This window comes from Sesamum indicum, linkage group LG7 (genome assembly GCF_026168435.1).
Source record: "Sesamum indicum cultivar Baizhima isolate 11 linkage group LG7, ASM2616843v1, whole genome shotgun sequence".
In the NCBI taxonomy this organism is placed as follows: Eukaryota; Viridiplantae; Streptophyta; class Magnoliopsida; order Lamiales; family Pedaliaceae; genus Sesamum; species Sesamum indicum.
In genome coordinates this window covers 10,853,279-10,920,464 of record NC_142663.1, presented here as the reverse complement: position 1 = coordinate 10,920,464, position 67,186 = coordinate 10,853,279, and the positions used below count along the sequence as shown (strand labels likewise).

General features: G+C 33.0%; 7 protein-coding genes across 12 annotated transcripts in view; 5 read left to right on the top strand and 2 right to left on the bottom strand.

The window, feature by feature from the left end:
- LOC105179701 (glycosyltransferase family protein 47) overlaps positions 1 to 1,911 on the bottom strand; it is a 6,143-nt gene extending 4,232 nt beyond the window's left edge. Inside the window, exons 1-2 of the mRNA XM_011103355.3 lie at positions 1,113 to 1,911; positions 663 to 785 (exon numbers count right to left, since the gene is read on the bottom strand). Coding sequence (XP_011101657.1) covers positions 663 to 785; positions 1,113 to 1,454 — 465 coding nt within the window. The 5' untranslated portion in view covers positions 1,455 to 1,911. The remainder of the gene's footprint in view (positions 1 to 662; positions 786 to 1,112) is intronic.
- Positions 1,912 to 19,018: 17,107 nt separating this feature from the next.
- LOC105166540 (cytochrome b-c1 complex subunit 8) lies at positions 19,019 to 21,163 on the top strand. Its single transcript, XM_011085926.3, has 2 exons — positions 19,019 to 19,319; positions 20,830 to 21,163. The coding sequence occupies exons 1-2, from the start codon at positions 19,150 to 19,152 to the stop codon at positions 20,876 to 20,878; spliced, it is 219 nt and encodes a 72-aa protein (XP_011084228.1). The 5' UTR covers positions 19,019 to 19,149; the 3' UTR covers positions 20,879 to 21,163.
- A 325-nt stretch (positions 21,164 to 21,488) lies between these two features.
- Positions 21,489 to 28,469, bottom strand: LOC105166539 (Transducin/WD40 repeat-like superfamily protein). 3 transcript variants are annotated; one of them, XM_011085923.3, is made up of 9 exons: positions 28,242 to 28,469; positions 27,948 to 28,040; positions 27,798 to 27,863; positions 27,608 to 27,697; positions 27,333 to 27,465; positions 25,718 to 25,836; positions 25,248 to 25,315; positions 24,256 to 24,304; positions 21,489 to 22,925 (listed from the first exon to the last, which is right to left on the bottom strand). In XM_011085923.3, exons 2-9 carry the CDS (start codon positions 28,002 to 28,004, stop codon positions 21,894 to 21,896), a joined length of 1,614 nt encoding a protein of 537 aa, XP_011084225.2. In that variant the 5' UTR covers positions 28,005 to 28,040; positions 28,242 to 28,469; the 3' UTR covers positions 21,489 to 21,893. The 3 variants fall into 3 exon arrangements, with proteins under 3 accessions (XP_011084225.2, XP_011084224.2, XP_011084226.2); XM_011085922.3 differs by having other exon boundaries at positions 27,948 to 28,035; XM_011085924.3 differs by having other exon boundaries at positions 27,948 to 28,035; positions 28,266 to 28,469.
- A 4,940-nt stretch (positions 28,470 to 33,409) lies between these two features.
- On the top strand, positions 33,410 to 35,098 carry LOC105166537 (beta-D-glucosyl crocetin beta-1,6-glucosyltransferase). The gene has a single exon (XM_020695269.2). It carries the CDS (start codon positions 33,591 to 33,593, stop codon positions 34,923 to 34,925), a length of 1,335 nt encoding a protein of 444 aa, XP_020550928.2. The 5' UTR covers positions 33,410 to 33,590; the 3' UTR covers positions 34,926 to 35,098.
- Positions 35,099 to 36,709: 1,611 nt separating this feature from the next.
- On the top strand, positions 36,710 to 46,294 carry LOC105166536 (UDP-Glycosyltransferase superfamily protein). 2 transcript variants are annotated; one of them, XM_011085919.3, is made up of 14 exons: positions 36,710 to 37,403; positions 38,897 to 38,983; positions 40,570 to 40,673; positions 40,806 to 40,856; positions 41,697 to 41,868; positions 41,968 to 42,288; positions 42,732 to 42,935; positions 43,027 to 43,533; positions 43,648 to 43,857; positions 44,134 to 44,322; positions 44,488 to 44,660; positions 45,013 to 45,165; positions 45,286 to 45,367; positions 45,489 to 46,294. In XM_011085919.3, exons 1-14 carry the CDS (start codon positions 36,924 to 36,926, stop codon positions 45,876 to 45,878), a joined length of 3,123 nt encoding a protein of 1,040 aa, XP_011084221.1. In that variant the 5' UTR covers positions 36,710 to 36,923; the 3' UTR covers positions 45,879 to 46,294. The 2 variants fall into 2 exon arrangements, with proteins under 2 accessions (XP_011084221.1, XP_020551073.1); XM_020695414.2 differs by having other exon boundaries at positions 37,265 to 37,403; positions 38,904 to 38,983.
- A 1,286-nt stretch (positions 46,295 to 47,580) lies between these two features.
- LOC105166535 (uncharacterized) lies at positions 47,581 to 62,698 on the top strand. 3 transcript variants are annotated; one of them, XM_088882634.1, is made up of 13 exons: positions 47,587 to 47,917; positions 48,007 to 48,163; positions 48,859 to 49,490; positions 50,136 to 50,296; positions 52,047 to 52,107; positions 53,922 to 53,987; positions 54,699 to 54,784; positions 56,101 to 56,161; positions 58,001 to 58,201; positions 58,547 to 58,612; positions 60,600 to 60,679; positions 60,765 to 60,888; positions 62,183 to 62,698. In XM_088882634.1, the coding sequence occupies exons 2-12, from the start codon at positions 48,019 to 48,021 to the stop codon at positions 60,877 to 60,879; spliced, it is 1,674 nt and encodes a 557-aa protein (XP_088738760.1). In that variant the 5' UTR covers positions 47,587 to 47,917; positions 48,007 to 48,018; the 3' UTR covers positions 60,880 to 60,888; positions 62,183 to 62,698. The 3 variants fall into 3 exon arrangements, 2 of the variants coding, with proteins under 2 accessions (XP_088738761.1, XP_088738760.1); XR_016066377.1 differs by lacking the exon at positions 62,183 to 62,698 and having other exon boundaries at positions 47,584 to 47,917; positions 58,527 to 58,612; positions 60,765 to 60,827; XM_088882635.1 differs by lacking the exons at positions 58,001 to 58,201; positions 58,547 to 58,612; positions 60,600 to 60,679; positions 60,765 to 60,888; positions 62,183 to 62,698 and adding an exon at positions 57,428 to 57,801 and having other exon boundaries at positions 47,581 to 47,917.
- A 1,777-nt stretch (positions 62,699 to 64,475) lies between these two features.
- LOC105180232 (uncharacterized) overlaps positions 64,476 to 67,186 on the top strand; it is a 3,842-nt gene continuing 1,131 nt past the window's right edge. The window contains exons 1-3 of the mRNA XM_020691616.2: positions 64,476 to 64,606; positions 65,182 to 65,326; positions 65,955 to 67,038. Of these exons, the coding sequence (XP_020547275.1) occupies positions 65,193 to 65,326; positions 65,955 to 67,038 (1,218 nt within the window). The 5' untranslated portion in view covers positions 64,476 to 64,606; positions 65,182 to 65,192. The remainder of the gene's footprint in view (positions 64,607 to 65,181; positions 65,327 to 65,954; positions 67,039 to 67,186) is intronic.

Genomic DNA, 67,186 nt, shown 5'->3' with positions numbered 1-67,186 from the left:
CATTCCTTGTTTGCCAATTATATTCCGTATCTTCTTTCTTCAAGCACAGTAGTTATATGCTGTCTTCATATTGTCTGAGTCAGAATAGCAAGCATACATAAAACTGAAGATATGTAATGATATAGTAAAGAGCCGAAAAAGAGTCTTTTACGAGAAACGAAACTCTTCGTCTTTTCCCTCCAAATCAAATTTACAACTCAACCACACTTGCTCTAATCTCAAAAAGTCCTTTGCTTTGTCCTGTAAGCTCCTTCGTGGAAGGATATAATATTGACAGATTCCATGACCCCGTCTGCAAATAATATAATACCAAGAGCAACACCAAGATGCAGCAAAGAAATCCGTTTTTCTGAATCACTATTTGACTTTGGTCTACTGGAAATGACGATAACCACTAATTCACTCCACTGGTTAACCAAATGGAAAGATTATAATTACAGGGTTAGAAACTGAAATGGCATGCACCAAAATGACTAACGATTACTGTTTCATCACCCCTTCATACTTCAACCAATCTTACGGAAGACACAAATAACAGCAAGATACCCGGACGTGCATACATAAAAACCACATATTACAAAATGAAACTCATAACCAATTCAAGGAATAACTGGAAAAAACTAAAACCAATTAGATTGAAGAAACAAAGAAATATAGCATACCTGTGCATAAAGAAAAGGATCGGCAACAAAATTGCTTGGGAACCCAGCATCAGAAACTGAGGCACAAGTGATAACTGGGTTGGCTACAGGCCATGCTGCACTCTTGTCCTTCCAGACGTTCATCTGCCAACCATATCGCAGATGTTAATTGATTGTGAAAATTTTCCAATTTCCAACCAAAACAATTAATCAAATATATTTGCACAGATCATCTGCAATCATAAAACCATAACTAAAGAACTTCACAATCAAAACCAAAAACCCAGAACCTAATCCATCTTTACAAATCCACAATCATCCCAGGAAGAGTAGAAATTTTTACAAACCCAACACCCAGGATAACTTGAAAATTTTGAAAAAAAGCTCATTTTTGTCATTCAACAGATGAATTTCATTAGCATGCATAATCAGAAACTTGCAGTAGAATAGAAAAACAGCAGAGGAACTTACAGCTTCAATGGGTTTGAGAGAAAAGGGGGAGTCGCCATAGAAAACGCCTAGAGCCCACGATCCCTCATTGTCCTCTTGACACCCGAGAGCCGTGATCCCCGTGCGCGCGTTAGGCGTGAGCATGAATCTCGCATATAAGTTACCAATCGACCCCAAAACGACAAACGAAAACAGGAAATACGCAAAAGCTGACGACAAAACACACGCCTCGTGATTATGACTCCCATTCTTACTCGTACTGTTACTGCTCTTCCCACCGCCATTGCTACTGTGCCAGAACCACCTCCACCATCCGACACCTCCGCCGCCACCGGCGGAGGTCACAATTGCGCTCGAACCCATCACTTCAAATAATTTAACAGAAAAAAGAATAACACCGCCGCCGCCGCCGCCACACCCGCCGGAAGATCCTCACAGCGGCGGCTTTGCATGAAATGAAAAAGCTGGTAATTCTTGCATAATTCTTTCTCTCCTTTTCCCCTCAGACCAAGAATAAAAAAAAAACAAATGGAGGGAGGCCTTAACTATTGAGAGGGATAAGTCGGAGGGGATTCCAATCGATCTTTACGGTTCCTCTTTTGTTCGTTTCTGGATTCCGTTGCTTTTATCTCTCTCTCTCTCTCTACAAGGTTTGTGGGTTTTTAATTCTAATGCAACCAACACACACACACACACTCTCGCAAGTTGACAAGAAAACCGCAGACGTGTTTCCAGGGAGGGAAAGGGGAAGTGCAAAGGTTGCTAGCCACCTTCTCTTGGAATTCCAATTTTTCTATTCTATGCTCATTTGTTTATCTTCATGATACACGCCTCTATATATATACACGCCCACATGTCTCTGTATGTTTTTGTGTGTGTACAGCGCAATGGATATACATACAACTTTGTGTATGTATGCATGCGATGATGCAATGGGTAAGAAATTCGACAGCGCGCAGAGAGTTCGTGCTTTGACTTGACCATACACCTTTTTTTTTTTTTTTTTGTAATTCTTGTTCTTTTACTTTTTCATGGCAACTTTACGATTTAATTAGACTTAAATTCCTAGAAAAATATGAAATTATTTTTTAAAAAAATTAAAAATTAAACTTACATCCCTCTAAAAAGAATTATTTACACATCACTCTATTTTATTAAATTTTGAACTAAAAATACCGCCGTTAGCAAATCAGTTATATAAATTTTTAATTTTAACTTTCATTAACATTTTCACGTATATTTTTTTACTTATAAAAGAAATCAGTGAATTTTTTGAAAAATGTGTAAGTGTAATTTTTAAAATTTATTTTAGATAAAGTATAATTTTATATTTTTATAGAGGGTTTAAGTGTAATTAATCCGTGACATGCAACCTCAAGTGCATTAGGTATTAACCACTTTAATTTTATTATTAAAAATCACAAATCAAAAAGTATTATTGTTGACATATAAAATAAATATGACATTATGCAATTTTTCTTATTAAAAATGTATTTATAAACCTACATAAATATGAATGCCAAGATTGCAAATTTATTTAGTGCATGATTGGCACGTAGGAATAAGATCAAATGAAAATAAAATTAATTTAGAAATGGAATAAGTATATAACAGAAATCACATTTGAATAGCATTCTTATAATTGATATACATAATAATTAAAATGTAATAGAATTCTCATTTCTTAGTTGATTCCATTACCATAATTGATAATAATAATCGATATTGGAATGAAATTATTTTTTATGATAAATTGCGGATTTAAAATAATATATTAAAATTTTATTGAATATGTTATATAGAAGTAGTATTTTCAAAATTGCTTATAGAAGGTTGTAAGCAATTTATATAACATTACATATGTTATTGAAAAAATATATACTTATGAAAAATTTGATTACATAATAAATAATTTATTGACTCAATTAGTATAAATACAACATTTTTTTTTTTACCAAAAGAATTGATTCGAACAATTAAATGAATAATAATATAATCATAAAGCATCTGCAATTATTTCTCAAATTTAAGGTAAAAGAAATATTTTGAATCAATAAAAACTGAAAATAGTGTATTTCTATTAATACTTTTGTTTTGAACTGTTTAAATTAAGTTGATTTTTTTGAGTAAAAAGTTATAAACAACTTCTGCGGCTTATTGGTAAAATTATAAATTATTACAGTTGTTCTTCCAAATACTCTAATATTCAAAGAAAAAACTTTGATCTTTTATTTTCAAGCACTCTCAATTTTAACTATTGTTTAACTTACGAATTTTAGTACAATTTATTTTTGTTACAAAAGTAAAAGTAATTGCAAACGCCTATTAAATATTATTGTAGTCCAAAATCAGTTATCCGCCTAATTTCAAGAGTATATAAGTAATTTAATTCAAAACACGTGAAAAATTTTCATAATATTCAATATATTCACAAAAAAAAGTTTGATGCATATTTAGACACTTTATTGATGTTGGGGTGCAATGAAACTTCTAAAAGAATAAAATGCTTGCTTTATTCTAAGGTATCATTGACTTTCTTTTTCATTATTTTAGCAATAAATGTATAATTGTAATCTTTTAAAGTTACAAATATATTTTTAATTATTTTAAATTTTTGAATAATTGTGGGACATGGACTGCATTTGTGCAGATTTTCCAGTGTAATTCTTAAAATGATTTACATGCTTGCTTTGTCGCAGGGGTGCGTTCGATTCTTATTTTTTCTACTAATTGGGATGGAAGTGGAATAGAAAATTAATGACGTATATGTTTTTATGGATAAATTAGCTTTGATTTTGGTGCCAATAGCACCTACTTTTAATAGAAAATATATGTTATGCTCGACATATTAAAGGTAAATACTCGAAAAAATTGGAATATTTCTATCTGCCGCTAAATATGCATTCTTCAATATATATTATTACAGTCACTATCTAAATTAAAAATATTCACCATGTCTTTGGCACGAGTTTTGTACTAGTTATAAATCATAACTATAAATAATCTAGAAAGCATGATTCGTTCAAATAGCGAGACTAATGCCCCAATTCTTTTTAAGTGGTAAATTACATAATGATTACATCAACATCTCGATAAATTGAGCAATACATCAATTCAATCAATATATCAATATGACTGCAAACAATAAATAAATTACAACAACTTTCATAAAATGAAACAAGTACCCATATACACTCAGAGCGACTTAAACGTATAACATCAAATTTGTTCATAAAACCTCATTCTGAATCACGAGGCATCATATTAAGAGCTCGGTCAACATATTTTGTTTATAATAATTTTTAATATATTTATTTCTTTAGATGTTTCTTTTTTAAATTATTAAATATAACTAGGTAGCATCCGGTGCGAAAGCACGGGAAGGTCATGTTTGTAGTAAAATATAAACAATTCAAACTTTAAAATATAAAGCGAATCATTGATATGTAATTAGAAATTTCAATAGTAATCAATAATAAAAAGTATTATTAGATATAAAAATATATTTAAATTACGATGCCAAAGTAATTTACTTAGAAAATTTATGAATCTTTCTTGATTTAAATAAAAATAATTTCAATATTTTGAATAAATATAACAATTATGCATTTAATAAATTTAAATGAAAAAATAAAATAATATTTCGTATGTGGCACCATAGAATATTAAAAGACCAATCCTAACTCAGGCATACAAAACGTTTACTTGAATGATCTCGATTCTATTTTATTATATTAATCATCATAGTACGTCGTTTTTACTTGCGTAATAAATAACACATCATACTTTAAAATGTATTTATAAAATAAAATATATAAACTAACACATCACATTTTAAATAAAAAAAAATTAACGTACGAGTATTATCGGCACAGAAAAAAATTAGTACAGTGGTGTCAGAAATTTTTATTTGTGTATGGAAAGCGTCTTTATTTTTATATTAGTATATATAGATTATTTATTATATTTGAATGTGATAAATAATATTAAAATATAGTTTTTCATTTATAATTTTTTTCACAACTTTAATTTTTCATATATTGTTTTTTAATATTCTCAAGGCACTAAATCCATTTTACCACATAGGAATTATTAAATAGAAAGCTTTTGACCAATCTAATAATTCATTCATATTATTTGTGGAACTTTCTCTACACTTTCAATAATTTATTCCAAATGATGGACGATTTCTTTCCTATTAAAATATTCCCACATCAAAAAAGAATACAATTAAAATATTGAATAAATCAAATCATATCCAAATATTCAAGGTTGATCATTACCTAATTTAATTTTCTATTTCAAAAACCGTATCGTATTTTCTTCTCCATTTAATACATACACGTCATTAAGTATACAGATATTATATCATTTATTATTATTTATTAAAAAAAACTATACATGTAAAATTCATATATATTTACCTTATAATAAAAGAAAATAGGGTGAATAGCAATTTATCCCCTTGTGATATTAAAAATGAGCACATTACCCCCCTATGAAAAAAATATAGCAGTTTACCTCCCTATACTTTTTAAAATAAAGCAATTTACCTCCTTATATAGGGAGGTAGATTGCTTCATTTTAAAAATCATAAGGGGGTAAATTATTGTATTTTAAAAAATATAGGGAGGTAAATCGCTATTTATTATTTTACAAGGGGGTAATTTGCTCATTTGCGATATCACAAGGGGGTTGCTTGTATTTTTTCCAAAGAAAATATTTCAGCTTATCAATTTCTAAATACCCAAATTTAACCTTTACTTAATTTTTTACCAGAATAATAATAATTTCGATATTCTTTTAACAATAATAAATTCATAACGACAATTTAATTTTTTTTCTCTTTATCTCATATTAAAATTATTTTTTATATGCTCGAAAAAATCGCACACGATAATTAATATGTATATATATATAAATAAAATAAAAATAGAAGATGATTCAAAATAAAGGACACAATTGGAAGGATAATTATGGGGTTGGGGACAAGTGAGGAGATGGAGTGTCAACGTAAGTGTTTTGACGAATTCGTGGGTGGTGGGGACCAATCATATTCTCAAAATTTGAAAGGGCCGCCGCGGGGAAGGGGAAGAGAGTTCAGGTCAGATTTGATCGCAGTGGAAGAGAACTTTCTGGATCCCCAGCTATCAATTATCCATTGGGTTTATTTGCATTCTACCCCCCAACTAATCCTCCAATTGCAAACACCCCCTCCAATTATTTGATTGTAACAATTGCCCTCTTCCATTGTTTGGCGTGTAGGAATGGTAAATAGGGTGGAAAAGTGCTACACGCAAAAGTTGAAGAGGTTTTCTGCGATTTGGATGATAATAATAATAATGATAATAATTCTCTATATTATAAATAATTATGATTTAAAAATTATAATAAATTAATATTATTTGTTAGAGATCAAAATCAATACAAAAATTTAATTTTTTTACTATAATTAAGTAATATTTGCTGTGATTTTAGTTATTTTTAGAATATTTGTTATGATATTTAGATTTTGTTAATATTTTGATTTCTGCTTATATATAAAAATAATGACTAATAACCGTTAATAATTAATATTCATTACAAAAAGTCTAGTTTGTATTTCGTTAATACATATTATTTCCCTATACGCAATCAATCAATATCACTATACTAAATTCTTTTATTGTAAATTGTATTGGCAACTCTTGAAATTGGACCTAATTATATAAATACCTTCTAGAGAATGTTAGTATAATATATATACACACATATATATATTTATTTATTTATTTATGATTAGTATTAGTGTAATGTGTTTTACGGAAAATTTGTGTAAAATTCCACCACTAAATAGGGGTTATTATAAAAAATTTAATTTTTCACTACACTATGACCATGATTTAAAGGTCATAGTAAATCAAAATACTATTAATTACGGTCAAATAAAATTAATTAGAAATTTTAAACTCTTACTATAGTGAATCAACGTTAGCGGCCATGACCAAACATTTCCCATGATTTTGCTATGGCTTATACTTTGGCATTACTTGCAGAAATAACAGCTAATGGCCGTTGCAGAGTTGTGGTTAGTTTATTGTCGCCCCAATTTTCTTTAACTATAATAACTAACAGAACAAAAAAAATTGACTGTTCGCTACAGTATAAACGACCACAACTTAAAAAACATGGTAAATCAATACTGTTAACTAGGGTTAAACAAAACCAAAGCAAAAACTCAAACTTTTACCATGATTAATCAATATTCGCCATGATTTTTAGCTATAGCCAAAACATTTATCACGGTTTAACCATAGCTAATGTTTTGGCCACACTTGTAGAAACAACGGCTAATGGTCGTCGCGAAATCGTAGTTGATTTGTATTTTCTATAATAATTAATCATAGCAAAAAATTATATCTTTTTCTAATGTAAGTTTAGCAAAAAAGCATATTCTTTTAATGGATGTACTTAGAATTTAATAACAGACACATATTATTTATATAATTAGACGTAATCTATATCAATCAATGTAATTTACTCAAAATTTAATCCCACCAATTAGGTTATGATTGGAATCCTATGATTTGTGTCGGAGATAAGGTATATATATACATAATTTTCCACACAAGATGAATAATTTAAGATGATTGGGTGAATTCCCATGTGGACTGTCCGATTCACCTACATAGACTTTTGGCCAAAAAGGTCAATATCATAGGAATAATTATGATCTATAACACCAACCCTCAATTTTCATATGGTGTGTTCAAATTTAACAGAAACTGATCAGTTATATCCATGTTGGTGTGACCTTTTGTAGAAATTTTCATAATTTTATTCATAAAAATGAAACTTTTTCCCTAGCTAGATGGAACTAAAATAGATAATTTTTTTTCTTATTACTAGAAAAAAAAATTACTATTAACTACAGTATTAGTGGTTATGACTAAAAACCATGGTAAATGACTACTATTAACTACGATCAAATAAAATCGATGCAAAAAACTACTTTTCCACCATGATAAAATTACTCGCCATGGCTTAAATATTTTAGCCACTCTCGCAAAAACCACGACCAACAACTATTACATGGACATGGTCAATAGCTAGTTACTGTGGTTATTTGTTATTAATCATGACAATTAACTGTAGTTAAACGTTATAATTCTTGTAGTGTGTGTTTGTGGAGGGATTTAGCTAATAATTGTACCTTTTAATTTATAATTAATGATTAATTATCGGCTCTCTACAAATAATTTTTGGGTTAAGTTTAAATTACCCGTGTGGGTAAACGGCCACAAAATCATCCTGAATTAAAATAAAAAAAGATCAACACGTAACTTAACATTTTGAAAAGGAAGCATCTAATCCCTCGCTTTCTTGTTGTGTTCTTCGTTCGTGCAATTTGGAGAATTCAAAGATGAATGTCAACCTAAGTATATATTAATGTCCACTACACGATAATTAATAGTCAATTTTCCCTAATTGTTAGTTAATAATTAACCAAGAAACAATAATTAGTTGGACAATAAGCTGACATTTGGTAGATTCAACGTAATTAATCTATTCCACTAATGTAACAATTGTCAGAAAGCTGTGTTCGGAGCATACTACTTAGGAAGGTTTGTTTTGGGGGAGACATTTAGGTATGGGAAAATTATAGGGCCAACTGGGGATGATACACCAGTTCAAGTCATATGATCAATTTGTTCTAGAACGTGGACTTCATACAAGACTTCAATTTGATATAGGAGATGCAAGCAATTTGTCTGTAAACGAGTAATCTGCCCTCCTCTGTTTTTTAAAATATAGCAATTTATATTTTTATATTTTTTAAAATAAAGCAATTTATCTCTAAACACGGGGTAAATTATTTTATTTTAAAAGAATACAGAGCTATAAAGTGGTATTTATTTTTATAGGGGAGTAATTTGCTCATTTGCAATATCACAAGGTAAATTGCATTATACCCATTTATATTGATGTCTACTGAGGTAGGTCTATTAAAAAATATTTTTCGTTTTTTGCAGAATTAAAAATACATACCATTAGGTTATAATTGTAGTTATAATTATATTATTTATTTAGTATGAAAGTTTAACAAATATCCGTTGTCGAGTTGCATACAATAATATTTTCTTAGGAGGTGTGCCTATAATTTTATAAATTATAGAGATGTTTGTATAATAAATTTAATCTCGGACACGTAATTTGCCTTTTTTTTTTTTTGTGGAGTTCATATATTTTTTAATTTGGGGGCTGGTCAAATTTAAGTTAGTTTTCCTATTTCTGTGAAGAAAATTATCTATTACGTAATTCATTAGATCAATTAAAACCAAAAGTTTCTAGATATTTCATTTATTTGAAAGTTATCATTTTTAGATCGAATAAGAAGAAAAATATTTAATAAATTTGGAACTTTCTAATTTTCTTGAAAATTGAAAAGTTTTGAGCAGGTTCCTGTCTCTTTTCTCATTCCACCACACAAAACAAAATTAATCTTCCACTAATTCACATTAAGTTGATGAATGATTTTTAGACCTATAAAAAGAGATCATTTTACTTGTTTTAAGACACACATATACCGTATATATATATATACTACTTGTTTTAAGACATACATGGTATTTTCCTTGACCAGTCCTACTATATTGATATAAAATTTTGAGAAAGTACAATTTTATTGATTGTAAGCATGTTACTCCTTTTAATCCAAAAATTCACTTATTTTCTGTTGAAAATATCAAGTAATTCAGTCTTTCGAATGCTTGTGGGTAGCTAGCAGCCCTCTAAGGCCTTAAAGAAAGGCAAACCCTCGTCTGCCAAACTTGGAATAAATATGTCGAGTGCTGCCATTCGACTAACCATTTTTGTACTTTTATGTTCAATGATGGTCGCATATCTATGATGACCTTTATTTTTTTGGAGTTCGCTTCTATTCCCCTTTGACTACTAATTGATCATCTCAATTAATGGATGGAATTTTTTTAACAAAAAGTGGCAAACAAATAATAAAGGCAAAAACCTAACAACCCCTTACCTGCCATAAGAAAAAGAGGTGTGGGGCACCAATTTGTATGAAAATAACCAAAATTGAGATAAATTCAGATCCCTAAGTTAGTCATTGAATCAATTTTAGAACTTCATATTCCGACCCCATCAATTTTGATCCCCAAATTCTTTTAAAATAATCTAAATTAAATCGAACATTAGTTAACTAAAAAAGTCCGTCCATTAATTTAAAAGTCAAGTAAACAATCAAAAGTGAAATTATCCCGTAAACATAGTATAAATTCTTGCAAAATAATACATAAATTGTTAATGTGTACAACTACAGGCTGCAGGTAGGTTGTGAGTCGAGAGGTTTTAATCATTGAACCCTGCAATTTGAATAAAAATAATGGGTTTTTTTAATATTTAAAAAACAAATTAATTATTATTTATAACTTAACTAAAACCAACAAGCATTAATTGCATGAGACAACTCTATCCGAACAAGTCATTTTGAAATAATTGGTATCCTTTCGAGTCTATCACCACTCTATTATTATTATAATTAATAATGATTGCATTTTTAATCTTTAGAAATCACAAAGATAGAGAAACATAACTATTTTATTTTATTTTTTATTCATCATCGTTATGTACATTAATTTACTATAGTTATAGCTAAAGCAACTTTATGGTAAGGAATAATTACATCTACAAACATAATTTATGCTCTATTTATACATATCATTATTATTTTTCAAATAATCCTATTCAAAACGTCAACATCATTTACACAGATCTTTCATATTTCTTGAAAAATTATAAATACACTCCCAAAAAAATCAAGAACATTAGACAAACTATAATTACTTTTTGACTGTTAGCTTTCACAATTATGCGAAAAATAAGAATAGTTTGTATAAATAAATCATAAATAAAGAGTATTAAATATAATTATTCTTATAGGAATTCATCGTCAACAACCATAATAATAATAATTGTGGGATTATTGTTTCCAGCTAGTTTTCTATTTTAAGAACAACAATAACAATAGTCTATGTAGTTTTGCAGTCAAGTGAAGAAAATTTAGATAAATAATTATTTTTCTTGAATGTAATACTAATATTGATGTAAAATAAGGGATGAGTGTACAATTTTGAATGTTTGGATCCACATAAATTGTAAGTATAGGACTTTAAGGGGCGATTGATATATAGAAATGGAGTGAAAATAAAATAAATATTCCCAATTCGAATATAAGTGTCTAATTGTATAATTTAGGTTGAGAAATACTTATTTTAATGCGAACTTTTATTCCCTTAGGTAAGAGATATTAGTCAATCATTCTCTCAATATGGTATTAGTTATTTTTAATCAGATCAATACGTTTTTATTTTAAAAGTATTCTATATATGTGTTATTGAATTAATTAGAAAATAAATTTCCTTTTCTTTCTTGGTAATAATATACGAGATATTCTATAAATTAAAAAATATTACTATTATATATAGAGTTGAGTTCAACAATTAAACTCAATAAAATAAGAATAAGTATTTTTTAAAAAGCATACCAAATAAATAAATTTGCTAGTTCATTCCATTACTAATTATTCTTGTTTAATTATTAATCATGTGAATAAAACTAATTAAGGAATGACAATTCAGTTACCTTCTCATTTTTCTTTTTTTTTTTTGCGTATAGTAATGATAGAAATATAATTTACATATAATTCTTTTTCATCATTATTCTAGACGTAAATTCATTCCATTCCCACTTTATTCTATTTCTAAGTGTTTGTCTGATAGTGGAATTTCAAGCAGTTATTATCTTTTACTCGGGTAGAGTTGTGGAACTATCTACCTATTATTTTGATCGTCTTTTCAAGAAGAACCTAACTGACACCACTTTCATCATGAAATTTTATCTTTCCTACCACTATCAGGATGTTTATTTATTCTTTTCTATTTTTAGTTGACTTGAGTTAATATTCATATTAGTTGTCATTTGGGACTCACAGTTTACCAAGTAAGAAATCAGGGTATCTTAGGTATAATTTTATAACTTCCCGAAATAATCCAAAATATTGTTCGTTTGAGCCTTTTTAGCCTAAGTTAGAATAACACTCTCTTTTAAATACCTGCAAACTCTGTTGAAAAAACCTAGATGCTTCCCCCTAGTTTCGAGTTATTACAATATTGGAGATGAGTTCTCTCAATTTTTATTACTTTCACTCCAATCAAAAACTTAATCTTATAGTAGCCTTAGGATAAGATGAACATGTTTTTATATGAATAAATATTCCAAAATGAGGCTTAACAACCCTCACCCCAAGAATTGTTCATTTGTAGTGTCGAAGAAATAATAATTTACAGTTGAAAAAATAAAAATAAATTTTCAGGCTGAGGCACGGATATCTCGTTCTCTTTAAGAAAATTCAAGCCGACTGCAGCAAATTTTTTACCGGTCCAGCAGTATCACTCTTGACTTGTCCCATCTAGAATACAACACCCTGACAACGCTGTACGGCTCTAACTCACTCTGGACAAGTAGTAGAGTCCAAAGCTCCACAAAGAAAAAACACCGTCTAACAACTAATATAACTCTTTCTTATAATCGTATATGGTATATGTGTATATGTATATATATGTGTCACAAAACAAGTAGAATAATCCCCCTTATAGGTGTAGAAATCATCCACTATCTTAATGTGAATAGAGAATAAGTATGTAATAGAAAGTGGTGATAAATGGGTAGTAATGTGTATGAATATGGTGTAGTAGTGGGATGATGGTATTGAAAAAATATAATTACAAACATTATGATCATAAACATCCACTAACCTCAACTTCAATAGGAGAAATATAAAAAGACATATATTTAATTTAAATATTATAATACAACATATATTAATATACATATATATATATATATATATACTAACATGTAACACATCACCTTTTTCTTAGTAAAGAGACCATATACGTAAACATATATTGTCTTAATATTTGTCAACAACAATGTAATAATTAATACCAATAATCAGCAGTTAGTTATTCCGTACCTAACGCATACATTTATTTTTTTTCAATAAACAGATCTATGAACGCATGTAATAAGCGACCAAAAAACGAGTGACCTAAGATTAACAAATACTCTGTATTCTCCTTCTTGTTTTTACAAGTGAAAAAATCATCATTACATGAGAGTACGTACAAGTGTTGATCTTAAACGTTATGATTAGTAAGATGATGGTCAAGACGAACTAAAGGGCTTGCAGATTAAATTTTCTATGGCAAATTCTTATTACGTCTTTCTATTTAATATATATATATGTGTGTATATATTTATGTTACGTATATATACATATAATATATTTTTAAATATATAGAAAACGTAAACTTTATACATGCAACATTTACATATCAGATTAGTAATAGATGCAATAAAAATTTAGAATAACAAAGTCGATGCGAAAGGCGTGGAGATATATCTTTCGGGTTGAATTTTCTATTTCAAATCATGTTGCATCTTCTATTACATGCATTTAATATATACACATATGATGTGCATAAAATTCTTTCTTTTAATAAATTAAATAACGTAATCTTTGTACACATAAAATACGTATATATATTTAGAATAAACAACGCATCATAATTTGAAATAAAAAATTCATAAATCCACCTTTGTGTGCCCTAAAACAGCATATAAAGAAACTTTCCTATTATGCCCCATCTACTTGCTCCTTTGTTCTTTGTGCAAATGGCCGAATAGCATCATAGATCAATAGAAAATACAAAAGGGATCTCCTCAAACATATATATATGCCAAGATAAGAATATGAAGAAGTTTGAGATTTGGACATATTTTAAGGTAGGACACTAAGCATATTCTACAGCTTGTAATACCACCAAGAGTTAAAGTTTACAAGATCCCATCATTTTTCTTTTTTTTTTTGAACAAAAATCTCATCATTTGCTAATTAGTATTGTATTGTGTTGTCCCATAATCCTTGTTGGACATCACTTACCAAAAACTTTGGAAATAAAAATGTAAGGAAACGTTCAAAGGAGTTAGTTAATGATGCAAGAATATATACTTATTTAGGTTTCTATTAATTATTATTTTTTTGTTGGTATTGATCGTAAGTCTTAATATGATAAGAGCTCTTATGCATCAAGAATTTATATTAAATTAAAAAAAAAAGGGAAAAAGAAAGAACTTATATTGAGTTCAATTAATGTTAATTCTATAATATTTTTTTTAATATTTTTTATTCATCGTGGATTAAGAGGAGACGTTTTGTCCATCTTTGTTATAACCATAAACGAAATTTTATGTTGTATTGGTATAAATGAATATGCGACATTTATTTTAGAATTTTAGTGGGAGAAAAATGAGAACGGAATGAAAAAGAATGTCAAAAATAAGTTTCTTAAATTTTGCTTTCGAGTAAATTAAGTATTGATTGCACAATGTATTTCAGCGTAATTTATATTGACATCCAACGAAACTATGTCTAAATACATAAATATTCTCTATTTTTTGTAAAATTATAGACACACTCTCTTAAAGGGTATCTGTGTAAACTTTTACCATTGAATATGGGGTATAATTGTAATTACAACTATAATTTCAAGTGATGCCGGTGTAGTTTACCCTATATTTTAATGAGTTCACAGAAAAATAATGGAATCATAAGTACATCGGTGAACAAGTCAAAGACAGTTGTTGCTGCAAGAAGCTTATAAATTTGTCCGCAGTTTTCAGAAGATTTTGCATGTTTGATGGCTTACGATACTAGAGTTGCATATTTTTAACTATTCGACCAGCCAAAAATTTATTATCACATACCATTTTCTCCCGAATAAATACATTATATTATACCATTTAATACATATAAATCAAGATAATAAATTGATTAAATTCATTATTAATTTTAAATCAAAGTATATATATATATATATATATATATAGTCCAACAAGTACAATAAATAACCATATAAGAAAACTAAACATCAAGATTTGCAAGACCTAAAATTCAATTCTTAAGTTGCGAGGTTTCAATTTTATCATTTAAACAAAGCTATCTTCACATATGGGAGCATAATTAAAGAGAATAATTGAAACTTCCATATTTACAAATTAAAACGAGACATAGAATAAAGGGTAAATTATAATAACATCCCCCGAAATTAGGTCAAAGTATACAAATATTCTCCCTATTTTTTGCAAAAAATTATAATTACACCCCTATTCAAATACGAACTTACACAAATACCCCTTAGAAAATATTATACTAACATGTCTCAGGAGGTGTAACAATAATTTGCGATAAAATAAAATTAGTAGTGGTTGGACAAAATTGAATAGTTAATTTTCTATTAAAGTGGTTTATTCTTTGGGTCTATAATTACAACTTTCCTATTTTGTTGGACTTATCCCATTAGAGTGATCCACTAGTTCTACTTTATGGATTTGATTTTTCTTTAAGTAAACTAAATGCCCATTTGGTCCTACAATTTGGGCAGGTCAAATTTGGATTTTAAATGCATAGGCAACTTTTTTTTTTATTAATTTGATCCGTTTCCAATAATTACTTTTAAAATTAAATTTCATTAAAACAACGTTTTGATATATATATATATATATATATATATATATATATATAAAAAAGAAACTATAGTTTATAGCTTTTAATTTCATCACAGTTGTATTAAATAAACTTTTTATTTTTTTTATTAACCTTAAAAATGAGGTTAGTTTTAAAATTTAGTTACAATTTGTATTTTAATAATCGGTAGAAATTGTGAATCCAAACATCATAATAATTGTCTAGAAAGTCAATTATTTCAAAATTATTTCTATAGTAATCGATTATTTTATAACTAATGTGTCGAAATTGGGATTCTTATTAGATGTATGATCACGACTTAAGAACTGTGTTAAATTAATACTATTAATCATAATTAAATAAAATCAATGCGAAAAAACTTAATTTTACCATGATAAATCAATATTTGTCAAATTAGAAAAAAAAAATCATCATTGATAACAATATTAATGGCTATGGCTAAAAATTATTGTAAACAACTATTAACAACCATGGTTAGTTAAATCAATGCAAAAACCTAATTTTTCCACTATAAAAAAATTATTTATCACAACTAAGAGCCATGGCAAATATTTTTACCACATTCAAAAAAATCACGACCAACAACCGTTTTTGTGGTCGTGGTCATTGGCTATACGCTATGGCTATTGATTATTAACTATGGCAAGTAGTCATGGTTAAAAGTATATTTCTTGCCGTGTTTTTAATTATGACCAAATTATTTACTACGATTGTTGTGATTAATGGCCTCACTTACAGAAACAATAGTTAATGATCGTTGCAGAGTCGTGATCAATTTATATATCATCATAATTTATTTATTTACCATAATAATTAACTATAACAAAAAAAATCATATTTTTTCTTGTGCTAATTTACTCTCCTTACGGTTTCAACTTTTTATGAAATTCAAACTAGAAAGAAATAGAGAGAATATATAAGAAGAATGACTAGTTAAGAGATTATAATCGATATGGTTTCAACTTTTTTTTTTTTAAGTAATATATACAATTTAATTAATCCATTAATATAATTAAAAATAATAATAAATTATATTAATTCAATTAATACATTACTATGACTAAAAATATTAACGAATTACAATAATTCATATAAAATGAAACAAATACTTATACATTTTGTGGGACTCGAACTTGTTTATGGGACCTCAATCTCAACTTTAACCATTACGCTAAGACATCGTCGGCAAAAACAATAGTCGTTTGATAATAATGTAAATTATTATTTTAAAGAATAAGATCTTTTGGGAATAAAATAAATACCACATATTTATTATTTGGTGGTGGATTTGGTCCCAAGACTTTTTTTTTTAAAAAAAAATTTGGTCCCAAGATCTGACTAATTAAAAGAATTTTAGAATCTTAGTGGTGCCAGCTTGTTGATGAGGCTAAACAATATTAATTAGTATTTTCTCAACTTCTAATAATTTGAATTATACATATGATGAACAAGATTAGTAATCATGTTGTGTAAAGGATGTTTGAGTTATTTATTTATTTTTCTAAATTTCGTAGCCGAAATTATAATATTCATTTATATTTTTTAATATCATATACTAAATTGCCATATGACTATTTATTGTACTAACCTTTCAATTTTATCAAATAATCAAGCCAATCAAATTACATTAGGTGGGTCCGTATCGATCAGATACGATAAATATTAATATTTAACTTTTTAACAAAAATATAAACATAAAAAGATATATTGTTGATATTGAAATTTTTAGAAAAAAATAGCAATTAAAAGTTCAATAAACCGAAAAAAAGTCCCTATCGAATTTAGACTTTGTAATTGAGATGGATGCATCCCAAGTGAAGTATGGTATTATTTCATTCTTTTTTTTATAATTAGACCAAAATATATTTAATATGGCCTGATAGAAAATAATCTACCAAAAGGTCTGTGGTGTCAATCACGGTAGAAGGAACTTCAAGCAAAAAAAGAAGCAAATATCAATGATTTGGTAATTTAAATCACATTTAGTGATTAAGAAAATAATGTGAATCAAATCACAGGACCAATCTAAACGGCCCTTCTCATCAAACAATTATGACAAGAGTTTCCACCGTATAACTATAAATATGGGTGTTTTTCAACAATTCCAAATAACAGGTGAAGCCAAATAAGAAGACAACAAGGCAACCAACACATAACAGTTAAGCCAAACAAGGAGACATCAATTCAAGTTTGAAGGAAACTAAAATGGAGATTTACCTCCAAATTGTCAAATAGCTATTTTTCCATTTTTGAAAAAAGAATCTGCGGATTAAGATTCAAAGATTTATTAGATTTTACCCATATTATCTCAAATCTATATATCCTATTTATCACAATTTTCTTTATTTATTTTTTGATACGAATTTTGACGCTCAATGTGGGATTTCAATAATTTTCATTAGATCTCTTTCGACTTTGAATTTGACATTTTATAATGTTATTTAGAGGACATAACATCATAATCTTAAAGAAAATGTTATAATTCTAACTTTGAATTTGGGGATTTAATGGCGGAATATCTCAACTTGAATCTCATACAAACTTGAATTTGACATTTTGGAATGTTAGTACTAGGACTTAGGGCCATAATTTCGAATTAAATGTCATAACTTGATTTGTGCTTTTAACAAAGAATTTAAGTTTCATCGTAAATATTCTTGAATTTGATGAACTTATTGAAGTGAATTCTTCTTTTTTAATTTCAATCTTCATTCTTTATTATAGATCTCAAAATGAGTTTCAAGAATCCTATTATATAGGTGTCTAAAGAGATTGAGTTATAATCTATTTAAACACATATGATGTTATCTCTCGCAATTTGATTTGATTTAAAGAGTTAAATACCATCAAATGTTTGTCATTACATGATCGATTCATTTGACATAATTTATGTAATATTTTGTTTATAAAAATAAATATTAATTGATATAGATTTACGTGACACAACTTGATTGACTTAATTACTTGACTTCAAAGAGGATCTGACTGCTAAAGTTTATTGTTTTCATTTTTCAATTTTTGAAATAGTAATTAAAGTGAAAAAATATTTATTTATAGGTATCCTCATTGAAAATATATTGATCTAACGACAGCACAATCTAATACACTACAATCTCATTAACTAATTTAAATATTTATTTTTATATAAAAATCTATATAAATTTGAACTGAAAACCCAAAATGAAAACACAAACAAACAGGTGTGATGATCCAAAACTTTCAAATTGGGCTTTTGGGGCAACAACAAACAATGCAAGAATGGCAGAGAGAGCAATCTTGGGCAAATGCCCCAAACATATGAGCTATGGGGATGCAGCCCAAAATGATCCGACAAAGCCGAAGGGGAGCTCTTCAATCAGCTTTTTCATTGCGATTTGTTGTCTGTTATTGCTTTTCTGTCACTTGTTTCTTGGCTAGCGAGAGGTTTCGTGCAAATTTCTGGAGAGAGAAATGGGGAAGCAGCCGGTGAGGATGAAGGCAGTGGTGTACGCTTTGTCGCCGTTCCAGCAGAAGGTGATGCCGGGCCTCTGGAAAGATTTACCCGGAAAGATCGCCCACAAGATCTCTGATAATTGGCTCAACGCCACTCTCTTGCTCGGCCCTCTTGTCGGCACCTACTCGTAAGTGTACTGTATATCTATCTGTGTTTGTTTGTTGTATTTGCGATGGGTTGCATCAATAGTATTATGTATGTTTGTGTCGGGATCCGAGAGTGGGTTCCTAATTCAGATTAGGGTTAATGGCCGGACAATTGGATTCTCTAGATGTAATTCGCGTTTCACCTCACAACCTCCTCGGTATCTAAGACCAGGATATATTCATCCCACTTGATGAGGCTTATGCACTGGGGTAAAGCTTCTTTTGTCGTGTCCAATGAAAAAGGGATAATGAGCCCTAATCCTGGGAGGATTACGGACCATGAACCGTTTTTGGTTTAGAACTAACATATAAGTGTGATAGAATTGTGTTAGGTGATGCACAACTCAATTCAGTTGTAAATATTGCTCGGTTTAACTGTACTACATCACTGAGCCTGTGTAAATGAAATCAACTACATTGTTCCTGTCTGTCCTAAGCAAGTAGAAACCATGTAAAGAGCCGAATGCTTTTGCTCAACATGTGGGCATGTAGCTAAGGTGACATTAATTTTACTTTGAAGGTAGCTTCAACCTCTGATCAGCACAATTTGCCCTACTAGGAAGGATTGATGCAAACCATTACGTTATACAATCATCTTAGAATTTCTTGTTTTCTTGGTTTTTTCATTGTCGAAATTTATTTTTTATTAGACTTCGTCATTCTATGTGCAAATATGTGCTGCTGCACCCTTGTTAGGTACCTTTGATAAGTTGCAAGATTATTTTCCTTTCTTCGATGTCCCTTGTTTACTTTCTTCTCTAATTGTGTACTGCTGCTATGTTAGACACTTAAGAAGAAAAGCGAATAGGTTAGTGTCCTGGTGGTTGTGAGGGTGAGGGTGATGGTGACTGCAATTTTGGATCATGAGATTTAAATATTTTCTTTTCCATACAGATTGAGGTTGTGGACTCATTATTCCTACATCTAGAAATATCTTGAAGGTCTGGGTCTGATAAAAATAGCTCCTCCATATGTTATCTTCCACATGATACTGCAAGATAGAGTTAGGATATAAGAAAAATAAAGAACATAATCACAAAGTGAATAATATTACCTGACAGCTGAACCCACTATAAGTTTTAATTCATTTGCAAGAATATCCGTCCGAGTTTGTACTAACTGTAAGTTGAAAAATCAATTAAGTTTTTAGATGACGTACTTGTACTCAATCTTACCTTTAACACAGATGGTGTCAGGTAAGATACTTTCATCACTTGAAAAGGGGGGCTTATAGTCTATGATAATCTCATTAATTTTTAGTGTACGTGGTTGAGTTTAGCCCGACATTTCACTTAGAACCAGACCTCTGGCAAATAATCTCTATGAACTTCTTGGAATCCTGAGGTTGACCATGGCAGTAAAATAGTAACTTAATGATTGCATTTACCTACCTCTGCAATTTTGCTGTGTTTGCCCGCTGTTGTCCCACCATTTTTAATTTTTATTCACTAGTTTGAAGTTCTTCGTTCTTACACCCTTTTGTGCTTGCAGGTATGTGCAGTGGTACCAAGAAGCGGAGAAGATGAATCACAGATACTGAAGCTAATTAACTCAATTAGTCTTTGGAGAGTTCCATTATTTCAGGTTAGTCAATAAGCTGAGTTGCGGTTTCACCTCCCATTGCAGGTGACGGATTTCAAGTTATGTTCAATTGCAGATAGTTGTTTTCCTAACATTTGTTCCATGTACTACTTAGAATGCTTCTAAATGACTTGGTCTTTTTCTCGTGAGTCCACAGAAAACAATGCTGTTTGTTCAAATCGTTTGTGATAAATTTGCTATAGTCCGATGCTTGAGAGTACGTTATGCTAAGTTGTTCAATTCATTCTTCTGCTATCGATCTCTCGAATTTGAATATGCATGTTGAATATGCATGAATACAAATACAATTCGTGTTGAATATGAATGAATACAAAAATTATTGAGAGAATTAGTTGATTAAAGAAATGAATATTTTGTGAATGGATAAATATGTTTAAAGATACTTGTATCAACAAATATTCTGCCATGCCCATCAAGATAGTTATTCTACAAGTATCACCATTAATAAATGGTATAGATAAATAATAGAATTTATAACTAAATAACAATTGTTTTCTAGATGTTAAATTTAGAAGCATAAGTTATTATAATAATGAAAAAAAAAGATATAAAGAAATTAACTAATTTAACTATTCTGGGGAAAAAAGTTTAAGGTACAATTTAAAACAGAAGTATTTCCTTCCTCGTAACACTGCCTGAAATTCTATATCAATTTAAACATAAACATAGAAAGCTGGGGCCGCATGGAAGTATGAGAAAGAATGTACGATGAACTCAGCTTTGCAGTTACAATCAATACAACAGCGAAGTCAACCTCTAATGACACAAGTCCTTCATCTCAAACAACTATTTCTATGGCGTACCCCAACTAAAACGACCATACACTACTTCACGTAAATTGCAAGTGTTTCAAACATTTCTACAGCACATCCACGTTTGCTAAAAAGAATTTCTAAGTAATGCTCAGATGAAAAAGGAAATGAAGAACCAAAATTCTCATGGTTTGAGTAGAATCATGTTGTAGGTACCTTGCGAGCAAATCGCTGCAGGGACTTTGGTAGTTGATTTTCGACTTCATTGCGCTTCCTTTTCTTTTTCGACGTTTCTGCATCTTTAGCTTGTTGCTCCAAGAAAGGTTTCTTGGCATTGGCTACAGCTTCTTGCTTCTTCTTGGCCACTTTACTCGACTTGCTCCTACCTTTTGTTTTCTTCTTGAAAGAAATACTCTTAGCGCCTTCTACAGCAGCTTCCTTCTCTGCCTCCCTCTCCTGCTTAGTCGGCTGTTCTTTCTTCCTTGTTGGCTTCACGGAACCAATCTTTGTTGGGTCCAGCATGATAGTCTCTGGGGGAAGTTTGTCGAGAAGAGAGCGAACTTCCTTCTCGTTTCTCTGTTTACGTGTTTCAAATGGGTTTGCCACCCAAGTATCAAAGTTGGGTTCTCCAGATCCAGGAATCAATATGGATGACCAACCCATTGAATGCCCAATGGCCAATACATCTTCGTATGGCCTAAACACCACTTTCTGTATTTGGTATCCTTTAGCCATGGAATGGCCCATATAGCGGCTATACTCCTGAGACCCAGAGAAATCTCCCAATATCTGCACATAAGATCCGGTGGCTGTAGCAAGTAGACCTTTCTGACTGAAATTCATGGTCTTGGCATGGCCTGGTGATGTTTGGAGAACTTCGAACTTCCTCAAATCCCAAAGCTTGATTTTCCTCTCCATTCCAGCTGTTGCCATGAGATGGCCGTTTGAGTGGAATGCCAAAGCTGTAACGGGTCCTTGATGACAAAGCATTTTGACAAGTGGAGCAGCACTGGTAGGCTTCCACATGCTTACTGTACCACCCGAATGACCAACTGCGGTCACATTATTGAACGGATTTACCTCCATGGCATCAGAGCGACCTAGACCAGTTCGAAAATTGCCTACCATTTCCCCTGTTGTTATGTCTTGGAAATGAAGTTGCCCAAGTTTGTTTATGGATGTCAATAGGAAATGCTTATTCAGAAATTGAAGCCTTGCTGCAGCACCATGTTCCTGGTAGAAAAAGGGATCAAGGTCATATTTTGCTCTAGGACTGTGTACATGCTACAGATCTAGAGACTACTCTCTAGTTTCTGGGTGATGCAAATTTGGGTCAAATGAGCTTTTAGGACAACAGAGAATGGCTCCCGATGCATAAGCCATAAAATCATTTATTGATAAGACCAACATAAGAACAGTCTTTGTTCCCACATCATTTTTTCTGCACGGTCACCAAACAAGTCTCCAAGTGTATTCACAATAATGAAACCCAGATGCCAAAAGAAGAAAAAGAAAAAAAGTGAAACCCAGATGCATAGAACTTGTAAGGCTATCTGACAGTCATACAAAGTACCAAAAAGCGGAAATGATCTTGAATCCAAAGGACAGATGATTAGTTAACATAGTCGATTCGTCAATGCATTCCCTGAATGATTGAAAAATAACTTAAAGGTTCACAAACTCAAAAAACAGCACTCGAAATATATATATATATATATATATATATATATATTCAGAAGATTTATATTGATTTATTTGAACATGATCATTCAAGTCAAAGACCCACTAGGTTTACGAGTATCAAATCCTACGCATGTGTTTGAGATATTCTTACAACTACTATATATTCAAAGGAATTCAGATCCTTGAAAACAGACCTCTGGATTCTGGAAATGTCTATTCTTAATAAACTTCACAGACTTGCAAACATCTATCGGATCCTGAACCAAATCTTTATTTTCCAAAATTTTACGCTAATTGATAATCCATATGCATTCACCCTTCCTTAAGTCCAAATTAGTTGATCCCAACCCAACCTAAGATTTCCAGAATGTCAGCAAGCACCTATTTCATATTTACAAATTCAACTTGCATGGCATCTCAGTGTGCAACTCTCCCCATAGAGTTAATTATCGTGGAGTGAGGATAAAAATCTTTAATATCTTGATTCCAGCATGTTAAGATCTGAACTAATATTTGCTGTGAACTTGGTAAAAGTGTATATCTAACTAAAAATATTAACAGCTTTGTGGTGCATAAGAAAGTAAATTGCAAAAGGAATGTGTCTATGTCATTACTTAGATTCTACATGGATAGCTGAAGTAAAGTAACACAAAGCAAACTTTAACTAGACGTTCAACTTGGATGCTCAAAAACGAAAAAGAAAAAAACAGACACCTTAATAATCACACAAATACATCCACAAACATAAACAAATATATAAAATGAAGTCAGGACAACTGTAATATCTAGATGTGACATTAGTAAAGTGGGCTTTAAACTACTGAATAAGACTTCAGCACGCTAAAGATTGAAAATAGTAGTAAGAAGTTCAATTGCTAACCTTCAGGCAGTGCAATTCAGTACCATTGTCACTATACATATACACGTACCTGTCACATTCAAGTACAAAGTTCAGGAATGGGCAAAATTTTATATTTATTATTACAGAAATACGACATTTCAGGGCTAATATAACCAAATGAAATATATCCTTACACCAGAAAAAGCTTTTCAATCTTTTACTGGCAATTAGAGTGTCAGTGCCATGCAACCAACTGCAAAAGCTAGTGGATGAGATGATGAGGTTGGATACCTAGAAATGTTTGATCCGAGCTACTTGGCACATGGTATGCAGAATCAGATTAACGAAAAGTTAGCAAGTGGCTAACCGACAATAAGCACCGACATTCTATGATCCCTGAATCTTCGAAAAATATAAAGCTGACTTACATTGGCCTCCCATGAGTCTTGTACATTAAACCAACCAACTCGCATAAAATAGGTACAATCACCAAAGTCCAGCCACACCATGATACACAGACAACCCAAAGCGTGAATCAATGAACAAGGGTTATCCTATAGAATAAGACGAGATGGCAGGCAGTAATGAGCAATGATTTTATTGAACTCCGCTATAACCATAGTAGTTAATGGCGCATGGCGCCAAGGGCTCCTACGTGGCACGCGCCTTTTTGAAGGACAGTGCAAATGTAAAAAATAATTTAAATATTTATATAATTAGTATTAATAAAGATACCAGAAGGTTTCCCTAGATATTTTTCGAAATGTTTAACAATTCAATTTAAGGATGTAGATTTGATTAATCTTCGTCACAGCAATCAAAATAGAATTAGAAACAGACCTTGAAATAGCAAAAGCACAACATCAAACGCAGGATAATGTTTCTGTATTCCATGCAATTCATAAATAATAAACAGCAATAAGAAAAGGATATGCATCATACGATGTGGTGATATGAATCAAATTTCTAATGAGAAACCAAATCTGCTCATTTTCATTTGATTTTGTAACCAAAAGGATGAGAGGACCTACTTCTTTTGAGCAGCAGCAAAAAGCTTCTGATTATGTAAAAATACCACATCACGAACTGTTTCCCTAACCTGCAAAACAATCTCTACAACTTACATATCCATATTCTATACCATCCAACACACTTAACTATTGATTTGCAGTACAACATATGAAGGTTCAAAATCCCAATCTTACAAGAGGCATAGTGTATTTGGCTTCTTTCTTAATGTATGCAGCTGCTCAGAACTTGGTAAAACAAGTGCTTGGTTTAATTTATAAATCATGCTGTAGAAGAATTTCAAATGTTTAAACTTTTAACCCTAAAGAGAATTTATAGAAGGTCCCAATTAGGAATCATAAAAGGTGAATCTCCCGCATAGTTTTATTAAGACATATAAAGACATTGAGCCCGAGCTGGGGCTGAAACCCCTAACTATGAATAGGAATGCACAACAGTAAGCAGAGACATGGTTTGGAAGTGTTGAGAGTACCTGAAATTCTTTAATAAGGTCCATATTTTTCATGTCCAAAAGGGCCAGATGACCTTTTCTTCCAGCTGCTACCATATACCGACCACTCAAGGACAAATCCAGAGTGTACGGACCAAGCTCTGATAATAGTACTTTTTGCCATTAATAGGATGAAACATAAAAAAAAGAAAATTGCAGTATGAAAGGAAACAAAGTAAGCTCAAGATACAATATGAAATTTCACATCAGACTCCTAGACATTCACGGTTAGTATTATCTACATTTCTAGAAATTAAGCAACGTCCACAGTATCTAAGGGAATATGTCAGACCCCTTAAGCACTACGCCAAAAGATCCACCAGCTCATCAAATTTGAAGCACAGCTTAAATGGAGCTTCTTTGAGCCTGGAGGATACTAGAGCAATAGTGTTAGTAATCAAGCTTCTATATCATTAGGAAACATAAACTGGCATCACACATGCTAAATAAGCTTTAAGAAAACTTGATAAGCCTACATCAATCTTTGCTTTGTAATGAACTGATAAGACACAGAAACATAAAACCCAGACGATTTATCTGGAATAAAGGAACTGACAAAGCAATAACAAATCCCAGGCTACTTAGTACAGGTAGATTTGAAATGGTTTTTATCTAGAAGCATAATTTCCAGCTTGTAAACTTTGGGCTTTAACCATATAATCAATCATAGCCAATAAAGAATTTCCAAAATTCCTGAAAAGAGAACCGTAACCTATACATGCACACATCCACAGTACACAATATTCATATACCTTTAGCAACAATTTAACATCAAATTCATCCCTAACTTTTCTCTGTACTTCTATATTTCATCGTAGAAGACTTCGTAAATGAATATGCATATATCCACAAGGAAATACAGGATCACAATCAGCAATCATATTGAGTCAATCATCCACAAATAATTGAAGAGGAAACATACATCATATCATTGCTATGTAATTGCTTTTTGAAGCCTGAGGTAAAAATAAATATAATTCATGAAATCAAATCTATTTGTATTTTTCTTGTGACTACTTCTGGATTCTTCGTATTAATTTAAATTTGTTGTTTCAAAGATATTGTTTTGTGTAACTTATAAGCACCTTAAACATTATAAATTCCCAAAATAAGATGTTAAAATCTAATAAATTCTTCAAGGAAAAATAGGGGGTTCATAAGTTATCTTTGAGGAAGTAACAAGCTCCAGTACTTGACAATGTTAATTACAGAATTGGTAATTTGGTATTATAAACATTTTATAGGTGTCGTCGTCTTATATTATTCACATTTCAAAAAATACTCGAACTTATAACCAAAATAAAATGCATCCTCTTATAAGTTTTAAAAACATCTTATGACATATGGGAACTTGTAAGATATATTAATAAATAAGTCCAGCCGAGCTTTACAAAATCAATCTCATGCCAATTACATCAGCTGAATTCCAGTACTCTATTTTATTCTCCTTCTGATATCCATGGAAGATTTGCTGTGACATAAGCTACACAAATTACAAATGAGTTGAAAATCATGTAATAGCACGTATAGAGAACTATAAACTTTTTCTTATCACGCCAGCAAAATATGCGAAAGCAACTAAGACTTCAGGTCAGACCTGGCAAGACGATATCAAACTGTTTTCTTGAGCTCAGCACATCCACTTCACCAGCAATTGCTTCCTGCCTAATCCTCCATGTCTTCTCTATACCCTCAACTTCCAAATAGCCTCCTTCACTTGGCATAAGCCACTAAAAAAATGGAAACATAACACAAAAATGCTATTACTGACAATACATTCAGAAACTCAATATTAATACAAATTACACAGACATTATAGGAACATTTAACCCCAGGGCAAATTGTCTATTCATGGTAAAAACAAGGAGTCACCTTCTCAGCCTTGGCAGCAGCTTGTGCAGATTTCCCATACAATTCTTCCCTCACAGCAAGCTGCCCCTTCAATTTCTTATCTTGTAAAGCCTGGAAGAGAAACGCATAAATAATTATAACAAAATCTAAACAAATAAAAGGAACTCATAGTAGACAAATAATAGTAGTAAAACTCTCTTAAATCCATTACCCCTAAATCTGTAGCTTTACCCCTGAGATATTTCTTTACTTTCATATCTTCCTCCTCAGAAACTCCCTGCAATACCCAAATCCAATCCAATAAAAACTTTTCCAAACAACACTTTTTCAGACAAATTGCCAGTATTAGGCTCTACTTTACCTGTTCTGCAGCGGGTATCAAATTTATTCGGTCCATGTTAGCTGCCTTCACCCCCATCTTTTTTGCCTTCTTAAACAGTTAGACAATGCTGCACTAGTGGAAAAGAACATTAATCATATTATACTAAAACGCGGAGAAACTATGATAGAACAAACAAGCACGACAAACAATAACACTAAATATAAACCAATGGTCCGAACCAGCGCACACGTAAACAAATCCAAACCCAGTAGCATTTAAAGCTCCGACTCCATTAATCAAGGTTAAGCATAAACCACACAAAAAAACACATACATAGTTCTCAGAACTCCGCTATACCCGCCGGCCAATTGGAACGAAAACAAATCGACCCGGAGCTACAAAGGAGGAGGCCTGAACAGCAATTTCGCCGGACGTCGCCGGAGAAAATCGGAAGGTGACTCTACCGTTCGAGGCTTGAGCAACTGTATGAGCCTCTGAGGGAGGGTTAAGGTCAGAAGGGTTTAAGTGGTTTCTCGAAAGAAAAAGTACAGAAGGAAAATGTACAGGCTTATGGATTTGTTTATAGGCCACTACCGAAACAGTTAAAGCCCAATTGACGAGTTTGGAGTTTGGAATATGTTGCATTGGCCCAATTTTATGTATTTGATTAATATAAGGGCTAAAATTTATATTGGTACTCGAATTTTGTTATTAATATTATTTTTGTGTTTGAATAATTATAAATAATCTAATTGATATTTGAGTTTTATCATTAATATGATTTTGATACCTAATTAACTTTTTTGTTTATATTTTTAATTATTTTTTCAATAATTATTATTTTACCCTTATATTTTTTAAAATGAAAAATAATAAATATAATTATGAAAAATTTGCATAAATATCAATCAATGTATTTTTTATATTTTTATTTAATCATTATATTTTTATTTTTCAAATTTAGTAATCGAGATTATTATATTTTTACTATTTTTTATATTTTTTTGATACATTTATTTTTCATTTTCTTAGAAAATTATTATTAAATAACCCATATTGATGCGAGCAAGAATCGCTCATTAGAGAAATGTTTGAACTTGACGCTTTTCGGCTGAATTCTTTACAAGCATAAGGAGGGGATTGCAAACATAAATAAATAAATAATACTCCGACATTCAAGTCATAAACAATTTGAAAACATAAAGTCAAAAGAAATAAGACAACTTAATTGTGTAGAAGATAATGAGATAATATGTCTACTGTAATATTTTGGAATGCGTTCAAACGTGTGCTTGTGCGACTTGCTTCTATAGCCATAGGATCCTGATGGATGAAGAAGCACAACCCTAGGGACTGAAAGGGAAGATTCTGGTTGGTGGTTGTCATGGATAGGGGTCCAAAAGCAGTTGACGAGAATTCCCAAAGAATCCTACTTGGCTGCAAGAATATGGGTCGGATAAGCCTTCTACTGAATAGAACCTAAATTTCTAAGGAATGGTTAGGGTGTGAAATATTTATCTACATCTTTCTAGCTTTGTCTTGATCCACGTGGCTTTCTGCCAGAGGTGGATGGTTTTCTGCCACCTGGAGGGAGAGTCAAGTCCAATATAAATACCTCATCTACATCATGGACCCATTTTCTGTGTGTCTTGGAGGCGCAATTGGTAAATAAACTGCACAAAAGTTCTAAGATGAAAAACATTTTGGGGTCGACCAAATACAAGTTGAAATTGAAATTTTTTTAATAAGTTGTTGGTCTAATTTTAACTAAATATGCAGCATATCCCCAAGCATATACAGGTAACTTTGTTCTCCTAAGTAAAGTTCTAACAATTCATTGTAGTCTTTTAATATTTACGATTCAACTAAACTATTCTGAGTGTGTACATATGCGACTGGATGCTCGACATCAATTCTTATTGACAAACAATAGTATTCAAATGCCTTTGAAGTGAATTCTCTAGTATTATTTAAACAATTTTTTTGAATTGGGTAGTGTGGAAATTGTGCCTTCAATCTAATTATTTAAGCAAGTAGTCTAACAGACAGAAGATCATGGGTAGTTTAAACACATGCATGAGACCATTTTCTAGAGACATCTATTAATTAATACCTCGTGAACAAAGATTACATGACATATCATTTGGTGAAAGAACCTTCTGGTTCTTTAATGGATGACCATGCGAGCTCTCAATAGGACAGGACATCATTATCGATCCTAGATGCCTAAGACGATCATGCCAAATTAAGCTTAAATATTTAGGGGTTGGAAGACTTTTGGTATACCGATACATAATTTCAACTATTTTCATGATCGTATGACAAATCATCAAAGAGAAAGCGGGCAATTTTTTTAGTATAAGCTTATGGCTCAATCTATATGAAGATAGTAATTGCCTTCATATTTAATCTCAAACAACCATTGAGACATATATTTTTAAAACTAAGTAAATTTATTCTAAACTCAGATGAATATAAAACTTATAAGCCATTTATTAGCACTACATTAAACTCTTTCGACGCCTTTGATCAAATTTGCCGGACTTGGGATAGTGGTGACATTTACTTTGATAAATGTTAAACCATCAAATCGTCTTTTTTATATATTTTCAGTACCATACACTCCCTATTTATTATATAGTCTATCAAGTAATATTGTATTAAAAACTTTATTAATTCTTTATATTTAATAAAGTAAATCAAATAAATATTGTTTAATATGAATTAATGGTCATTCATAATTAACTTACATATTGTCCATAATGTGAAAATAAAAGGACAAAGCAATACATTCAATATCATTAGAAAATTCATTATTTATTCAAATCAACAATTGCCGTAACTCACTGAACTTGCCGCCTAATATATATATATAAAATAAATGTTTCTTGGGGAATCCAAAATTCTGCAATGTGGGTAGGAGAATTTGTCTATATACTTACGTTTGTTTCCCAACGCCCCACGTGATTGCCGAAGGATTGACGTGATTTACTATTTACGAAATATGATTTATTTGTTCCCTTTTTACATAAACAAAAGGAAGAAAAATTACTTTTGGAGGACGATCAGCGCACGCTTCCTTTGATAATATTAATTGAATACGACACACTCGATACATTGTACATAAAAAATATTATTTGATAAAATTTTTTATCATATATAGATAAATTATAATAAAAATAATCAAATAACTTTAAAATAATATTTGAAGTAGGAGAAATAGAGAGAAAAAACCTAAAAATTAATTATTTTTTTAAAAATTTAATAATATTAATTGAATACGATACACTGGATAGATGTACATAAAAAATATTATAATAATAGGTGTGCAAATGTAAGGAAGAGAGTAAGTGGAAGAACAATTAATAGTTCCCCACCCACCCATTCCCATTTATTAGACTTAGTATATTTTCTCGATTATTTACTCTCGAACAAAATATTACATCGGTTAGTGCATATTCCATCCGAGAGTGGAGGTTGTATGACGTATATTGGTAAAAAATATTCACCTGCGAGGGTAAAAAAATAATTTAACATATATGAGGCAAATGATAAACACATACAACTCACCACCCTATATAACTTTCAACACTGCTATAAATATAAAAAATATTATTTTCTAACACATCTACTATTCATTGATTGTGACAAAAAACCTACCAATATACCCTCTCGTAAATCGTATTTTTACCTGGTGAGCTATTGTGTCATGGGTAAAGTTTTCATTTCGTCCTTTCGTTAAAATTCCAACTACATCAACACCAGTTTTAATTTAATCACAATATCTTTTTTAAAATACCGTCACACATATTAATAATCAATGACAATTTATAATCGTATATTTGTGTTGTATTAAGTCATTGCATTTGTACTCTTGCTAAATACTTTGTTATGAATTATTTAGAGTGATAGTTTTAAGTTTATTTTTCTATAATTATTTATTGATAGTGATCACAACTTTTACACAAATAATTTTAATATTAAAACTAGGAATATTATAGTGACAAAACAAAAAGGGATAGCTACATAATCCTCCCTTGAAATTTTATATAATTACATATAATTTTTTTGTGATTTAAAAAATTATATCTAGTACCTATGACGTTTGTTTTTTCCAACAAATAGATCACTTTGTTAATTATAATTCACTAAATTTGCTGATATTAGCAACAACATATAAAAAACTTATATTTACTCCTAATTAATTTACTACTGATTTTTGCAAGTCAAACATTCGGACCAGCTACCCTAATTATAGGGGTGAAAATGTACCTTTTCACGTGTGTTAGAACGTGTGAAGATGTACAATAATAGTTTGATAAAAAAAAAAATTTATTTAACTTATAATAAGTGACTAATAAGTCACTCAGGAAGAAATATGGATTTTTGCTCAATTTTTCTTTTTTGCTAATATCAACAAAATTTTATAAATTTTAACTAATAAATAAATTTATCTATTAAATGAAAATAAACATAAAAAAATATTAAATGTAATTTTTTATATTACAGACACATAATCTCAAAAGAGGGTGATGTAAAGTTTCCTATACTTAATGAGCATTTCAATATTATCACTATATCACTTAATCTTCTATAGTTAATATTCTCTTATATGAATTGCTCAAAATGAGTTCTGAAGGTTTTTGTTCATCAAAATTAATAAATTAACTATTAAGTTTTTTATTCTAAGTTAATTTTATTGTATATAATGTCATAAAAGAATAATAGATCAGATAAAATCGTAGCAAACAACAAGATAAAGATGAGTTTGTAAAAAAGATGGCTAGATATAACAATAATTATAATACACTTGAATGTAAATTATGTTTAGATTCATTTTTGTGGTGTGTTTTGTGGAAATAGAGAGAAAAAAAAATAAAGATAAATAAATATATATTAAAAATAGCATGTATGTTTGGATTTATTTTTTGGAGATAATTTAAAATAAGCATTGGACGTTTGATCTTGTGTTTTGGAATACAAAAATTATTGTTACTGTCAAATTACTTAGTATAGTTTTTTTGGTCCAAAAACAAATAAAATGCAAACCTAAAAATTATTATTGTTTCAAAATACTTCAAAATACCTCAAAAAACACCCAAATTAAAAGAGGCCGAACATGCACCATGTTTTGGCCCAAAAATTTTGAAAGGGTGTAGGTGTAATTTTTAAAATATTTTGTAGAAAAATTATAATTTCATATTTTAAAAAGAATTTAAATGTAATTAATCACTATAAGAAAATTTACTATTACATGTAGTGAAATGGTTGAGAACTAAAATTCGTAGTAAATAATTATCATTAGTTATGATTTAAATGAAATTGAGACAAAAATTTAATTTATACACTACCAAAAATTATTTAGTCACAATTATAAATCCACGAGTAACAATAATTAATGTGTGATCATTTATTAACTATGCCTATTAATTTTAATCGTTTATATTAGTTAGATTTAAATTTTTTATTTATTGTAGTGTTCGGTCCCAATGAGAATTTGTCTTCTTAGAGACATCGCCGCAATACAGACGAGGTCTTTGTAAAGAACTAAGAACCTGTGCGCCTAACATTCTACAGTTCATCTATTTTCAGACAACCAACAGAGTGAGAGAGAGAGAGAGAATTTCAAGAATTCACAATATCCATCGGTGGAGAGAGAGAGAGAGAGAGAGAGAGAGCAGGATGGGTTCAGACAAAGAGTGCCTGAAAGTTCTGATGTTCCCATGGCTGGCTCACGGCCATATCACCCCGTTCTTGGAGCTAGCCAAGAGACTCTCCGACAGAAAATTCCACTGCTACATTTGTTCTACGCCAGCAAACCTCACTTCCATCGCCAACAAAATCCCACAAAAATACTCCAACTCCATCCACCTTCTCCACCTCCATCTCCCCTCCTCCCCTCACCTCCCCCCTCACTACCACACCACCAACGGCCTCCCCCTCCACCTCCACTCCGCCCTCCGATCCGCCCTCAGAGCGGCGAAACCCGACTTCTCCAACATCTTAACAACTCTGCAGCCCCACCTCCTAATCCACGACATTCTCCTGCGTTGGGCCGGAGCCATAGCGTCCAAGAAAGACATCCCTTCGGTCACGTTTTTCACCTCCGGCGCTGCCATGTTCTCGTACTTCTGTCACTTGGGGCAGCGCCGGGGCGTGGAGTTCCCCTACCCCGCCATCCGTCTAACGGAGTTTGAGCTGTCTATGGCGATTGGGGCTCTGGAAAGTTCAAAGAACGAAGAGAAAGATCCAGACGAAGAGGCCGGATGGAACTCTGGCCGAACAATCATAGTGAATAGCTCAAGAGAGATCGACGGGAAGTACATGGACTACCTCTCCGAGATGTTGAACAGGGAGTTCGTCCCGGTTGGTTCCTTGGTTCGGGACTATGACGACGATGATGCTGATGAGGCAGTACTAATGGACTGGCTGAGCCAGAAAGACAAGTTTTCGTGCGTGTTCGTGTCATTCGGGACCGAGTATTTCTTGAAAAGGGAAGAGATTGAGGAGGTAGCTTATGGCTTGGAGCTTAGCAATGTGAACTTCATTTGGATACTGCGGTTCCCGAAAGGAGACGGGACGACGGTCGCGGAGACGCTCCCTGCAGGGTTTCTGGAACGAGTGGGAGGAAGAGGGAGGATCGTGGAGAAATGGGCATCACAAGCCAAGATCCTAAACCATTCCAGCGTGGGGGGATTCGTGAGTCATTGTGGTTGGAATTCGTTGACGGAGAGCATCGACTTTGGGGTGCCGATCATAGCCATGCCGATGCATCTTGACCAGCCCATGAACGCTAAGTTGGTAGCGGAGCTTGGGGTTGGCGTGGAGGTCAAGAGAGACAACGAGGGAAGGCTGCAGAGGGAAGAGATAGCGAAGGTGATCAGAGATGTAGTGGTGGGGGAAAGTGGGGGGGAATTGAGAAGACAAGTTGTGGAACGAAGGGAGAGAATCAGGTCGAGGAGCAGAGAAGAGATGGACGAAACTGCTCACAAGTTAGCACAAATTTGTGGGAATTAAGGAGTCATTGTCCGAATCCAATTGCAATTGTCAAGATGGAGTATGCATTGAGATTTTCTACGAGGAGAGATTTGGTAGCCAAAGGCCAACTCTGTTGTTTTGGATGATTACTTTTAAGTGTAATAGCAATAAATCTCAAGAACTTTGTTCAACTAATTATTAACTTTGAAGTATTCTATGTTGTCCTTTCGGAGTTTCCTCTATGCAATGTTTTAGGCTTTATATTGCCTTTTGTTTTATTAGTTTCGGATTGAGTGAATCAGGATTCTTTTGTTGTAAATTAAATTAATTTTAACTACTATTCTATAGAATATATATAAGCCGCGTGTATAAAATATATTCTTAAATAAAATACATAATAATACCTTTTATACATAAAATCTATGTATATTAAATGAATTAGAAGATATAATATAATTTAAAATAGAAAATTCAATTCGAGAGGTATGTCTATTTGTTATCATGATTTATGAGAATTGGCAGCTTTCGAATCTGTTACATGTGAGTTGGGGGGTTTGGAAGAGAAAATAATTGAGTGTGATGTGGGTCTTAGCTATTAAAGTTTGTGTTACATTTTCCATAATAAGGTTACAAAAAATATTTTTTTCAAAATTTAAGTTTATGCCAAAATCAAACAATAAATAGAGCAATTCTATGTGTCTTTTCTTGTAATGATAACATATTACTATTAAAAGTATTTCATAAACTTGCTGTCGAAAAAATATAAACTGTTCCAATTTTTATTGTGTATAAATCGAACATTGTTGTAATATATATAATTATCTTGACTTTGTTTAAATAATAATTTATTATTAATCAATTACACAATCGACCTAGACTCATAAGTTTTTTACCAATCAAATTCATACAGATTTTATCAGTCCATCTAATTGGCAAATTTAGATTGTTTATGTATTTCTTTTGATTTTCTAAACTATCACGTTACATTCAAATTAATTTTATAGAAACTTAATTTGGAGTTGTCAGTATGAAAATAAAGCTAAAAAACTCTAGCATTTTTTTTAAATATCAATATGTAAAATATATATAAGTATAAAAGTAAGAAATTTTGTTGGATAGCTTGTCCATATAAATTCCACGTTCTAGGTGGAATAATTAATTAAGTTTTTAATACTTAATAAAGAGTTATCTAATTAAATATTTAAAATAAAAAATGAAGGGAATAATTAAAGGAGGACATTTATACATATTATTTAATATATAAATTCACTTGCCACTTGGACCTTACCTAAACAACTCATATCACAAAGTAAATAGGACCAAAGAGTTTTAACGAATTAACGTACTATTTTTAAGTAGAATAATAACGATAAATATTTTAGAGTTTCAAAAGTTTAAAACACATACTCAATTTAGAAAAATAAAAATATTACATGCCAAATATTATTAAAACAAAAAATTTGCCAATTGGGTCGGCCAAACAGCTTGAATAAGTAGACCTTATCCAGACCCGACCTAAGATCAATCTATGTACTCGACACGTATTTAAGATCAATTCTATTCCAATTAGACCTTAATCAAACCGACATACTTTTTATTGAGCCAAAATAATTTTGAATTGGTCGGATCAAGCCCAATCTCTTGTTGGTAATAACTAAAAAATAAGAAGATGGAAAATCATATCAAGATGGAATATTGCAAAAAATTTATATTTAGAAAAAGAAAATTTCAGTTATATTTTGGTAAAAGAAAGAAAATTAGTTGAATTTTAGATGGATTGGATCCAGTTTCCGCTGCCATATATCTGAAAGAAGCGCGTAAAGGGTTTTTAACGCGTCCCGTCGGAAAGTTCAACAATATTTTCTCATTTCACTTCTTCCTTCTTCTTCTTCTTCTTCTTCAGGTTTTTGTCACACTACCCAACACTCCCTCCTCTCTCCCGCTCCCGCTCGCGCTCGCTCCTCTCTCTCTCTCTATCTGTTACGCAGTATCACCTTGAGAGACCAGTGAGCCGACCCATTTCTGGGATTCGAATCAATGGGTCGGACCCAGGTACCCAGCCCGGAACCCGCTTCCGACGACCCCACGGCGGCCGCATTGTACTCGATCCGAGACCGGTTTCCGTTCAAACGATACAACAACTATAGCACCGACGCGGCAGTTTCGCGTTCCTCTAAGACAGCGTCGTCCCACAAGACCTCCCGATCTCACCACCACCATAAGCGGAAGCTCTCCTTCGCTCCCTTTATAGGGAAATCGTGGTTCTACTTGTGCATTTTCATGGTGATTTTCACGTTTGCTTTCGCATCCATGGTTTTGCAGAGCTCGATCATGTCGGTTTTCCGGCAGGGAGTTAGCGGAGAGAGAATGCGGTGGAGGTGGTCCGTTAAGGAGGGGTTGGAGTTGGGAAGCTCTTTGGAGTTTGTGCCGGGCTGGCGGCTTGAGCTGAACGCAAGCAGGCTCAATTGGCTCAGAAGTCAGCCGAGGATCGGCGTTCGGCCTCCAAGAATCAGTCTGGTAAGTGATTGACCAATACATTTTCTGTACATGTTTTTGATGTAATGTGCAAAATATGAATCCATAGATTAGAACGGGTTTTCGTTCCTGAAGTTTGTGTTGGTGCAGATTAGTTGTATTTGCTGAGAATAAATGGTAGCACCTGATCATGTTTCTTGAAACTACTGAGTACTTATATCTGATGATTAGAGAATGTACAATTATAAATACCAAGATTGAGCTTGTCTGTTGGGGGAAGAAGAGCTCAGTTCCTGCATCTGCAATGCTCTTACCTTTTCTTGATGTTGAAATTTAAGGAATATGCACGGTTAGACAAACAAATGTTCAGGGGGAGCTGAAGATTTGTATATGCACTAGTTTGGTGATTTTGATCTAGAAAACAATGATAACTCAGCCTGCATATCTGTAGAAGGCAGGATTCGTTATTCAATATGAAAGTTAAGAGCGGTGTGGCATATTTTGCTGATTTCAGGTTGTAGTGCAATTAATAATTGTCCTATATTCTCTTATAAGTCTAAACTATAAATGCAACTTATGAAGGATTGGGTCAGTTTTGTGTTTGTGTGATGACAGCTATTCGATCTCTGTAGATCATAGATGCACACTTCTTTTTCACTCTAGTGACAAAGTTCTTGTAAAGTGCTTTAAGATTAAATTGCTCTGGTCAAGTTTTATCGTTCATCTATTCATCTTTTATTCTTTCTAAGTCATGCAATCCCTTTTCAAGTGGAACGGTAGTTGAAGAAAATGCGGAAAATAGTTGAAGTCCCGAACATAGGCCTACACTATTGTGAAGCTATATATCATCTATACAAGATTATTCGTTTTTGCTTATATTAGAAACATGTGCAAATTCTGCTGACCTTGATTAGTTGTTGATGCATGGAATCAAACCTGAAATGCGATAGTACTGCTTTATTAAAGAAAAACACTTTAAAATGGGAAACATGATCATGCAAGAACAGTAAATGTGGTAAAGTGGAACAATCCATACTTCCAAAAGAATTTGAGTTACAACAGGTAGAGAATTGAATCCACATGTTTTTTAACCATGTGGGCAATTGAAAAATTAATGAAAGAGAGAAGCCTCTCCCTTTATGGGCTTTTTTTTTTTCATGTATTCAGCAATTTGCGTAGAAGCCCTTATAATTTTTTTTTTTGGGTTATTAGAATCCTTTATACTTGGATTGCCCTTATATCTAATTCATGGCAAAAGGTCACTATGCATTATTTTTTGGGATCAATCTAAAAACTACTATCATGTGTTAATTAATAGATCTCTAGATTTGAAATGGTTAGCACTATTCATTGATTTGTTTATTTTGGCTTCTAAAGTGCATTTAGTAGTAGGATGTAACATCTCATTTTTTTTTCCATCAATTTAATATGTTTTAATGCTGTCTTTTGATTAAAATATGCAGGCGTTACTAATATTGCGAGTGCTTTTGCAGTAACCTTTGTAATTTAATACTTCATTGTTTTATGTGTGTAAGATACTAGGGAACATGAAGAAAGATCCTTCAACGTTGATGCTATATTCTGTGATGAAGAATTTGAAAGGTCTTGGCTATCTGCTTAAGGTAATTTTCCTGAAAGGTTTGCCTTTCAATGCTTTTTTACTGTTACTTCAATTCATGATGACAATGGTTGCTAACATTAAGGATGGCAATTGGGGGGTAGTTTGGGGACCGGGTCTAAATTAGTGGTTTTGGGTCGAGGGATGGGTTTTTATTTACCGAGTCTGAATAATAATTATAAGTATATTTTATTAATTTTAGATGTTTTATTTTATTTAATACATATATTTTTAACAAAATAATAGCTCATTAAATGTTCATAAACAATAATCTTTTTTTTTTTTTTAAATTACATTAATTAATTGGAGGAAAAAAGAAATAATTGGATTTTGCCATTAAGACCAGCTGGGTACGAAGTTGGGTTGGGCTTAGGGCGGGTTTGAAGTGGAGTGAGGTGGGTTCCGGGTCCAACTGGAACCAGAGGGCGGGTTTATGGTCTTGCTAAAACCATGCTGAGCAGATCCTGGGTGGTACAAACTTGTCCCGTTACCACTAATGGCATGCAGAGCACTGGATGGCGAAGTTACCCAATGAGCACATGACGTTAGCTTCTTGATGTGCTTATCTGGAAACTTCTAAAATCCACTACTTGGAACATTGTTGCATCTTTATATTTGTTCATGTTTTAGCTCTTTCTAATAACAATTTTGCTCTCCAGTGAGATTTTGGTTATATGGATATATGTATCTTACTATCTCATGTTGTCTTAATATTAAAATTCTTATAATATATAAATTTAACTGATAAAACCAACTTTTAAGCTGGCTGATGATTCTATGAAAATAAATTCATATTAGGCTATTTTGCTCTTGGTCTTAAGTTTATTTAACATCTTAAGACCAGTTGCCCAATTTTTGTGCTCATGTCTCTCCTTCTCTATCTCCTTCCTTTCATTGCTAAAACTAACATCTGCTTGCCAAGAACAAAAAGAAAGTTTGTGGAAAAGTGTAAAGTATGGCCCAGAGAACATAAAATATATTCAATAAGCTCTCAATGTAATTAAGTAAAAGGAAGCCCTATTACCTGTACAGATAGGTTATGCTAAACCTTGAGAATGAGACATCCAACCGAAGTGCCGAAAATTGTATCAAATATAGGAGCGCAAAAGTCTAATTGGGCAGCTCTCTGTGTCTACTTCCAAGTTCTGGTATGTAGATTCTAAGTTCTGACATATATTACTTCAATAACAACCTTTTTGTGTATTGGTGCGACTGTGGAAGACTAGTTAGTAATCTTACCGGCATTAGGTGTGAAGTAAAAGACTCTCAGTAAATTTAGTTTGTATGACATCTGAGTGTCTGCCCTCATCAACTCCTAAGCTTTAGTAGCTAATTCATTTGATTGGATATGAATTTGATGTATCTGAAACACACCACCTGCTGCAGTTCTCTGCTCTAATACTGGTGGATAATTTAACTTGAACTCTTCATAAAATATAGGGTTCTCCACTCTACATGTGAGTTCTTGTAGGAGTTAGCTGTTTGACCTACATAAGCAGACAGTTTAACTTGTATTCTTCGTCAATTTCTAAATATTCTGTATGTCTTCTTCATTTGCATGTTCAAAAGCTTTTATCCCTTCTTTAACAGATATATGCCCTGGGAGATGGCAGAGCCCGTACAGTTTGGCAAGAAATTGGAGGTCAAGTCTCAATGTTAACCCCTGAAAGATATGGCTATATTGATTGGTCAATGTATGTCGCTCTCCCTGTTCTTCATGTCACTCTGAAGTTCATTATTTGGTTAAATATCTGTCAGTTGCATATATTGTTAACAAGTTCTGTCTACGTTGTTGTACAATTAGTGATGCCATTTCATGCCTGCAGTTTTGATGGTATTATTTTGGACTCTCTTGAAGCAAAAGATGCTATTTCGAGGTACTGATTTTATTCTCTGAATTTCAAAAATTATTTATAATATTTCTTTACAAATTAGTATTGGCAATTCAGTTACATTCTTCTTTACATTCCAAGATTTATCATGCAAATTGTGGCCTTCAATATTAACTGTTCTCTGGATAATATTAAAAGCATAAGAAAAATAAAAAATTACAGCTGCTGCATACATTTCTCCACGCAAAGTTCATTGATTTTGCTGTTTTTTTTAAGCAAACTTTCTTCCGATCTTAGAAGTTTCAGATGGCAAATATTTTGTACTTTGCTACTATAGTTGACAAAGAAAGAACCTTGCACAAATATGATTCAGTTCCCTGTGGTAATCAATTAAGCAAAAAATTTGGGGATAAAGGTCCATGTATTAAGTGCCGTCGTGTGAGCAATAGTTGTCAAGAACAGGTCTAATGAAACTAGAAACATGCAAAATGTGGCGATGAATTTCCGTTGCCTGCATTTGAACATGTCATCTTAAACTTCTCTTTCTTAGCTCTTGTTAATTCCAGTTGGTATGCCTCCTTTTCTTAACTAGACTGTTAGTAGATTCTTTGCAATAGTCTATTGTATAATTTGATCCACTCTCCCGTATAATAATAAGCCTCGAGGACCTTTTTGACGTAAGGTGCAGAAAATTGTTATATGAGTCAAACATGAAGTTCTCTGGAAAATATATATATATATATAATGACAATTTTCTGAGAACTAATCTACTTTCTTGTCTCCTCCTGCATACAATTACATGATAGAACATCAAAGATCCTTAGAAGAGTAAAATTGCATCCGTCTTTTGAGATGCTATGATTTGTGAATTTTATATCTATGCAGCCTTATGCAGGAGCCTTTCTGCTCTGTGCCACTGATATGGATTATTCAAGAGGATACTCTTGCCAATCGCCTACCAATGTATGTGAACATGGGCTGGGACCGCCTCATTTCTAATTGGAAAAATGCATTTAGTAGGGCTGATGTTGTGGTATTTCAAGAATTCTCCTTTCCGGTAAATCTGTTCTCCTGGATTTCTTTTATAGTTAAGACATGAGCAATAGCAGGATACCTGGCAATTCCTCAGTTCTTGATTCTATTTTTGCTGTATCAGATGTTATATAGCATGCTTGACACTGGAAACTTCTTTGTGATTCCTGGATCACCATTAGATGTTTGGGCCGCAGAAAGCTATAGTAAGACCCATTCCAGATCTCAGCTGAGGAAGGAAAATGGTTTTGATGATGATGATCTGCTGGTTCTAGTTGTTGGGAGTTCATTCTTCTACGATGAGCTGGCTTGGGATTATGCTGTGGCTATGCATGATCTAGAACCATTGCTCCTTAAATATGCGGGATCAAATGATGTTGGATTTACATCTAAATTTATCTTCCTTTGTGGAAACTCCAGCAAAGACTATGATGATGCTTTGCAGGTACAGATTCACATTTTACTATCTCGAGAGTTATAGCTCTGGTGCATTTATTCATGTGGGTTTCGAAATGCCTATAATAAATTGCACCCCTCACATTTGATCTCCCATTTCAAATTGGTAACTGATTCCAGTAATGATTCTTGGTTGATGACATACCAGCTGATGGTCATGATTCATATAATATAATAAGTCTCAGTTTGTTTCAGAACTTATTGTTTTGGCGGACCTCATTTCATGGTTTTTTTGATTGATGTTATGCTTCTTTTGTTATATTATTATTATTATTATTATTAATGTTTAGTTTCTAGTTCTTTCTCCATCTTAAATGTCAGAGGTGGAATTCAAAGTGTTTTGATACCATTATTTATTCCTCTTGGATACTTGGGAGTTTATTTAGCTGATCCTTGTATAATATACTGGCCATTGATTCTCCATCCATCCAGGATGTTGCTGCCCGTTTGAGACTCAATCAAGGATCATTGAAGCATTATGGCATAAATAGTGATGTGAACGGATTGATACTGATGGCTGACATTGTTCTGTATGGCTCCTCTCAAGATGAGCAGGGCTTCCCTCCCTTACTGACAAGGGCCATGGCATTTGGAAATCCTGTTATTGCCCCAGATTTTCCAGTCATAAGAAAATATGTATGTCATTCATCTTTTTCTTTTGAAGTTATCGTTGAACTTGCTTGGAACTAATGGTTTCTCTTTCCTTCTTAATTTCCTGAATTGGTAGGTTGTTGATGGAGTACATGGGATAATTTTTCCGAAAAATGATGCTGAAGCTTTAACAAATGCATTTTCACTTCTGATATCTGGGGGAAAATTATCTAGATTTGCACATTCTGTTGCTTCCTCAGGAAGGCTGCATGCCAAGAACATGTTTGCAGCAGAATGCATCGTTGGTTATGCAGAACTACTTGAATATGTCTTTGATTTCCCATCAGATGTCTTGCTGCCAGCCCGTCCTTCTGAGCTGAAAAATCTTACTTGGGAATGGAGTCTATTCAGAAGGGAACTTGACCAGATATATAGTAATACAGAACTTTTAGAAGGTTATTCGTGGATGAATTCGAGTAATGTTTACGATCTTGAGGAAGACATGAAAGATTATGTTAGGTCAAAGAATATAACCCAGGATAATTCTGAAGATCTGGAAGAGGATATTCCAACGTTGTTGGACTGGGATATCTTGAGTGAAATAGAAAGCTCTGAGGAAGTTGAGATGCTAGAAAGAGAGGAGGTATAATAATTCTTCTGTAATGTGCAAAATGTTTTTCCACCACCAACCCCTGCCCCCACCCCTCTATTTTGCATTTGCCTTAATATAACTGAAGCATCGTATTGTGCTCTGTAGATCGAGGAAAGAATGGAGAAAGACATTGGTGAATGGGATGACATCTATCGCAATGCTCGAAAATCTGAAAAGCTTAGGTTTGAAACAAATGAGAGGGATGAAGGCGAGCTAGAAAGAACTGGTCAGCCAGTATGCATTTATGAGATCTACAATGGTGCGGGGGGTTGGCCATTTCTACACCATGGTTCTTTGTACCGTGGTTTAAGTCTTGTAAGTTCCATATAACTAGGTTGATGCATTTCAACTTGGTTTCTGTTTTTTTTTTTTCTGTGATGGAGGGAGCAAGTATTACAACACATTTTTAACTTGATCTATAGTTTTCTTCTGTAATGAAGGAGCCAGTATTATCACTTTGGTAATCCACTATTATCCACTTTGGTAATCTTATGACTTGCAACCATTTAGATCTGTTTATTTGTTTAATTATGTTTCTTGCTTTGTGCATTAATTTTGTAGTTCTTACTTTCTCTATGTTTGCTGAATCAGTCTACTAGAGCCCAAAGATTGAGTTCAGATGACGTGGATGCAGTTGGTCGGCTTCCCATCTTGAATGATACATATTATCGTGATATCCTCTGTGAGATTGGAGGCATGTTTTCAGTTGCTAATAAAATCGATGACATTCACAAGGCGCCGTGGATAGGATTTCAGTCATGGCGTGCGTCTGGGAGGAAGGTGCGTCTATCATATGTGCCCACATTGGCAGACAAATTCTCTTAAGATTGAAAGTTATATAAAAGATTGAGATCTCTTGTATCTTCTCCTTTCTGAGGTGAAGTATTTCTTCACATGGATGACTTTGTTGCCAGCATATTGAAGGAAACTTGCTCAATCATTCAGGTATCCTTATCCACAAATGCAGAAGAGGTCTTAGAGAAAGCAATTCATGAAAACCCTAAAGGAGATGTGATATACTTCTGGGCATGTTTGGACATGGATGGTGGCATTGTAGGAAAAAATGATTTGCTTACCTTCTGGTCCACATGTGACATAATAAATGCAGGAAGGTGCCGGTGAGTGTTCCAGCAAAATAACATGTGGTTTGATATTCAATCTAATGTTCATTTTCTTTCTCTTATTTTCTCCAAGGAGCTGCTTGTGGCCTGTTTATAATTTTACATAAATATTAAACAACACATTTGAGCTACTGTTACTAGGTGACTTAAGTTGAATATCCTTTTATTCCTTGTGCGCTATGGTTTATCTCAACCAAACATAAATTGGTTACTTGTAACTTATTGAAATAGTTCCCTTCAGTGATTGAATTGGTATTAAAGTTTCTTTTACTTAACAAGTGGGGTCTTGTCTGGTTATGGGATTATAAAACATGAGATGCCAATTCATCTTCCCATTTCAAACATACAGAACAGCCTTTGAAGATGCATTCAGAAGAACGTATGGGTTACCATCAAACATAGAAGCTCTTCCACCCATGCCTGAAGGTGGTGGGCGTTGGTCAGCGCTGCACAGCTGGGTGATGCCTACCCCTTCCTTTCTGGAGTTCATAATGTTCTCTAGGTACTTTTATGCTTACAGTTTTATTCATTCATACATGTAAAGTTGTATTTTCTGTCAGTCATACCACATCAAGGCAGTCGAGCCAATAATCTCTTGGGCGCTAATTTCAAAATTCTCCAGGATGTTTGTTGATTCTCTTCATAGTCTACACGTGAATTCAAGCAAGATGCCCGGCTGTTTTCTAGGCTTTTCGGCACCTCAGGTGAGTATGCCTGGACCTAAAATTTCATTATTTTAGACTTTTCAGCAGTTTGACAAAGAACAAAGATGAAGGAAAGGAAGCAAAAGTAATGTTTCTCATGTTCAATTGTTTCTTTACCCAGAACAAACATTGTTACTGTCGGCTTTTGGAAGTCTTGGTAAATGTATGGGCTTATCATAGTGCACGGAAGATGGTTTACATTGATCCTCATACAGGCTCATTGAAAGAACAACACCCTATTGAACATCGTAAAGGATCTATGTGGTCCAAATACTTCAATGCCACCTTATTAAAAAGCATGGACGAAGACCTTGCAGAGGCTGCAGATGATGATGACCATCCATACAGACCATGGCTGTGGCCATTAACAGGGGAAGTTTACTGGCAAGGTGTATATGAAAGGGAGAGAGAACAAAGATATAGGCTGAAAATGGACAAGAAGAGAAAAACAAAAGAGAAACTACTTGACCGGTTAAAGCATGGATATAGACAGAAGACACTAGGAGGATAGGAGGCTGATAGGTTCAATTAATGTTATTGATGGAGCCATCTGAGTTAGATGCAGCAACTGGACTAAATGTGCATTCTCAGCTTGGTCTTGATAAGAGATATCCTGGCGAAAATTCGGCTTAAATCGTCTAAGGCATTAGACTACTGCTGACACGACTCTAACATAACACATGCGTAGCTAGAGATGGCTCAGCAAGGTTGAGCCCACGAACTTTTGGCTCGTCACATGCTTGAAGCCTTTCAGAATTTCTACTGGCTCCAAAGTTTTTTGAGGTGTACCAATTTTGATTACGATTCTTTTTATTTTTTATTTTTCTATACTATAAACATAATTCAATAGTGATTCTGTACCTTCTTCTTTTCGTGGTTTTCTCAGTTTGTACATACCATTCTCGATAATGGAAGAAAATTTCTCTTTGTTGTTGTCTCCCAAGTTGATTTTCATTGGAGCTGTTTCCCCGAGGGTTTGGGGCTTGGGAGAGTCTGCTCTCGCTCTCTCCTTCCCTTCCTCCCTCCCACATAATTAGAAATTAAAAGTTTAGGGAAATTTTCATCCTTGGATGTGTGCTATGCTACTGTTGAAATTATTATGTACACTCTAATGTATGGTTTATTTACATTAATTTTCTTTGTGTTTTGCGTAATTATCAAAATTACCATTGGTAACAAAAAAATTATGAGTAGTTTGTGCAATTATATTATATTTTTAGGAGTGTATTTGTAACTTTTTAAAAAATAAAGGTGGTTTGTGAAGATGATGTTGATGTTCATGGTGGATGTTTGTGTAATTTTCAATAGTTATGAATGGTTTGTGTAAATATACTATAGATATTGTGATTCATCCTATTTTTAAAGTCTCTAGCTACAGTGGGTTGAATTTTTTCACCATTGGTGCGGATCAATTTGTAAAAGCCCATTCCAAAACCAACAGAAAATTGTATTGACCATAGGGTGGTCTGGGCCTTTAATTGGCTCAAGTGGACTCAGTTTTAAATTCAGGCCCACTCATGGAGCAATCTAATTGAAACTCGGATCAGGCTCAGTTGGGCCTATTTTGTTTTAAATTTTTATAAAATTAAGATACGCTAGAATAATTATTTTATAAAATAAATAAATAATTAAATTTTTAAAAAATACAATAATTCTCATTTTACTTTCCAAGAATAGCTTATACTTATCTATTCTTTTAAAATTAATATATGCAATTCAATTTTAATTTCTTTATATCTGGGTAGATATATTTTCAAAATGTTATACTATAAGTATTATGAGTTCTTTTATTAATTTATTAATATGTTAAAATATGACTATATAATATTATGTCGTAAGTATTTAGATAATTTAATATATATATTTTCTTAATAATTATGTGACTATTAAATTAATACTAGATATATACAAAATATATTACGAAGTCATATATTCATAATATTAAATTAAATTATTGTAGCATATCTTTTTAAAAACTTTTTATAAGTAATATCTAATATTATATATTTATAATAATATATTTTATTAAAAAAGTAAAAGTTAAAAAAAAAAAAAAACAATGAGCTTGAGCTCGAAATCGTTTATGGCAAGCCGTTGAGTTAAAACTGCGAACACGAGTTCAGCGACTTTATTTTCACTTCTTGAAAAATCATTTACCTCTTCCTTTAATTTGTACATTTACGAACTCATAATTCCGAATTAGTAATCTAATATTTGTTCAACTTAAAAATGTTATTCAAGTATTCTTCGGATGGAAGCTGCAACCTAAGGTACGTGGACAACCCTCCCCCTTCCAACCCCCAATTTCTGCTCTTCTTGGCCGCCATTGGAGTGACCTTCAGTTTAGGTGATTTCCACCACTTAAACAACTGAGTACAAGTAGAACCCATTTCGATTCTTGAGAACCCAACACGAGAAGAAACGAGAATTCGAGAATGAGGGTATTCATCATTCTGTGAAAACAAAAGAACAAGTGCCCGAGAAGAGTGAAGAGACTTAGAGAAGGGATTCTTGAGTTTATAGTCTTGAAGCTTCGTAGCTGCCATGTCTGTAAGTTTGATGCTCACGTAGCCCCTACAAGTCTGGACTCTGTCATTTATGTTATTGCTATTCGCTTTACGTTTTGTAAATTTTTGCAGAGTTGAATATCAATGGTGAAGGGCAAGGCATGGCGCATCATTCCGAGACCCCTGCTGGAAACAGTCCTCAACAACCACGTGCAGCACCACCGCGTGCCTCAACCTCTAATCCTCCATGGACCCCGTGGCGTCGGCAAAACCACCATCATCCTCGAACGTAAGTAACAATCGAATTCCCTTCTCTGTTCATGTACATGTATGCATGTTTGCTCTATACTAATATACAAATGCATAGAAGTATTGTTGTATGCAGAACCCATTAATGTAATTCTGTGGAATTTGTGAAGGAAGATGCAAAAAGATGAAAATAATGAAATGGGCTCATACAGGGGTACTGGTATTATCTTTACTTTTCAACTAATTCGAAGAATTGTTTCTATTTTCTTGGATTGCTGGAATAATTTAAGGACTCCAAACATGTAATAGTAGCTTTTTTTTCTCCCAACTCTGTTAGCTTTTAGAATTTGAGTTAAGAGTAATAGGCAGTAAAGCTTTTGCCATATTTTGAAGCCTTTTTTTTCCTTTCTTTTTCCTTGTTAGGAATTCTCTTACTCAATACTTCTTTGTTCGTCTGTTATCAATTTATAATGTTTTTGGTCACATCACACGAAACAAAATCTTGTTGGTATTAGCATACATTGTATAGAGAATATTCATCTATCCTGTTATATAGCTCTGGTAGATATTTGTGCATAGTTCCCTGTTCTGCTGCCAATATTCCATGTCTTTCAAGAGATCGCCACATATTTTATTCATTAATAAATGGAACTAGAACTATGGCCTCCATGAGGTACGCGGATACTAGTCCTGTGAACTTGATATAATATGGCTTTCCCTTTTTTTGTTTGACAGGTCTATTTGAGAGATGGAATACCGGCCCTCATATTACTGGTTATGTTGACTTTGCGGAGTCGATAGAGGATTACCATCCGAAGCATGGTCAGTCATATCCATGGACCTCATGGACCACTTGTCCACCTCCTAAACTTGTTACGCTGAAGGATCAGCTTGAAAACTGCCTTGAATCCATGACTCAAAGGGCCATAAAGCTTGGGACCATTAGCTCCCACCAAATATTCACCATTCTTACCAAATGGCATAGTCCAACCACTGCCCTCAGCCAAATTTTGAACAAAGATTCAGGTTCCAGAATGCCTGTAAGAACTAAAAAGAATAGGGTTTCCACATCAAATTTGTGGGACAGTGCAGTTTTTAAGTTATCTTCTAGATTGTGTGAACAAGAGTTAGATTGGGTTCTAGATAAGAGCATTCCTGTGGAGGAGGGGTCATATTACAAGGAGGCCATGGCGGCATTGAAATTGGCCAAAGAGGTTATTAGGATTCAAGAAAAATGGAGGGAGAATGCAGTTCGCGATTTGAATAACAGGGGTGGATTTTCACGGTCCTTAGCAAACTCTGCTACTGATTGGCCATGTTTGTTGCTCGAGTTGTTGTCTTTGGCTGCTGAAATGGACTATTTTCAGGTGATTTAGCTGAAATATTAAACTTTTACTACCATAATTCAGCCAACTGTATCAGTTGTATTTTCCATTGATGAGGTAAATTTGGGTATTTGAAACTCAAAAAAAGGACGAAGGAGAAGACCTGTTAATTTAAGTGTACTTTGGACTTTATTTGTTTTGTAGGGATTTTTTGATTCACATGGAATGATTAATTGGTCTTTGTTCCCTAACTAAGTGATTATATTCGTGCAGTTATCATTTCACTTTATAGATGTAAGCTTGATGGATTTTCAAAAGCAGATACTTAATGTGGATGGTTGAAACAAAATTAGATGCTTAATTGGTTTACAAGCTAGGTAATGGTCGCGCCATATACATCTGACTTATCTGATTATGGGTGATTATGCAATTGTCATTTCACTTTATAGATGTAAGCTTGATGCATTTTCAAAAGCAGATACTTAATGTGGATGGTTGAAACAAAATTAGTTGCTTAATTGGATTATAAGCTAGGAAATAGTCACACAATATACATCTGACTTATATGATTATGGGTGATTATTATCTTTGACTAATCCATTCCCCTATCTTATCTCTCTCTCTTTGCTTTCTTAATTTCTCATTCTTCTGTTGTTTTTACCTTGTCTTGGTATGATAAATAAGTAGCCGAAGCTGGTGATAAACAATATTGAGGTTCTGAAGAATGCTGTTTCAGAGGATGACAGAACAATATGTGGATCCCTGTACCATGACAGTCTGATTTGGAGAATAATAGCCTTGGGAGCAAATGAGAGGTGCCTCCCGGTTCTTCTTGTAACATCTGATAGGTAATTGCTCTTACCTCTTCTTGGTTTAAATTTAAATGGACCTTCAAATTTGTTGAAGCACGATCAACTTTGTCGAAATGTAGTGCCTTTCCTATGAATGATATATCTTCTTTAGAAAGAATCTTTTTGATTTTTTGTCTACTTTTCTCGGGAATAAGTTAAAACAAATATAACCACGGTGTGTGTACAGGTAGCTTTTGGTGGAATTATCTTTGTTCAAACTATTTAATTTTTCTGTCACTGTCCCTCTGTGATTTTCCAAAAATACTACTTCGCGAGAAACAGTCAGTCTCATTATGCCATGCTGGACCAAGAAATAACTAGTTTATTCCTTTTGCACCAAACTAATTTGTATCTCTAACTTCAAAGTACATCATGTGGGGGAAAAAAACTGTTGCTGTCTTTGGTTTGTATGAGGCAAATAAACAATAACAGGAAGTGCTTCAGCAATTCTCTTACACTTTCACACTTAATTCTTTGAGATGGCTTTCACTATTATAAACCAAATTGCTGAATCATGTGTATGTTTTGCTTTCCTTTCACTTTCCTACTGCGCCACTAATAGACGTTGTCTAAATATGGATGTATTGCGACATCCCATTTCCACAACTGTGAGGGAGTGTACGTGGTTTAAACACCACTTCTGAGAAACTATATACAGTGATCAGCATGGAGAGCTCTGCCCAAGAATTGAGATTTCTTTAATGGCCTCTAGTATGGATATATTCCCCTCCAGTAGAGGATAGATGTCTTGTCTTGAGATTTCTCTCCTGTTAATGTCATAAATTATTTTCCTAGCATCTCCATATTACATAGAAAAACTTCTTGGCCACAAGCTTCCTTCATCTTCTTGGTTGAAGCTTCTTTTTCAACCATTAGATGAATAAGTTTATACATGTACGTGTATATATATACATATCTATTCTTATTTATCGCTTTGGATATTGACCACTGTTTTCTATGGGCTAGGCAATTTATTTAAGCTTTTAAGGAAAGGCAGGTGGTTCCCATGGGATGTTGCAGCATTTGTTTCTGATAACATTCCACTAATATCCTGTGTTAGGTGACAAAATTTGTTGTTTCCCAATCTTAAAATTCTAAAAACCTGGCAAATTCAGAAATATTGAAGTCTAAGGTCGCTCTTTACAAGATTATCATCAGGAGAAAAAGCAATGTCTTTAAGTTATAACTTTGTTACTTCATAAGCAGAAGAAAAATTTCATCTCCGTAGCATTTCTTTTTCCTAGGCAGTACCATTGTCGTTTCAGATATTTGCCATAATTAATGCCAAATGCTAGGCACCTCTAGTAAGAAAAGCTATACAAGTAGATATAACTGGAATTGACTTCCAGAATTATCTATGATAATATGGAGTGTATGCTTTTATCTTTACAGAACCATATGTTTTTCCCCAATTTTGAGTGGTAACTAACCATTTATTAGTTACTGTACAACAGTACAATAATAATGTTGTAAAATCTTATCGGTTAACTTGCTCCTGAGTCCTGAAATGCCCTGGATCAACTATAATGGTTTGATATTTTTTGAACTAATTGACCTAGCACTTCATGAAAAGAAATACTGAATAAAGATTTGTGTTGAAAGTTACTTCTTTAATTTGTTTTACATTTAGCATAACTTTTGTGTCTAAGTTCTGGAGTAGGTTCAAACATATTTTTGCTTTTCAGTTTGATAGAATCCTGAGTTTATCATTGTCATTTTTCTCAATTAGCTGATATTAAATCTGCAGCTACTACTCGTACAGAGCTTTTATGGATTTTGGATTTCCAGATATTTTCATCTCCCGTGAGGTAGGGGCCCTTTCTCTATATCTCTGTGTGTGTGTGTGTGTGTGTTTATGAATGTTGAATATTTCAAGGTAAGAACCGACGCTTTTTCTCATTGTAGTACTAGTGATCGCGGGACTCTCATGCGTGTTCAGTGGCACTTGTGTGACTGAAGAATCATTTTCTCATTATAATATATAAAAGTAAACTGAGTGGGAGAATCTTAAACTGTATTTTAGAGAAAGGCTGCATCACAACTTAAGTTTCGCATAAATGTAGCTTCCGGTTGGGGCAGCATGTTGGAGTATGGAGCTTGCCCCAACTTTGCATTCAGGCCCGGCGACCGCAGATCCAACTTCGTGTTGAGTTGATGGGATTTGCAGGAGCCGGTGCCCCCTGCTTGGAGTGGGGTTTCGGGCCCTGGCCTTCGAAGAATTATTTGGCAGGGTTAAATTATATTCTTACGATACGTGCCCTAATATAGGTTGTTGACGGGTGACCTTTTATTGTAATTCACACGGATTGTTCTATTAAGAAATCGACTTTGAACAATTGTGGATGTAGGAGAATTTCGCAAACTACGTAAATCATGTCTTTCCAATTGTCTTCTTTTCACATTTTTTGGACATGGTCAGGCTCTATGAATAGTTATTCCTAAGACAGCAAAACCAACAGACGTAGTGTTGGTACAAATGATCTTCGATAATCTAAAAACCTTGTACTTTTGTCATCGTGCTATCTCTTGAGATATTTGATTGAAAATGAGTCGGAAATATTTTAGAATCTGAAAGAATATTACAATAACATGGATAGTGATAAGATTCAATCGATTTCCTCAAATAATTTGTTCTACACTAAAAGTGAAAAGAAAAAGACAAAAAATGAAAGAGAAAGAAGCAATTCGAACAGGCACTGTCTTGAGCAATAAGTTTCTCTCAAACCAGTGATTTAGTTGCATGCTATTTCCTCTTGTATCTTATACTAACTTTGAATTAAAAGAAGAGAAAAAAGAAGTGCAGTCACTTTAAAATGTTTTGGTGGTGCTGAGGTGAAAGTGGATGGGCCAATAGGAAAGTGTGTTTGCAATTTGTTTCAATGTTCAATCACTTCGGCTATAAGGAGTTTGCAATGTTGTTTTGTTTGGGGCCTATCACATGTAACACTTGAGCTTAAAGTAACACCAGAAACGTTCTGGATATGATAAACTATAATATAGGTAAAGATATTAATCTACCACCTTCCAAAGTATATGGTAACTGCAAGATCTTTCTGCCATGTATGTAGTGGTAACGAGTTTTGCTGGATATGTTGATCCTTGGATATTTGCTTTACCTATTGCAGTTAACATTATCTTTTCGTTTTTAAACATCAGCATATGTTTTTTCTGACAGTTGGTTGCATCTTCACATAGTCGGTTTAATTTAATATAACATGAAAAGACTATCCATGGACATATTGTTGTTATAAGAGGTTGCTTATTCGGAGTCCCGGAGGGAGATTGTGAGTGTGTGAAGTTGTTAACATGTTAACACTGAAATGATGGTGATATAAAGCTTTGCGTTTTTATTTTTGATGCTATACATAGAATTGGTAGAAATATAAAAGCTTTCTCCTGCAAGTCTTGTGCACTCATGTATTACAAAACAATCTTTTTTTCTTTTATTTGGATATTACGAAACGATCTTACTTTTGTGTTTTAGTGTAGATATTTCTTTTTTGCTTTTGCATAGTTTTGAGGTAATCATTTCAATATTATTCTGTAACCCTTAAACTGAAATATTATTTCTATATCACTTATCTATATTTTGATTAGTTTGATCTGCAACCTTTAATTTCAGACATTTGGATGGACTCCAGCAGAGGCAAAAATGCATATGGTTGGTGACTATTTTAGTCAATCTGAGGTATTATTCAAATGAAGAGATTTTGTTCATTTGTATCTTAAGCTCATAAATAGTAGTTTACATGGCTTGCCCCAAATTATGTCTACTTTTCTTTCAGTTTCTTTTAGAACTCTCTGTCATCACTTGTAAGTTCTATAAAATACGAACGCTAAAAATAAATTAGATCATCCCATGCCCATCGACATGTTATCAATATATAAGTAATCTAGAAATGAACAGAGTTTAATTTCTGAATAACCTGAAGGTGTCGTACTTCTTTCAACATTGAGCCTCTTGGTCCCTGCTGTGTGGTTCATAATCTTTGCTTGGATTTATATTTTCCTTGTTCAAAGCATCAATTGTTTTATTTGTGAATTCTTTTTGCCTGATTTTTTGGTATCATAGAAGAAATAAGAAAAATAATTTCTATTCATCTTGAGAATCCCCAAAACTTTGATCAATGTGAAGAAACAATTTAGCATTACTTATCTATATGCACGTCATATTTTGAACCATATTGCCCTTTTCATGCTTTAAGCCCTTCCGGATCCTCTAACCAAACCAGGTTTGTGAAGGAACTATCAGCAATCTCGAACTGATCCTACTCATACTTTTGAATTTGCACTCAGACGCTCCTAGATATACTTGTATATATACAGACTACAGGCAAACACACACACATGCCTGAATTTCTACTGGTGCAAATATTCACAAAACTTATCCAATCTGCAGTGGGATGTAATTGTTGAGGTATTTGGGCCAAATCCAAGACATCTTTTTGAGGTTTATGCGCTCAAGCTAAGTAATTATTACCAGAAGTAAGTATTGCCAATAACTTAATTTTGCTATAGGTCCTTGTTCAGGCAATGCCTATGCTGGTTAATTCGTGCAATTAATCTTTAATCTGTGCTCTTCTCCTATTATTAATCATGTGATTATAGTGCATTATTAAGTTTATTGATACATGTGTCGCTAAAAAGTGCTGTTGTCATCCAATCCTTATATGTTTCCATAACTCTATACATTTTTAAATGAACACCTTCTCTTAAAATTGGAGTGTAAAAACATGGTTGAACTTGTGTCCATTCTATTTGTGTTGTTTTTTTTGAATGCAAGTGTGATCACTCTCTTGCTCCATCTTGTGCTATGTCTCTCCATCCGACACCTACACCTTGGCTCACCATCATAAAAACTGTCAGAAGAGAGGAGCGAGGAAGTGTATATAATTGAAGAACCCCAATCTCAAATATGTACAGATGATATTAGGGGTTAGACACAAATTACGTAAAGGTACAATTATCCACAAACCAAAAATAAAACAGAAAAAGATACGAAAATTTTTCTAACATTATTCTAAAACTTTCATCCAAGCTGGAGCATATATATCAATCATGCTCAGCTTGTTATACAAAAAGTCTTCAATTGCTTAAGCCTTGAAGATTTTAGTGGAAAGATCCATCACTCTCAATGAGTAAATGTGATGCAAGTTTTCTAACTCATCACAGCTTCACCAACATGATGACAATCAAGGTAAATATATTTCATTCTCTCAAAAAAATCCGGATTACTAATGATGTGGATAGCTACTTGATTGTGCAGTACATAAGTAGGGGCTTAGTTTACGCGAAACCCAATTTTCAGACCAAACTTTTTAACCACATTCAACTAGCATGTGCCAAGGCCTGTATTTTAACTTTTGCACTCGACCTGGCAGTTATACTTTATTTCTTGTGCCATCAAGATTTCCCTTGACAAAGGTGCAATGTCCAGAGTAGGATTTCTGTCAGCTTTGAGCCAATACAGTCTACATCATAATAAGCCTTTTTATCTTTGCTCACATGCCCTTTGAATAGCAACCCTTTGGAAGAGGCCTTCATGGTTTCAGAATCTTGAGAGCAGCATCAGAGCAGCTTCCAGTGACATCTAAGTTAATGTAGGATAAAGCTTAATAGCTTTTTAGTCTCTAGAGAGCATTTTTTGCTGAATTATGCTTAATTGGTGATCTGAGATCTGGAAGAACTTCTCTTGTGCATCTTGTAAAATTTATTTTATCGTTTACATTTTTCCATAGGTGTTTTCTTAAAACACAATGAGTACCTAGCCTAGCTGAATTAACAGCGCCGTTCAATGACAGGGTGATGAACTACAAGAGCACCTTTGAAGATATCGTGGACTTGTATTTGGCATATTTGCAAGTAAGTTTCTAATGAGCTTAAATTCTAATTTATGTTTCCAACCTTTTGTTTTCATTTTGCCTTCTAGAATTTACTTGCATACTATATTATCGTATCAGTTTCTTTTTTGAAATGCCCACTTTCCTCCTTGTCAGCTGCAAATTTGATATCCCCAGTAAATTGTGAATCACTATGGTGTTCAAGAATATTGATAGTTGCTTGCAAGTTGCAAGATGGTATCTAGTTATGAGAGGAAGCAGTTGATGCTGTCAAACTGCAATATTCTGTTGGCCAAGCCAAATACTGTGTTAGTAGCAATACAGGATTTTGATTTAGGTTACATTTTTTGAATGAATTGAATGTGTGAAGTGAGGGAGAATGGAGAATTCAGAACTGAAGATGGCTGATCAGTTTTGGTGCATGCTGTTGGAAATGGTTACAGAAGTTTGGCTTTGGGGATGAGCAGGCACATAAATGATGAGTGTCAGGTGAAATTGGTTGAGCTGTAACACTGGGAAAATGACATAGATGGTGGTAAACATTGTGGATCAAGTGTATCTAGAGGAAACAGTATTTGGTGGGTGGATTCTTCCACCTAATACTGCCTGTGAACTCAGTGAACCATGATTATTAACAACTTATCAACTGAAACTTAGAAGGAGAGATGCTGAAAGGATGAAATTCTTTTTGGACAATGAGGAAGTTTTGTGGCAACAAAGTATGAAAAACAAAGAATTGAAGAGCTTTTGTCATGCTGAATCTGCCATTTCTGTCTGATGAAAGGTACCCTCTGACTGATTTTAACTTTCATATAGGAGGTGGATCAGGTATGATTTTTGGCAGTAGGAGATGAACTGGGAACAAATGAAAGGATAGTTTGGGAAGAGCATATAAGGTTGTACGAATTCTGTATTGCACCTTACCAAAATGACTTGGACAATAGGTGCCAAATATCGCTGGAGGACAAGATAAATATGTGCAAAAGAATATGAAAGTGAAAGAAAGAAGCAGAATTGGAAACTGAAAGTAACAAAGGCCTTAAATTTCTTTGTATCTGAACAAAGTCAAAAAGTAGAAGCAAGGATAAGTGTGGTAAGAATATGAACACATGCAAAGGTAAAGAGAGCTTGTTGATGACCGATTTGGATCGATTCTGTCATTTGTGACGTTTCACCCTGCTAAACTGTGTTAACTTTTTTACACTAGTATTTTATTTTTCTCTGCCTTCTTTATCTCACATCAGTTCTTCATATTTTCTTGTCTGATTCATTATGAACTGTTTAACAGAGGAGGTGCCATTCTGGCCTCTCAAAAGAATTATTCACCCGGAGAATTATTTGTCATTTCTATGCTGCTTTATCAGAGAACTGTCCAGCTCAAGTAACTTGCGTATTCTTGGCATGTACATGGCCAATTGGGTATTTTCTGAATCACTGTAAAAACACTGAAGATCACAGAATTAGTAAGCTTACTGTACCCAGTGGTAGACAGATTTATATGGTGATTGACACCAAATCACTATGATAGATGTATTAACAGTGAGGTGCTTTTTTTGCTTGAATGTTTTCATTCACCATAGAAGTGTCTGTACATTTTTCAGATTTATGTTTTTATTTATTCCTGTATTTTGCTTTATATAAATTGCGAACAATCTTTCATGACTTTTTGTGTCGTTGAGATATTAGTTGTAAATGATTCTCATCCTAACACCTTAAACTTTTAATGAGGTGGTAGAGCCAAGCCAATCAAGAGGTCTTGGTTCGAATCTCATTGCCACCCATTTATTAAAAAAAAGGTTCACGAGCCGGGTTTGTACGTGCTAGGGGCGTGTTAAGATATTTATACAACTTATCTCCACAGGTAAATGTGGTTAATCCTGCCATGGATAAAGCGTTGTTGCTCCTGGAGGAGTTTGCTGTTGATGCACAAAGTGGAAAAGTCTCTAAAGATAGATTACGGTTTGGTGCTCCTTGGAGGCATCCCCCCAAAACAGATATCCAATCATGGGCTAAAATTCAGCTAATGGACTTTGTTCAGTCTCTAGTTGGTGCAGAATTTGGGGTAATTTAATTCTTAAACTGTAATAATACTTGCTTCAAGTGAGGAAATGTTACATGTGTGACATATTTCTGCAGTTAGGCAAGTTCTTATTCATATTCTCCTGCATTTGATAAGAGATTACGTTTCCAAATGATGTCACTATATGATATATAAATGTCAACTCTTTGTTGTTTGCACAACTCCTAAATCATGCAAACTTTCCATCTCAAGCTTGTATAGTTCTCTATTTATAGTTTGCAGTTATACTGAAGGATTTATTCATGTAACGATCATCAAGACTGCTGACAGACCTGTTGTTATTTGGTTTAACTAATCAAGTATTCAGGTTTTCCTTCACTATTGCAGGTTAACTATCTTGCTGATTGTAGCCTTGAGTTCTTCGATGATCCTGCTGCCATTGCGCTGCTAGAGGTACTGAAGTTTGTTCAGTTTACTTTTGCACCATATTTGTGTCCTAACATTTGCTGATTGCTAGCATTAGAAATTTATATAGAATCTTTGAAAAAGACTTTGTTGTACAGAAAAATGCCTTTTTGCCAGTTCAATAGAGAGTATATTTATGTTGCTCTACATAAATCCTTGGAGATTTTAGCTATAAAGAATTATGGTGTTATCATCAGGAGTTCTTTTGAGAAACTTATGAATTTTTTAGGCATTGTCTTAAATGGGGATAATTAAACTGACATCCTTTTGCGGAAGAGTCAAATTATGCAAATAATTTATCTTCTTTGCCCTATGCTAGTTAAAAAGGGAGTCGAAAAGAGTAAAACAACGAAAATGAAAAAGATTGTGAGGGCATCTTTTACCCTTTTGTTTAAAGTCTAACTTACAAACTCTTTGCTCACCTTTCTGTCTCTCAACAGTATATGCACATTGTATATAGCCATATCTATATCGATATCTATACTATATATAAAAGTATCAATAATTCTAAAAGTTTATTTCATTTTGTAGTTTGACTAAATTAATATAATATTATATTAGTTTTGAGGGTAAAAATGTAAGAATTACCTATTAATTTATATTAATGACATTTCATACTTATTACCTTAATTAATTACTCTTTATATTTAGTACCTCCTATTAATAACTACTTATATCTATTAATTCCTATCAATTACTTTGTACATTATATTTATAATGTAATATACTTGCTAAAAACACCTTATAGGGAAATGTGAAATAACCAGAAAAATTTAGAGCAATTGAAAGGATGCATGAATATTTATATCTGTACATGTATTATATCTCTATCTTTATCTTTAGTTTTATTTTTATTTTTACTATTATAAAAGCATGAATATTTCTTCAACTTCTTGATATCGCATGATAATATTATTCTAAATGTGTTTATGCAAGTTAATATTATTAGGGAAAAAGAAAATTTTCATCCCATAACTTTGACCTGAATTTCTTTTGGTCCTTTAACTTTGGCAATATTAGATTTAGTTCTTTATCAATCAATGTTGTATAGATTCGGTCCTTTAGCCTAATTTAGGACTCTTTTGCCCTTTTGATGATAAAGCTTAATATTCCATCTTAATGCTCTTAAAGGCCCAACGTGCTTTCGAAATAAAACTAAGTCTCCATAAATTCATACCTTCTATGTCAACATTAGTCATGAGATGCAAAATGAATGGAGATGTACTAAATTTGCTCTTTAAAAATCTGTACAGGGATAAAATTGTCCAAAATTGGGTTAGAGGACCGAAACTACACATTTCTTAAAGTTATAGGACTAAAACTAAAACGTGTTAACTTGAAGGACTAAAATTAATGGCAGGAAAACTTAAAGGACTAAACAAATAATTTTTCCTAATAATATTACTTCAAATTTTAATTTTGATACTATATGATGTTGTTTATATTACTTCGTAATATTAAGTGACAAATTGTTTTGTGATAGATTTTATCCGTATAGTATATATGCTATACATATATTCATTCTATGCATAATGTGTATATATATATATATTATATTGTAGAAGTACGAATAAGTTTAAGATTTTCATATTTCTTAGCTTCTCGTGAAGATAAAAATATGGAGAAAAATTAGTTTATGCAATTTTAATTTAACTCAAAATAAACTGAACTTGGTGTGGACTATACATAAAGGTGCATCTAATTGCACTCCAAGCTACTTTTTTTGTGATTCAATTTATGAGGGATGATTTGCGTAATTTGACTATTTTTTGGCGATGTAAGTGTAATGATCCCTTTATTTTCCTTAGAAAAGAGAGGTTAGTGGAAGTGATATTTTATAAAAATATGTGTCATGATTAATCCTTTATTGGGTGAGGCCATTTTCATATTGACCTTTGATGCACTTCTCCAATTTGGTTTAGTTCAGAAGAATTTGAAGAGTTTGAATGGATTTCTTTTCCTTAATTATATTTAGGTTGGTTTGTTGTATACCCAACGAGACCCATCCTTTATTCGCCCCATCAGCCGTGGCATTCAGAGATGCCTTGTTAGATGGTAAGAAATGCTGATAAACCAATCTAATTTAGAAGTTGAAAGTAACTACCCTATGGCATGTTCTCATGTAAAGTAAGTGTTGCAGGCTTGTTCAAGAACGGATAGGTCTGAGCTTCAAGAGTTCCATCCAGTACCACTGGCAGCGGATTATACGAGGCCGAAGCTATCGCCATTTGTTGTTACAAGAAGGATACAAGTAGTGGACAGCAGTAAGTGCAAATTCTTGCTGATTTAATTTTGCTCGCATGGAGGGGGTTGACTATAATGGTCTGATGTGAAAATATATATGTTCTTGCTCGAACTTTGCTTGGAGGTTATTATATGATTGAGGAGTAGGGTTGGCTTTGCAGATATGAGATGTTCATATAAGGATATTATAGTCTATATTCAGTGATAACTCGTGTGAGTCAACATGCATAGTTATCTTGTAACTAAATTTTATGCTCTAAAGCTTTTAAAACACACCAGAGATATGCAAAACCAGTTACTTTATGTGCATGTTTAGTCTGGTATATGCGGAATGTGATCTTTGTTTTTGATTATATCTAGATACGAGTATTCTTGGATCATCTTGAAAGCATTATGGAGAACCTATGATGATGGACTTAATTGCCATACCACTTTCTAATTTACCTGGTATATTGCTTACTTGGCAAGTTATTAAGAACCTCACCCATGATTTAGTGCTTTTGATAATGAACAGATAATTGGAATTGGGAATATTACTTTGATCACTGGCTAAAAGAAGTATTTATATCTGATGGGCGGTAATGTTACTTGCTCTAACCATACCAGTCTATTATATTTAGCCAGTTATTTGTTTGACTTTTTATCGATGTAAGAACTGAAAATTTCATGTTCTCATTGAGTTATTGAGAATCTTGTAGGCCAAATTAGTGAAAGTTGAAAATTACTATGTCGCTCCATGAAATTATGTGGTTGTATTTCAAGCAACGAAGCAGCAATAGTTTGTTTATGGGTCCGGCACAGTCTTTAGTCATCAAACCACCGAGTAATGCCATTGTTTACTGACACCCAGCTTGCATAAAGATTGTGTTTGCCATCCTTTTTTGGAGTAATAACACTATTCGGTTTTCAGTTGAGTTGGAAATTTAATGTTATTCGAGCTTGATTGCTTTGTTAATAAGATAAAATTGAAATATTTATCATTTCACTTCTGCCAAATGCCTTCCATTAACATCCATTTTCTTGTTACTCTTGGACTATCGATGACTTGCTGAGGGTCTTGCTGCTGCTGTTCGATTGTAGCGAGTATAGTCTTTTGCAGTTCCCCTCGAATCTCGGGACTTGACCTTGTTGTACACGTGCTTATATTCATCTTCTGAGATTTATATTGCTAAACTATGAACCAACCATGCAAATTCATGGTTCTTTTTCAGGATTAGGAAAAAGGTGTTGTCACTACGTTACTACTGTTTTCTAGGGTATGAATTCTATTGTTGACTATTACATGACGACATGCAAAATTTGCTTCTGTTGAAGGTTGGCCCTCAACATGGAACGACTTCACTCTGTGCTGATCGAACAAGCCACAGATGCAAGTCAGACTACAAATTTGTGGCTATGCGAATGTTCAGTTTACTTAGGACACAAATTTCTGAAGACCCTTCAAAGAACTCGAGTTTGCGATACCTTACTTTAGTATACAACACTCTAATCTGCCGATTGAAAGCTGATCTATAGAGAAACACATGTTCTATTCAGAATGATTTATATGTAAAGAGGAATTTAGTTACACTATTCTGCCTTTCTTTGGTTTTACTTTTGACGTGTTTTGTTATTTAAGTTTTTGTAAGATAGATAGAGAGAGAGAGAGAGAGAGAGATATGTCGTATGCAGTTTTTTGCAAATTTATCAGTATATTTGGTTTTGTAATTTAGTTAGGAAGAGACGAATAAAAGTAAGGTAAAACAGCTTCTTGAATTTTGTATTTTACGAGAACTTAGGCAAATGTTATTCCTGAGACAGTTAGAAAATGGAAACAAATAGTTGTGTTTATTTGCATACTCTCTGCAACTCTTTTCTCTTATGTACCAAACAGCCATTAACATAAAGAAGATTTAATTTACTTAACTACAATCCTATCATATGCTAATAATATTATTATATGTTAATAGTATTTACTTCAAAACAATCCCAAGTGAGAATTGGGTTTGATGCATGTTGAGTTGTACAAGTGCCGTTACAAGCATCAAAGTCTATTTGAGTTTCCTTTTTGTCTTTTCCTATCTATGTATTTATTTCTGATTAAATGCCAGAACAAAAACAAGACCAGACTTCTTACAAACAGCTGAGTTTCAAGAAACACAATAATGGCATGTTTATTACAAGGTTGAAATTTAAGTCACAAACATGGGCATTTAAGTCATTCACCCGCGGTTTAATGTGGTAAAAAAGGGAACATAAAGTTAATTGCAAGTCTATGTGGATTCTACATATGGTAATAGTACAATCAAAGTTAGTTGTATTATAACAAGGGTAAAATGCAGACCCATAGTCTACGGAATTATTTGCACTTTCCCTCCAATTATAATTCTCCAAAAAATGTAAAGTCCAACAAAATAAGAAAGTTGGGTGGGGGAGTGAAAAAAGAAAAAGTCGGGGGAGCAAAGTGTAAATGATCCCATATGTTGGAGAGTCTTTGCAATTTACCCTTATAACAAAGGGATAATACGCATCAGTAGCGGGTTAGGTCAAGAGGCCTAATCACGGACGGTCGGACTATACGTAAATGTCCTATTAAACCCTATTAATCAATATATCCGAATTTTTAGGACTTTGTAAATACGGTCTAAATCTGTATGAATAATCTATACTATATATTAGGGTAAGCACCTCTTTAGTGTTTATCTTATTTTGGTATGTTCTTTTTTTTTTTTGTTTACTAACTTCCATATATTTTCTTATCTACAAGTGGTAAAATCTATTTTTTAAAATAATTATTTATTTTTATTTAATATCTCTTCTCTTTCTTCAAATATTCTTTTTTAAAATTATTTATTTTTACATAATTATTTTTTCTAAAATAAATTTTTTTCATTAAATAATATTTAATTATTATAATTTTTTGATACACATATATCAGATGTAAGAAAGCATGGAAATTACTTGTAGGCCAATGCCTTGAAAAGCAGACATACAAGGAATGGAATAATTACAAGTGGCAAAAGAGGAACATAACAATAATAATTGATTGGCATTGAATTGCGTGCCAAAACCAAATTTTTTCAATACAATATTTCCTGAAAAATCTTCAAGTTTTCTACAAAACTTCGTATTACTATTTTTTAGTGAAATATTTATTTTATATTCTCTACTAATATATACTTATATATAGTTGATGTCACAAAGTATATTTCATTTAATGATAATTGGTGTGATGCTAATATAACATCTAATACTATTACATGTGTTAATATAATTAAGAGATTTATATAATATACAATAAATTAATTATTACACTATTACATTTTTATCCAATTTCAGTAGTAACTGCACACAATAACTTCAAATATTATGTGATATCGATAATTAGGATATGATTATTATAATTGTCGGTTGTTGTTTGATATAAATATTTGATGCTGATGATTGTAATTGATTTATTCAATAAATAAGCATTCGCCACTTTTATTTCCAAAAAAAAGAAAAAATTCAAACAAGCAACTTCATTATTAACAATTACTCTATATAATTATTGATTTTCTCATAGTATTTTGATAGTGTTTCTGATAAAATCTTGAAGAGATAAAACTATAGTCCCCTGACATTTGAATTTTGATATGCTCTACTAGGCCATTGGTCCATCACTTACTCAGTAGAGTGTTTGTTGCATTGTTCATACACTCAAAACTCCACACACCATCTCCAAACCCCGCCACTGCAACTTCTTTTCTCTCTATTTAGGTAAAATTGCATACTATACCTGTTTCCCAATTATATATTATTTATGATATTATTATCTTTTCTTTAAAAAAATAAAAAAATTGGAGAGATATGGCCTGAAATTTGAGTATTGGTCTAATGCATTTTCTATTTTCTTTTTGTTGAGTGCCCTTTTCCTTTCAGAATGATTTCCCTTTCTGGGTGAAGTGATGGGTTATAGCATCTTTTTTGTTGTTTGGTAGCAATTTTCTGAGGTGGGGTTTTGCCAGAATCAGTCAACATTTTTTTTAAAAAAAGCAAGTTTTGAAGTTCTTAGTGACCTTATTTTCTTGTGGTTTTTGTGATTTGTGCAACTTTGAGTGTTTGATAATTTTGGGTTTGATTGCATTTATGTTTGTGAATTCTTGAAATGGACTTCATTTGTGAAAAGAGGTGCAAGTCATCCCTGCTTGGATGGTTCTTCTTTTTGCTGAGTTTTCTGGTCTGTTTGTTTTATCTTGTGTTTTGAAGTGAAGTGCAATTGACGGAGGGTAATATGTTCAAGAATTTGATAGATATCATGAGTAACAGTTTCAAGTCCTCGGTTCCTTTTGTAGCTTTATAGCTCATGCATGCAATCAGGGGTGGCTGGGTTGGACAAGCATTTGCCTTTGCCAGTAGCAATGATTCAGGGGGAAAGAAGTCGAGGATTAGACGTTCAAAAGAAGAGAGGAAGGTTATGGTTGAATCTTTCATAAACAAGTAAATTCTCTTCTTTGTTTTTCTCTAAAGTTTGGAAAATCTGTCTGACCCCTATTGCTGTCATAGTAAAATATTGCATCTATGGAGACCGCATTTCAATTTATAAGCGCTGCTCTACCGCTGTCCTTGGACCAGTTTAACGTATGGATAAATATTTTAGAGCTGTGTCGATGATGTTGTTTGCGTATTACATGTACCCCATAAGGATCTTAATTATGACTGTAAATGCCGCTCTTGTTGGTACTAGAATTCCACAAACCATAACATAGAAGTCTTCAGAATCGAACCAATGCAATTATGTATTTCAAATTCTTGACGTAAATCTAAATGCTTCAAATAAACCAAGGAACACTGCACCTAAAATCCCAAAATGGCTTATGATAACTAACATATATTCAACCTAAGGGAATTGAATTTCCACTGTTTGTCATTGTCGATATCATCTTTTTCCGTTATGGTTACCAATGGAAGGGGAAATTTATATGCTAATATCAAGCCTCATGGAGGTAAATGCAGTTGGACATATCAATGTGGAGATGTTTATTGATTGGACAAACGTCATGGGAGGTTCATATTTTTGTTTGTCTCGTGCACTATAGCTAAACCTTTTCGCTTTCACTCCTTACAGATATCAGAAGTCGAACGATGGGAATTTTCCATCTCTAAATCTTACACACAAGGAAGTTGGTGGTTCTTTCTACACAGTGCGTGAGATTGTTAGGGAGATTATTCAAGAAAATAGAGTGTTAGCGCTACCTAAAGTGTTCTTAGAAGAACATAACCATTCTGGATTTCCGGAACAACGCCCTCTAGAATCCGTTTCTGTGGAGCCTCAAAATGATCTGTCAGTATCTGATAAGCTTCATATTGCGACTGCTATTGTGCCTGGAATTACCAGTGAACAATTCAGTTCTGCTCCTGGCTTGCAGTTCCTTGGACGGGATGTCAGGGAATTGCATCATGAACAAGTCGTTAATGGACTAAGCACGGCTGAGACAGGCAAAGAATCTGAAAGAGCAAGTCATCCTGTGCCTCAATCGAAGTGTGATGAGTTTGAAATTGAGAAAATTGTAAATGGTGGTGAAGGGCTTGAAGGAAATATTGAGTCTGATAAACTGCTCATAACGAATTCCGCTCCCATCTATCATCAAGACAATAAAAATGAGAGTGCACTTCAATCTAGCCAAAAAACTTATGCAGTTTGGAGTCGGAGGAGTACTGATGAGCAGTATCTGAACACTAATGATCGGATGGTTGATAAAACCAAAGAATCCAGGCTGCAAACTTATACAGAGTCGGTAGACATGGAAATGCTGGATGCAGAGAGAGATGGAGTCAAAGAGTTAGAAGTATTGCAACAGGTAACATCTCATATGAGCACGAACTTTGTGGTGGAGACGTTTCCATTAAGGCCTGTTTCTAGGACAATTCTCGACTTGGATGGAGACTCAGGTAAATGTAGAGGGTCTGGAACTTTGGAAGACAGGGCAAATAAACACAACAAAACGACGTTTTCTAAGAGCAATTCTGGTTTGGTAAATGAGAAGGATGAAGAAAGGCTTCTTGATTCAACATTGGAATTGAAGGACAAATACAGGGACAAGAAATCATTTGAGAATTCAAAACTTTCACCAACCTTTAGCACCACCGTCCTTGACGCTGGCAATGTCAAGGACCCTGAATCGGAGATCTCCTTGTCTGACGAAATTAAGGTAATTTTTTCATCTGAAAAGCAAAAGGGAAAAGACATTTCATGTATGTTTACATGTCTCGGTTATGTGCTGCCGTCATTTTCTCAAAATCCGAGTGTTTTAAATACTTAATATTTTTTCTAGGGAGAAGGCCAGTAGGTTCATTGAA

Bases quoted from the DNA above. Each gene is read 5' to 3' on its own strand.
- LOC105166539 (XM_011085923.3), bottom strand. From the start codon at position 28,004: ATGGGGGTGAAGGCAGCTAACATGGACCGAATAAATTTGATACCCGCT. The intron at 25,837-27,332 runs GTCTGACCTGAA...TACTATTATCAG, and splicing joins GTTTGATATCGTCTTGCCAG to AGCTTGGTCCGTACACTCTG. The intron at 22,926-24,255 runs GTTAGCAATTGA...TTTTTCTACCAG, and splicing joins CTGAATTGCACTGCCTGAAG to GAACATGGTGCTGCAGCAAG.
- LOC105166537 (XM_020695269.2), top strand. From the start codon at position 33,591: ATGGGTTCAGACAAAGAGTGCCTGAAAGTTCTGATGTTCCCATGGCTG.
- LOC105166540 (XM_011085926.3), top strand. From the start codon at position 19,150: ATGGGGAAGCAGCCGGTGAGGATGAAGGCAGTGGTGTACGCTTTGTCG. The intron at 19,320-20,829 runs GTAAGTGTACTG...TTGTGCTTGCAG, and splicing joins CCTCTTGTCGGCACCTACTC to GTATGTGCAGTGGTACCAAG.
- LOC105166535 (XM_088882634.1), top strand. From the start codon at position 48,019: ATGGTGAAGGGCAAGGCATGGCGCATCATTCCGAGACCCCTGCTGGAA. The intron at 48,164-48,858 runs GTAAGTAACAAT...TTTGTTTGACAG, and splicing joins AACCACCATCATCCTCGAAC to GTCTATTTGAGAGATGGAAT. The intron at 56,162-58,000 runs GTAAGTTTCTAA...TTATCTCCACAG, and splicing joins TGTATTTGGCATATTTGCAA to GTAAATGTGGTTAATCCTGC.
- LOC105166536 (XM_011085919.3), top strand. From the start codon at position 36,924: ATGGGTCGGACCCAGGTACCCAGCCCGGAACCCGCTTCCGACGACCCC. The intron at 43,858-44,133 runs GTAAGTTCCATA...TTGCTGAATCAG, and splicing joins TGTACCGTGGTTTAAGTCTT to TCTACTAGAGCCCAAAGATT. The intron at 44,661-45,012 runs GTGAGTGTTCCA...TCAAACATACAG, and splicing joins ATAAATGCAGGAAGGTGCCG to AACAGCCTTTGAAGATGCAT.